Raw genomic sequence first — 72,089 nt, 5'->3', positions numbered from 1 at the left:
CTATCCTCTGCGTCCCTATCATACCATACGTGTATATCTCTTCTTGACATAAGACATTCTGCCTAATATTATGGTTGTTTGAGTATGTCTGTACTTCCCTACTCAGCTTTAGGCTCCTGAGGGAAAGCATTGGGTTTTATTCATTTTGCCCATCCTTGCAAAGGATAATGAAGTGCCTTTTACATTAGAATGTCCAGTAAATGTTGAACTTAGTTGAGCAGCCAAAAGTCAGTGAATTTGAATCTAAATGTTTATCTCTACTTGCTTAAACTAAGATGTAATGAGGTTATAAATAGCACTACAGAGCTTTGAAAGGAAGGAAAGCTTCATCTCTAAGATTCAATTTAAAAATAGAAAATAAAGTATTTATACATGAAGATAGACTGACATAAAACAGCTATGACTTCACATTTCTCAAACATAAGAACAGAGGTTCTAAAAACTGGGGAAAAAATTTAGATTATCACGTCTAGTCTTCTCAACTTACAGATGAGGGAGGTGAGTCCCATAGAGTTTAAACGATTTGCCCAAGGTCATACTACAAGTTACTATTACACTCCTGAATCTCAACATAGTGCTTTGCTCTTGACAAAATCCCATATTATATATAATTTTTAAATTTTAAAGGATTCAAATGATCTTTTATATTCAAGATTAAATGTTCTCTTTTATAGAAAGTTGTTAACTAGAAGGAAAGAAAAAAAATCAGTGGGAATGTTTTCAGTATCATTGCTAGATAATTTATCATGTTGGACACTGAACAAGATTAACTCTGAGGTCCCATAGCAGTGCAAAATGTGCTTACAGAGAGTTTTACATTTCTTATAATTCACAGCACAGATTTGTAGATTTAATCTGCCTTGCTGTCCTTTAGTGAATGTTGCCACAGGAAGCATGAGTTCAAACTCCATCTGTAGGGATTTCTCTATTAATTCTTGTCAATTAGGAAAAAAATCCTAAACCACAATAGAACCTCAATGGAGTAGGTATAAGAAAAGAAGGCGGTAGCTTATGTGGATGATTGGAAGTATATTGGGAAGATTCTTTCCCATTAAATTACCTCCCCTACTTCCCCTAATGGTACCTAGTGTGACCCAGGGCTCAGGATCTTCACAATGATTCTGTGCTTGCAAGGAACATGTTCAACTTTGAGGGCTGATCCCAAAGGCTCGGTTTCTCTGTTTGCCCTCATCTTGAGTTCTTGAGAGGGCACCAGTGGTCTCCTAGTTAGCCAGGTTCCCAAAGTCGTCCTTGACTCCATATGCTCTTTCACCCCTTATTTCCAATTAGTTATCAAAATCTGTTGATTCTACCTTCACAACATTTCTCTCTCTCTGTCTCTCTCTCTCCTCCGCTCTGTCTCTCTCTGTCTCTGTCTCTCTCTCTCTCTCTCTCTCTCTCTCTCTCTCTCACACACACACACACACACACACACACACACATGCGTGTGCGTTTTTGTTGTGCTTATTGTCTAAGGGATGGGACAGTGGGAAAGACAGCATATAAATGTGTGGAAAACAAATTATTTTATTTTTAAAATCTTTTCAGTTTCATTTAGGTCTAGTCCTTGCAATGAGACTCTTCATATATTCAGTGAATTTGTAGATACACTGAGTCCACAAGCATTAACTGAACTTGGCATTTGTATGTATGTATGTATGTATGTACATATATATATATGCATGTGTGTATATACATATATATATATATATATGTTTTCTCTGTGTATGTTAGGGAAGAGAAAGGGAGATAGGCAAATAGATAGATGATAGATAGATAGATAGATAGATAAGTAGATAGATAGGTAGCTTTCCCCTTCTTTCCTCCAACACTGACATTCTTTTGCTTCACCAAGGGTAGGGAAGCTGCGGCCTCAAGGCCACATGTGGCTCTCTATGTCCTCAAGTGTGGCCCTTTGACTGAATCCAAACTTTACAGAACAAATTCTCTTAATAAAAGGATCTGTTCTGTAAAACTTGGACTTAGTCAAAAGACTACAGCCAAGGACCTTGAAGGCCACAACAGGCCTCAAGGCCACAGGCTCCACACCCCTGGTTCAAGTCCTCATCTCCTCATTCCTAGACTATTTCAAGAGTGCTCTGCATTTTCACTCTGCCTTAATCTGTCCTGGCTCCAATCCATCCTCCACTCAGCAGTCAACCTAATTATCCTAAGCCTCAGATCTGACCATGTCTCTCCCCTCTATTCACTAAACTCCAAAGGCTAAAATCCCCTAGCTTTCAAAGCCCTTCATAACCTGGCCTCTTTCTATGGGGAGGCCTCTCTACATCCTCTATGATCTAGTGACAATGGCTTCCTTGCTGATACTCAACAAGATATTCCATCTCCAGACTGGTCACTTTCACCAGCTGTCCCCTATGCCTAGAATGTTCTCCCTAGTCATCTCTACCTCCTGTGTCCATGGTTTCCTTAAAATCCCAGTTAAAAGTTCACCTTTTCTAAGAAGTCTTTCTTGATCCTCTTTAGTGCTCATGCCTTCCCTCTATTGACTATGTCCAGTTTATCCTGTATGTATCTTGTTTGTACATAGCTGTTTAGAAGTCGTCTTCACCATTAGACTAGGAGCTCCTTGAGGGCACGGACTTTCTTTCGCCCTTTTTTGTATTTGGACTGCTTAAAGCCAATTCATTTGCATGTCAAGACATCCAGGCCTGATGTCATTGGTCTTCATGAAAGACAAACAATTGCTTTGTACAGTGGATGGTATATAGTAAGCACTTAATGAATGTTTGCTGACTACTTCCCAAATGTCTTACAGGAGCTTACTGATCATTTCAATTGTACAGGAAAAAAACCAAAACCATTCACTACCATTCATAAGATCATCCATGGTGTTAGATATGTTTAGGGAAGTAACAGTCAAAGCTCTTTGAGTATCAGTGTGAGATTCACACGCAAATGTATTTGTGGGCATATCATTATATCACTACAAATCAAGCTTGCTGTGCTGTCAAATATTTAGGGCAATTATCTCCCTTCACCTAAAACAAACCCAAGTCGTTACATTCTAGGTACATGTAGCATGAGCTAGTAAAAATTCCTTGTGGATCTAAACCTTAAAACCTCTCTATCATGGATGAATAAAAAAATCCATCTTTTAAAGCCATTTTTATTGACTGGATCATTTTCAGTTTGTAGCTCTTTGTAATTCATGAAATCCCTCCTTTAAAAGCATAGTTCTCTGGGAAAAAATGTTCTTTTTTATATATTCAGATTCTTTAAAATGACCTAGATTCCTTGAAACGTGATACAGAGCATGCTATATGGAATCCTACTTAAAATGCTTCTTGGTTATCTCTTTGAATATTTTACAGTTGATTTAATTACTGATTGTGTATCCAGAGACAGCTGAGAGGGGGAAAAAAAGCAATGCATTCCTGGAGTATGGAGAATTTTGATCCAGTATATTTTACTAATAAAGGCTTTGAAGATTTTTGATTTTTACAGTGGAGGTCTGGAATTGGGATATCATTAGAATAGGAACTTCACCACTGATGCAGAAAAGCAATGCGTTGTTTCTGTAATTTAGAGTCTTAGCTGGTTGCCCTCAGGACTAAGAAGTTACCTGGCTTGTTTATGGTAATGCAGCCATCACGTGTGAGAGGAAGGACTTGAATTCTGGTCTTTCTGACTCCAAAGGTGGTAGCTACAGGTGAGTGGTTCTGGGCCTGCCTAAGTCATGCTGTTTCACTCTACTTCCTAATCTCAGACAAACTGCCAATCATTGAAACCTTAATACTTCCCTCCATGGTCCTCCTGTGGTTATTTGGCTCTGAATTCCATTGCTGGCTTTGAAATGCTGCTTCAGGATTTAGTTCACTCCTTCTTATCTGGCTTTCTGGGTCACTTGTTTTTGTGAGATAATTCCTGCCTTTGACACTGACCTGGTTTTCTGTTTACCACCTCCCTTCTCCTCCCCCTCTAAAACCACACCTTTCTCCCTTTCCTGTATTTGGTTGGGATTGCTACTGCTCTGTGATCGGCCTCAGATTCTACTGAGGAATCATTCTTCCCCCACCCAAACCACCCCAGCCTCCATGCCTTAGGGGTCCAGAGATTCAGCAGTGCCTTTAGACACTGAAGACTTTAACTATTTATTTTAATGCTCTTCTCCCTATTTCACCATTACTTACATTTAATGGCTAGATGAAAACAAAATCATATTTTAACCTCTGCAATACCTTTTTAAACTACTGGAATAGGGTCTTTCAGTGGCCATGCAATGTTGCAATATTTTGTGTTTTCTTATTCTCCTTTGCCCAGTCAAAGGAGAAGATGGATATAGTGGTAACAAAAGGAAAAAAAGAAGAAGGAAGGTAAAGCTTTTAGGGGTAAGAGAAGAGAGAGGTAGAAAGTATGTCATGGAAGGAAAAAAAAACTAGTAATTTCTTCCCTATGAGAATGTCTCATTTATATGAGATTTGAATTGCCTGATAATTAATTAAATTGTGTGGTCTAATCATTTTTCCCTCTACCAATTCTCCCTCTTATATGAGGTAGTACTAGTCACATAGTGACATGATGAATAGCACACAGGGTTTGGAGTCAGGGAAACCTGGATTCTAATTCAACTTCTGAAACTTACTAGCTGTGAGAGTCAGAGCTTAACCAGGGCAGATCACTTAAACCAGGGCTGTCCAACCTTAGGTTATCTTAGGGCCACATTAAAATAAAATAATTATCCTAGGGCTGTACCCAGAATAAAAAATACAGTACTCTAATAGAAAGTGGGGGAACGCGGGTCATCGATATGACAGGTGAAGACACAAAACTTGAAAGGAAATACAAAACAACAAAGCGACAACACAACAGTATAAAAGTAGGTGCATACTGACTAGTCTGCATGGGTACAGACGGAACGCATCACACAGATCAATTGAAAATTCTGTGTGATATGTTCTGTCTGTAACACTGCTTAAAAACACCAAAGAAAATTAAGATCAACGAGATTATTTATTAGTGATAGAATTAAAAAGTCTAATACATATTCTCTGCAAATTGTTATTTTATTTTTTCACTCCTGAAAATTAAAACCCACAGGCAGGCCGCATAAAATCACACTGCGGGCTGCATGTGGCCAGCCCTGACTTAAACTTTATGTGGCTCAGACTTCTTACAACTTATGCATTTGTAATGTTAATGATATAGGAAGATCTTCCCCATCCATTAATAGGCCTGTGTGACCACATGTGTTCAATCATAGCTGTGATACATCCTGAGTCATATAGAGCCCATTGGGGGAGGAACTTGCCTAAGGAGGAGCTGGCTTACAGGGAGGCTTGCTTGTAGGAAGGCCTTCACACCTTTTAGTACTAAGCTAATTAGGCACTGAGTTGGGAGGGTTGGGATGCCTTTTGGTTCTGAGCCTATTAGCCAAAAGTGTATATATATTCTGAGGTGAGATTTTGCTTTGTGTGCTTGCTCTTGAGAACCTTTTTATTCTCTGGAGGGTACTCTGAGTAGCTGTCTGTTAAGAGCCCTCCCCCACTACTCAGATGTAAATGCTCCCCTATCTGATGGTGTATATAGGTGGTTGTATTACTTTGTTCAGACAATTGGAGTCCTGTCTATTGATCTCTGTGCTAATTTCTCTACTTGTATTTTCTCCATGTTCAGGGTGCTGACCATTTTCCCCTGGACTAGTGAATGATCTATATATGTTTGATTAAAGTAAGATTGTTGACCCTTTAAAGTTACCTTTCCTTTAAGAAAAGCAGGTGAAAGAACCTGTGCTAGTAGGCCATTGGGTGTGCCAGGGTGCTTGCTGTTACAGTGTTAAATCTTAAAGTGACAATCTGCCATGGAGGAGGTAGTTCTCCACACTAATAAAATCACAGATTTTTTCACACACTGCATTATCATCTTACAATTTTTCAGGTTAATTTATAGTCTAAACTTCTAGTTTCCTTGCTTGCTGTATCTCTGTACAGCCTGGAGGTCAAGTAGTGACTGGTCAAGGTAATTTCTGGGTTGTTTGGGCTTTCTTGTTGTCTCCCACCTGGACTATCTCAATAGCCTTCTGGTATGTCTCTTGGCCTCAAATGTCTGCACATCCCAAGCCATCTTCCACTTAGATGTCAAAGTGATTTTTATAACTAGGTCTGATCATATGATTCCTCTACTGAATAAACCCCATTGGATACCCATAACTTTTAAGATCAAATGTAAACCCCTCTTTTTGGCTTTTAACACCCTTCACAATCGAGCTGCTTCTTACTTTCCTGTCTTCTCACACTTTACTCCTTTCTATGAAGTCTATTTTCTGGCTTTACTTTTCTGCTTGCCATTCTTTAGATGCAAATCTCCATTTTCTGTCTTTATGCTTTTTTGCTGACTGTCTCATACACCTGGAATATATATTCTCTTTCCTAACCTTTCTCTCTTAGAATCCGTATTTTTTTTAAGTCTCAACTCAAGAGTCATGTCCTTCAGGAAGCCTTTCTTTCGCTATCTCCCCAGCTACTGGTATCTTACTCTCTCAAGCTACTTTCCATCTATTCTGTATGTGTGCTGTACATACATTATTTTATGCTTTCTTCTCCATCATAATGTAAGCTCCTTAATGCAGTAACTCACTAATAAAGAAGTTCAAATTAAAGTGACTTTGAGATTCTGCAATCCATTCATCACTTTGGCAAAATTGACAAAAAGGAAAATGACAAATGCTAGAGGGGCTGTGGGAAAAGTTACATCAATGAATTGTTGGTGGAGATGTGGTCCAGCCATTCTGGAAAGCAATTTGGAACAGTGCTTCCCAAATTACCGGACTGTGCATACCCTTTGACCTAGCAATACCACTCCTTTATAATCCAAAGAGATTAAAGAAAGAGAGAATATATAGAGAGAAATATTTATAACAGGTCTTATTTTGGTGGTAAAGAACTCAAAACTAAAGGAGTGCCCATCAATTGAAGAATGGGTGAACAAATTATGGTATATGACACTTTTGTGCTAGAAGAAATGATAGGGGGGTGGTTTAGAAGAAACTCAGGAAGATTTATAATTTATATGAATTGATAAAGTCTGAAGTAAGAGCCAGAACAATGTATAAAATAGTTATGACATTCTAAAGTCAAACAACTTTGAAAGACCCAAGGACCACCCTAATTTCTGAGAACCAGTGATGCAGTATGATTCTTTCTGTCACTTCCTGTCAGAGATGTGACGAACTCATGGTTCAGGTTAAGTCATAGTTTTGGGACATGGTCAATGCAGAATGTTTTGCTTGATTATGCATATATGTTAAAAGGCATTTGTTTTTCTTTTCAATAAGGAATACTACCTAGGGAGTAGATTTGCAATCATTAAAAATAAATTAAAAATAAAAATATCCATAAAAAGAATATAAGTTCCTCAAGGTCAAGGATTGTTTTTGCTTTTCCTTTGCATCTTCAACACTTACTGCAGTGCCTAAACATAGTAGGGGTTTACCAGGGGTGGAGAACCTATGGCCTTGAGGCCATATATGGCCTTCTAGGTCCTTGGGTGCAGCTTTTTGACTGAGTCCAAGTTTTACAAAACAAATCTTTTTTATTAAGGGGATTTGTTCTGTGAAGTTTGGATTCAGTCAAAGAGCTGCACTTGAGGACCTACAGAGCCACATGGGCCCTTGAGGCCGTAGGTTCCCCACCCTTGGCTTAATCAATACTTGTTGATAATTATCGATTTATTTATCACTGCACACAAAAATATCAAGAGTTAAATGAATGATTACAGCTAGCCTAAAAACAACGTGATATTTAACACAATCCTCCTTTTTTATCCCCTATTGCTATGCATTAAAGCACATGATGAGATCTAGGAAAATCTTCCAGCTAGGAGCATATAGGGAAGTTTGGTTAGCTGTTTACTACGTATTGGTGGTAATTTCCATTTATGTCCATTACGAATTTATGTGTTTCAGAGGCCATTTGGTATCTAGGGGTCTCTTGTTCACTTACTTTATACACAAGGCAAAATCAACTATTACTACTTGTAGGAAAGTCAATTTAATTGAAACTAATAGAATGAGTGAAGACAGTAATGTGAAACAGTTCAGCAAAGGTAGCCTAGAACCTGGTTGCGAGGGGCTTTAAAAGCCAAATGGAGGAGTTTGTAATTTATCCTAAGGGCAACAGGGAGCCAAGGGAAAGAAATCCATTTGACTTTGCCTGAGGGCATGGAGCTAGAGCTGAAATAACTGGGGTATCTGATAATTAAATATTTATCAAGCAACTACAAGTGCTTTCAGGAATACCAAGAAGTGTAAGCTACTCTCATTGCCCACTGGAAAGGAGGCAGCCACAGTGTGCTAGAAAGAACTCTGGACCCTTTAGTCAGGAGCCCTGTCCTCTAGTCTTGGTTCTGCTCCTATTTAATTATTTGACTTTATACAAGTCATTTCATTTCCCCAGGAAGTAGAGATAAATTATCTCTAATGTCTTTTCTTTTTTTCTAAGATTTTCTTTTTTCTTTTTAATTTATTTAATAAAATAAGTATTTCCATAACATAGTATAATTAAAAAAAAAGATATCCTTTCCAACCCTAAAATTCTGTTTTTCTGTTGTAGGAAAGTTATAGTCTAATTATTTCAATTCAATAAGCATTTATTAAGTACCCTCTCCATATAAGACACTATATTTACACTGGGGGATACTAAGATAAAAGTAAAGAGAGCCTTATCCCCAAAGAATTTATAATTGAATAAGAATGATGGCATATGTGCAAAAAAATAAAAACGTGCAGGGATGATACAAGATAGAATGTGCTCATGATGAAAATGCTAGGAGGAATGTGAAAAGATTCATTTTGTTTTAGCAAATCAGGGCAGATTTCAGGGAGGAGGTGGCCCCTGTGGTTGGCTTTGGAGGAAAAGTGGGATTTCAAAAGGTAGTTATAGAGACAGTGTGTGTCATGTAGGCTGGGATTTGGGGATATGAGCATACATTGAGAAGAAAAGTTAAAATAGCAATATGAGGCAGCAAATGATGAGCGCTAAAAAGATTGTATATGTAACTTTAATAGAAATTTAGAAAATGGCAAAATCAGTGTGGTAAGGAAGAGTCAAAGAAGGATCCTCAGGGGAAATGGAACATGAACCTTAAAGGGCAGTTAAGTCTTGAGTAGCAGGATAGGAGAGGAAGGAAGATGTGACATACACAAAATTGGAAAGGTGGGGATGCACCAGGGGGATACTTAAGGGAATAGACAAGTCTGGCTGGAACGGAGGATACATATTAGGGAATAGTGGGAGGAAGGTAAGAAAGTTAAGTTGGGATGAAATTATGGTGGGCCTTGAATAACTAGATATATTTTTTTTTCCCTATAGAAAATAAGAAGCCCCTGAAGTTACCTTGGGAGATGCTAGAGAGTTTGCATGCCAAAAAGAGCACGGAGACCATCCACAAAACCATAGGAGTAAAAAATTACTAGAGAATATGTGGAAAAGCAAGAGGTAATGTAAAGAAGTCACTTCATGTTTAATTTAAAATGTGTTAGGTTCTTTCTAGACCTGTTTTAAATTGCTCTGGAAAATGAGCTTTGGCCAATCCTATCTCAAAGCAGGTTCTTAATTTGAATTGGGATATAAGATATTGAATTAATGAATATATCAAAAATGAATGAAAAGCATTTATTATGTGCCAGGCACTGCGCTAAGATCCCAAGATGAAAATACAAGCATACAAGACAGTCCCTGCCCTGTTCTCCAATGAGTTTATATTCTAATAGCAGAAGATAAGTCATAAAGGAAAACTTGAAGTGGAAATTGGGGGGAAGGGTGGAGAGACTTGGAGATGAGAATGTTTAAGAAATGGTCTGTAAGTAGAATGGTGGCCTATTTCCAGGCAATATCAGGTAAATGCTCTCCCATAGGATCCCAGGGGCAAAATCTGAGTTTCAGGGGTAAGAATAGGAATATGGCCAGAGTATGAGCATCATGATTCAGAAATGGCCAGGAAGTGCCATGCTGGCTTGATTCCGGGCAAGATAAAATGTAGATCTATCAGAGCTCAGGGTCCCAGGGGCAGATCAGGAGGCTGAGTTCTGTATCTTAGCTGAAACAATCTGAGTAGAGTTGGGACAGGCTTTATCCTTGGGGAAAGTGATATAATGGAAAGCCCATAAAATTTGGAGTCAAATGACCCGGATTCAAATTTTAATTCTTTTATTTATTATCTGGATAACCTTGGACCAGCAACCTCACCCCCTCTGAATCTCATCTGTAAGGTTAAGGTTAGATAGTGGCCAAGGTCCCACCCAGCCCTAAATCATGCTCTTGTGAGAGAAAAGTAGTCAAGGCAAATCCATAAATGAACACCTAGATCCAAGCAGAAGCTGAATTCCAGGAAAACTGACTCAATCAGAGAACCAGGGAAAGACAGAGAGAATTCATAGACATGATGTCAGAGGTGAAGATTTGACTGAATCACCTTTGGCTCGGTTGCAGTATGAATTTGTACCACTTGTTCATAGTTACAACCCCTTTCCTTGCTTGCATGCCACTGTGTTTTGAGCAGCTATATTCTGAGCTGGCTCTGACAAGTCCCTTATGGGAGGCTTCTTCTGAGAGAGGCCAGGCTGCACAACTACATAGGTTAGTAAAGAAACCAATTATACACTCATGTCAAGGTACCTGATGGGAGGGAGAAGCTGGAGTGACATAGAACTTGTCACTGCCAAGTTCTTCTCCTGCCAGAAGACTCTTCTAATTGGAAAAGGGCTCACAAAGGATTCACACTGCTGATTTGCACACAGGGTATATTCATAATCTCTATTGCTACCAGACTTTGCCAAGCCATGTGAAGTAGAAAGCCAACTTTTTCCCAAAACAAAAATGCGAAGAGCAGGTATTATAGTGAAAGCTGAGTATTTCCTAATCCCTTGTATCAGTGAGAAACCTTACCTCAATGAGAAATTTCCATGCACTTTGTCTGTAATTCTATAATGAGCTTGTCACAGGCAGTATGGCAGGATGGATAGAGAGCCAGCATTGGAGTCAAGAAGGCTGGGAGTCAAAGAGATCAAAGAAAAAGAGACAGGACCTATGTACAAAAATATTTTTATAAACTCTTTTTGTTCTGTCAAAGAACTGGAAATTGAGGGAACAACTGAACAAATTGTGCTGTATAATTGATAGAATACTACTGTTCAATAAGAAATGATGAGGGGGCTAGTTTCAGAAAAAACAGGGAAGACTTATATAAACTCATGAAAAGGGAAGTGAGCAGAACCAGGAGAACATTGAACACAGTCATAGTAATTGTGAGCGTAAACAACTGTAAAAGACTTAACTATTCTGATCAAGTCAGTAATCCAAGATAATTGCAAAGGTCCTATGATGAAAAATGGTATTCACCTCCTGAGACATAACTGAGAAACTCTGAGTAGATTGAAGCATTCTTTTTTTACTTGCTTTTTTTTTTGCATCATAGCTAATATAGAAATGTGTGTTTTACGTGACTTCACATGTATAACTGATATCAGATTGCTTGCCTTCTCAATGGCTGGGAGAGGGGCAGGACAGAGAGAATTTAGAACTCCATTTTTTTTAAATGAATGTTAAAAATAAATAATTTTTTTTAAAAAACACTGGGGTTCAAGTCCCACTTCTGACATACCAGCTGTGTAACTCTGGGTAAGTCATTTAACATTTTAACCTACAAGGCAACTCGCTAAGTTTGAAAATTAATAACAGAGTAGCTGCCAATCAGCACTGGTAGAAGGAGTTCCCTCGCTGGTAGGTCTTGTCCCAAGAGTGCAGAAACCATGCCTTTGCAATAATTCATATTTTCTCTCTTCTTTTGCACATAGCAGATGCTTAATTAATGTTTTTACTTGGATTAAATGACTGAGCACTGGTTCGAGGGGAATAGAGCACCACAAAATGGTCAATTGAAGATTCACCCAGACAAAATGGTTTAGCAGGTTAAATTACTTGACAGAACTAGAGGAACATCTTAGAACTGTGCAAAAGCCCCAGACAAGGCAAAAGTATCTCACGATAAGTTTCCTATTTAAATATATAGATAGATATGTAGATTTAGGTTAAGCCATGACTAATAAGAAGCTATCAATCAACAAACATTTCTAAAGTGCTTACTGTATGATAGGTACTGTGCTAAGTGCTAGGGGTCCAACAGAAAAAGCAAAAAACACAAAAGCAGTCCCTGCCCTCAAGGACTGGGCAGGTAGGTGACACAATGGATAGAGTGGGCCTGGAGGGAGGAAGACTTATTTCTCTGAGTTCAAATATGGCCTCAGACACTTGCTAGCTGTGTCACCCTGGGCAAGTCACTTACCCTCAGTTTCCTCATCTGTAAAATGAGCTGGAAAAGTAAATGACAAACCACTCCAGTATCTTTGTCAAGAAAGCCCCAAATGGGGTCACCAAGAATCAGACACAACTGAACAACAAAACCCCCCAAGGAGCTTACAGACTAATGGGGAGACAACATATAAATGAATAGAATAAAGTTAATCTTACAGAGGAAGGCTCAAATAACAGAAGAAGGGAGCAAATGGAGGGCCTCCTGATATTGAACTGAGTCTTGAGAGAAGCCAAGGATGTCCAGAGATGGGGTGATGAGAGAGACAGAGAGATAAAGAAAGCAACAGATAATCAAAGATGGAGACAGAGAAATGGACAGAAGCAGAGAGACAAAGGCAGAAAGAGAGAGAGATAGAGAGACAGAGATAGAGAGAGACAAAGATAGATACAGACAGACAGAGACACAGAGAGACACAGAAAGTGTGAAAGAAACAAAGCATTTAAGGTTTTGGGGACAGATGGTACAATGACACATATATGTGTGCGTGTGTACACACACACACACACACACACACACACATATATATATATATACATAGAGAGAGAGAGAGAGAATGTCATGTGCAAGGAATATAACAAGTAGACCAGTATGGTTGGACCATGAAATATATGAAGGATAGAGAGTGTGAGAAGACTGGAAACATAAGAAGGAATCAATCTGGGAAAAGCTTTAAGTACCAAAAAGAAACTTTTCTGTTTTATCCTAGAGGTAATAATGTGCCGCTGTAGCTTACTGAACAAGGTGTGCTGCTGGTGGTGGTGGTGGTGGTATGACATGGTAGACATACACTTTAGGAAAATCACTTTGGCAGCAATGTGGAAGGTTGTAATGGTAATCAGGGCAGGACTTTTTTGTTTTCTCTTTTAGGATGCTATGTTAATCAAGTACCTTTGATGAGTCTTGCCTTTCAAATGTAATGGCAAGCAAAGTGGACTTTTTGATGTCTTTTGTTTCTTTGATTAAATCAAGAGTCTTTGACCTGCTTAAGAAACAAGAAAGCCTAGTTCATGTAGGTTTGGGTCTTGTGGTTGTGACACCTGAAGAAGCTTCACATGGTTTTGAGTTGCTTGGTTGTGATGCCCTTTGACCCTGAAGGAATGTATATAAACTCAGAGGTTAGCATTTTGCCTTTGGGCAACACTCATTGAAAGAGTGTTGGTGACAAGATGCTAGGTAAGCCATTGAAGCAGTCCCCACCACCCCACTTTGAAAAACTCAGGTGTTTGAGCTTCTCTGGTAACTATGTATGTTGTGAGTTTGTCAGACAGAAATCTTTCTGTTGATCTGTTTATATTGTTTCTGTTTGTAACTTCTGTTTGCATTTGCTTTGAAGTTCAGGGTGCTGGCTTTTCCCTGTGAACTAAGTGAATGGTATATGTATGTTTAATTAAAATTGTTAACCCCTTAAAGTTGTTTTCCTTAGAAAAGCAGATCAAAGCACCTGTGCTAGCAGCCCTTCTGTGTGCTGGTGTTATTGGCCTTACACAGCCACAGTAGCAGCAAGTAGCATTGTTGTTACAAAAGTGGATCAGAGTGAGAAGAGACTTGAGTTAGGGAGCTAAATTAGAAGGCTATTGTAGTAGTTCAAGCAAGAATTAATTTGGCCTCGAACCACAGTAGTAGCTCTGTGAACCACAGTAGTAGCTCTGTGAACCACAGTAGTAGCTCTGTGAGTGAAGAGAAGGGGGTGTATACAAGAGAGGTGAAGGTAGAAACAAGATTTGGCAATGCATTTGATATGTGGCATGAGTGAAAGAGAGGAGCCAAGAGATGATGCCAGGTTTGTGAATCTGAGTCACTGAAGGAAGGTGGTGCCCTTGACAATAATACACAAGTTGAGAAAATGAGAGAATTTGAGGGGAAAAATGATAGTTCTGTTTTAGACATGTTCAATTTGAGATACTTATGGGACATAACATTTGAAATGTCCACTAGGCATTTAGAGATATGAAATTGGAACTCAGAAGGGAATTAGGGCTGGATAGCTAGTTCTGAAAATCATATCAGTAGAGATGAAAATTGACCCATGGGAGGTGATGAGATCCCCAGAAGAAAGAGTGTAAAAAAAAGTATATCAGTGCTTTAAGACATGCACCTGGCTCTGCAAGCTTATATCCTTCTTGGGCAAGTTTTAAGGTAGGTAAAGTCTTTAAAGGGCTTGTAAAATCTGAAGAGAGCAGAATCAGTACTGGCTGGAGAACCACAGAAGATTTCCTAAAGGGAGTAGCATTTAAAGTCAAGCTATAAATGAGAAGGAGGCATTCCTAGGCTGGTAGTAGACATGTGCTGTAAAATATTCCAGCAAAGCCTAGCTCCCTCTAAAACCTCAAGTAGAATAAAACTGTCAAATGTGTTTGGGGAGGTGGTGGGGGGGAGGGCGTGGAAATCAAAAAGTAAAAGAAATATAAGAAAAGAATTGAAAGTAAATAATTTACATGAAAACCAACAACATGAGGTCAAAATAGCAAAGGACACCATTACCTTTAACATGATCCCTTGCCCTGCTCTGAGCCAGTGCTGATGGGAGAGGCTGGTGTAATGGCAAGCAAAATGGGACTTTTTGCTATTTTTTCCTTCAGAGTGCTTCTCAGCACTAAAGCAATCAAGTACCTTTGATTGAATCTTGCCTTTGTTTGAAACAAGAGTCTTTGATTGAATCAAGAGTCCTTTATTGGAAACAGTATTAGAAGAATGTTTGTGTGATTTGGCCAGACAGGACTCTGGATAGCCATTAAAGAGCCCCAAGCTTTGAAAACCCAGATGTTGGTGCGTCTTTCTCTGGTAACTATATATGTATTGCTATGGATAGACAGAATCCCTGTCTGCTGATTTGTGTTATTTGCTCTGTTTATATAATTTCTGCTTGTAATTTCTTTTTGTGTTTTCTCTGAAGTTCAGATGCTGACTTTTTCACCTGAACTAAGTGAATGATTATATGTATGTTTAATTAAAATGAGATTGTAAACCCCTTAAAGTTGCTTTCCTTAGAAAAGCAGATCAAAGAATCTGTGCTAGTAGCCCTCCTGTGTGCTGGTGTTATTGGCCTTATACCTCCACAGCAGCTACAAGTAACATTGTTGTTACAGCCGGTGGTCACAATCACCTGGAAGGTAAGCATCCACGAACTTGGCACTGGCCCCATCCTGGATTGTGCTCTATGGGAGCCTTGGTCACCTCTGTCAATCTCTACTCTGACATCTGTCCTCTCTGTGCCAGAGTAGAGATTGTGTATTTCAGCAGATGCGAACACTAGATCTGATGCCTACCCTGTTCTCTCCATTCCCCAATTCAGGCCTGTACTCCTGCAGAGCCCAAATGTTCTAGATCAACACCTACACCATACAGGACTGCTGAATCTGTGACTCAAGACTATCAGCAGACAAGTGAAATTGGAGACCAGCATTGTAATGGAGACAAATCCTGGATCATATATGGGGACCAGAGCACATGGAAGGAATATTCCAAGTCCTGAAAGTCACCAATACTGAGAATGCCAGTCTTATACTTTTACTGCCTAGTCAACAAGTTTTTATTAGGTGCTTCCTATGTACTAGGTACAGTCCTAAGGTGGTCTACAATATAGATAATAATAATAATAATAGCAAAACCCTTTAAATTTATTGAAAAGATCATTTGAGACAATGTATGTAAAGGGTTTTGCAAAATTTTAAATGTTAAATAAATGCTGTTCATTTCAGTCACATCAAACTCTTCGTGAAGTCTTCTTGCCAAAGATGATACTGGAATGGTCTGTCATTTCCTTCTCAAGCTCATTATACAGATGTGGAAACTGAGGCAAACAGGGTTAAGTTTCTTGAATCACACAGCTAGCTAGTATCTGGGATCTTATTTGAACTCAGGAAGATGAGTCTTCCTCACTCCAGGCACAGTGCTTTATCCACTATGGCACCTAGCTGCCCAGAATAAACACTAGTTTTCATTATTGTTGTAGTGCAAGAAAAGCATCACCTGGAGGACAATTCACATCTAGTGCTCACTAGCTGGATAATTAACACAAATGACAGGCTACGATTTTGTAGGCTTAAGAAAGTAGCAAATGAACTGACTTGGACTGCTTACACTGCAGAAAGCTATTATTACAGTGCTCCCAGTGTTACATTTGTTTTTGTTCAGTTGTTTCAGTCATGTTGGGCTCTTCAAGACCCAATGTTGGGGTGGTTTATCATTTCTTTCTCCAGCTCATTTTACAGATGAGGAAACTGTGGCAAACAAGGTTAAGGGACTTAAGAGATGAGTCTTTCTGATTCCATGCCTAACACTCTCTCTACTGTGCCACCTAGCTGTCCTGCACCACCTAGCAGTCCTAGGTGTCACATATGAGGCACAAAATGGCACATGCAAAGTATACAAAGTGTGACATGATTAGCTCTGTTTTTAAAGACTACAAACAGGCTCTGAGAAGGAAGCGATTAGTCCAAGGTGGTAGCTAGTAGAAATCTGACTGCTTCAATGATTCATTTGCTTGGCTCTAAATTGTTGAAAAGCAGATGCAAAGGAAGTACAAAGGTGTGTTTATAATTAATCACTCCTTTAGGAAGAGAGACCATCAACAGCTTGACAGAATTGAGGAAGAGGGGTGACCTTTCAGCCAGGCAATAGCTAAGTGTCATACCATTAAGAGTTATAAAGGACCTGCAAATACTTTTCTTTACATATCATTTACAAAGGCATTATTTTTTCATCCTATACTATCATTTTTGTACTAGTTAAATAAAACTTAATTAAGTAGAATGTAGGTTCTTTGATGACAGGAACAATTTTTTTTGATGTTTTTGTAGCCTTATTCCCTTCCCCCATCCACCTAGCTCAAGGATTTGCACATAGTAAGTGTTTAATAAATGCTGAGTGAATTGAATGAATTGAATATATACATTCTCGTCCCTACGATCCCAGAGCTTCTTTTGAAATTGCTAAAAGTTCATTTTTTGCATTTCCTTCCTAAGACGCAAGTTCAAGATGAGAAAATATCTCAGTATTACTAAAATATTTTTATCATATCATAATTCAATAGTTACGAATATTGGCCAGTGAAGTGTGGAATTAAATATTTTCCCCAAAATATTACTATATGAATGAGTGTTCATGTTACTCATGACACCACATTAATCTAATGGGAAGTTTATAAATTACCCTGGATACTTGTAGGCTCCACATTCAAAAATAATCTAGAATAAGTGACTTACCTTGAAATTTGCTACCTACAAAAGCTACAGTCTTGGATGACAAACATTTCTGAGTTATTGCTTAAGAAATCTATCTACACATTTTCAGATATTATTGAGCACCTACTATGTGGAGAGCTTTGTCTTGGTTCCATGACAGAGAGAAGTATAAGCAGTGCTACCCTAAATCTTACAAACTAAATGACAGAAAATTTATTACTTCCAACTTTTTCTCCTGTAGAACATCTTCTCATAACTGGAAAAGGAGAATCATAATGGATTCGTCATGCTAAAATGCACACTTTGGATATTCATAATCTCACTCCCGGCTTTTACCAAGCTTTATGGAATTGAAAAATAAGTTCTCCCCTCTACAGAGAAACAGAGAGGGGGTGAATAGTATTATAAAGAAAGAAAAATTTTATATATAATGTTGTCATCAAAAAGCCTTAATTAATCACTGACAAGGATTAAGTCTTGTTCTTTTGGTAAGCATTAACATTCAACGACTAAAACAATAATTTAATTTAAGGCAATTGACATCTTGCTTTAAACCACATGTGAGTTCATAAGATTAGGGACTGTAAGGATCATAGGGTTTAGGGCTGAAAAGAAACTCGTATTTCATCAAGTCCAACTGTTCTAATATATTAAATCTAAAACCATACTCAGAGTTTTGGGACACCATGCATGTATAGATAGATATGAAAACAAGACCAAAGGGGTAGAGTAACTAGTCTGAGGTCATGTAGGTAATATTTATATATCTGGAATTTTTAATAAAAATCTGATTTCTTTAGATTTTAATAATAATAAAGACATGAAACATTTTATTAATGTTGGCTTCACTCAAAGTAAAATGGTAGAATTTTATCAGTTTGAAAAAAAAATTGAGATGCCTGTGAACTTGGAACATATAATTTTCAAATACAACAGCAACATGATTTCCACAGTTTTTAAAGTGTGCTGGGCAATGACTATGATAATTTAATTTAAAAGAACAACAAAAAAATAAAATAATACTTTGAATTTAATAATCAAATTATATCAAATTAAATTATATCGGATGAAATAGCATCAATTAAAAAAGATAGTATATGCAACATTACTAATCTACAATCCCCTCAAATGAGTAGTATGAACATGCCCACAAACACACACACACACACACACACACACACACACACACACACACACATGCACCCCTCAGAAAAGAAGACTGGAGTAAACAAAACTAGGATCTTATGAGGTAAAGTGAATGGGAATGAATGGGCAAAGAATCCTAATGAGGACTTAAAGTAATGACTGAAAAAGTGGTGATGTTGTACGTGTTGAAATTAATTAATTTTAGTGTACGTCATTACTAAACAAGTTTAGGTGTTTTAGGAATTGACATTTAAAGTTACTTTCTAATTTTTTTAAAAAAGGCATTAAAAAAGAAATAGCATAGTAAACCAGAAAAAATAATACGTTTATGCTAATAGATTTATTATCATATTAATTTTTGATGTTAGGGTATTGACTTGCTAATGTTTTTATATATGCATGTTTTTCTTTCTTTTTCTTTCCTTCCTACAGCTAGGTGGTGGATTGGATAGTGTAGGACTTGGAGAAAGAAGACTTGAGTTCAAATTTGGCCTCAGACACTTACTAGCTATGTGACTCTGGGCAAGTCATTAACCTCTGTGTGCCTCAGTTTCCTCATCTGCAGACTACCTCCTAGAGTTGTTATAAGGCTAAAATGAGATAATATTTTAAGCACTTTGTAAACCTTAAAGCTATATAAATCCTAGCTATTATGATTGTTTTCCTTCCTTCCCTCCTGCTTTCCTTCCTTCCTTCCTTCCTTCCTTCCTTCCTTCCTTCCTTCCTTCCTTCCTTCATTCCACACACCCATCCAACAAGGGAGTTCAGCACCTACTAAGGAACTTTTCTCTATTTTTCTCTATCAATGTAGATCAGCCAACAGCTTTGCAACTTTTAGTAAGAGCATATTTTCTGGGACACTGAGATCATGACTTACCCAGGACCACATAGTCAGCATGTATCAGAAGCAGATCTCAAAACCATGTCTTCCTGGCTCCAAGGCCAGGTCTCTATCCACTACCCCATATGGCTTCTCCTTTAATTAGGTAAAAATGTAAACTTGTTTAGAGGCAGCGTGTTGTAGCACCAAGTACACGATCCAGTGAGATGAGTTCAAGCTTCCGCTCTTCAACTTTGCACTTCATCCAAGGTTATTTGAGCTCTCTGAGTTTCAGTTACCTCAACCGCAATAAGGGAATAACAATGCTTGTACTGCCTACGTAGCAAAGGAGTCATGAGGACAATCCTTTACTTAAATATGTTTGTTAGTATTGTAAGTCGGAGATGGATATTTGAAACATTTCCATGACAAGTCATAGACATTTGAAGCATAGTAACTAGGTATGAACACAAATCTGGGTTGCTATTTTCTTCACGTCCTTTTAGACTTGTGCTTTGTGTTCATGTAAAATTGAGGGGTGCATTTTTTGAATGTTAGAAATGAAATAAGTATGATACATTAAAATAAAAATGTAATGAATCACAATAACGCATGAAATACTAGCTAATAGGAAAGAGATTTTAAAAGTAGAATAAGCAAAACAAAAATAAAAATAGATTATAAAAAAGAAAATAAACAAAAAGATATGGCAGTACTGCCCTAAGTAAAAGGTCCTACTATAAATTACCTGGGGCTTTAAGCTAAATGCTAATTAAGCAGATGCTCTTATTCACAGTGTCATGGAAGAAGAAGAGGAAAAATATCATTTGCATGGCAGAAATCAAATTTAGCAAATTGCCTCCAGGCTCCCCATTGGCTAAAAATTCATAGGGCTTATTGGATAGCAAACATCTTCCTGCTAGGCTTTCTAATCCCTGTAGAATATTAGGTCCTAGGGACTACAATGCAAGCTAACAAAGAAGCTTCATTTGATTGGAAATGTTCAGAAATTCCATCCCCCACCAGCAATATATTAAGAGATTCTGCTTCCAATTCAACTCAGGTCCTAATTTTCAGCATTATTTGCAATTAATAGAAAAACACAAAAAGAAGAATTTTTTAAAAAATAAAATCTTTTTAAAGAATATCAACTAGAGCCCTAACTAAAATGCATTAATGAAATGCTAAGAATAAATTAATGAGATGCTAAGAATACATAATTCAGAACTTCCATATATAACCAGGTAGTGACTGACTATATAGCTTATACTATTCTTATATTACTCTTGAAAATGAATTTATCAACATTAATGATATCTTACATCTATGTCAAACAATTTCTCCACCAGTCCCCCAACTTTACAGAAAATGGCACCTACCCACAGCTGCTCCCATCCAACCTTCCTTTCAATCGAAATGATTCATTAGTTTTCTCATCAAGAAAAGGGTTATTACTTCTGCTTGAGTCACTAACACTTCCTCTCAAAGAAGATTCTCTGAAGCTTAGCTATTATGAGTTACTCTGAATGCACACCCCTTCCAAAAGCACTGTCTAGGTAGGAATGCATAAGCTCATATGTCTAAAGCTGGAAGGGACTTTGGAATCTATCTAGTCCAATTCCCTCATTTTATGGATGAGGAAACTATTCTAGAGAAGGAAAATGTCTTGTCCAAGGTCAAACGTATTTATAGTAGAAGATGGGATTAGAAACCCTCTTCTGTTTGAAAAGCAGAACTTTATGTGCTAATCTTTAGTTCTTTGATATTTCACTTTTTCCACATTTTTCAAAGATTGTCAATAGTAGCTTGGAATGCAAATCTATAAGGGATTTTAGTTCCCTGGGAAAGTAGTTTATTCAAGACCTATCAACTTAAATTCATTGAGAGTGTCTAGACTTTCTCTTATCATCCCCATACTTATATTGTGTTTCAATTTCTCATTAACATTTTTGTCTTATCTTACCCAGGCTGAAGATTATTCTCCATGTTCAAGAAAATAAAAAGGAAATAGCTATTGAATAGTTATGCCTTCTTTTCATTATCAGTTTGATAAATTATGGTTATAGTACCATGTACAGTATACCGAGGAAGTGCGCTGATTTCTTCTTTGACTTACTTCTTACACCTGGCATAGTTTTATAAAAAACAAAAAACAAAACAGATCTTGTTGTTCTACTTTGCATTTATGGCAAACCTAAGCTTCTTCTGAGATGCTTCTCTTTGCAACTTGCAAGATACTTCCATTACAATACCATTTCTCTTTCTACTGATAAGCACACACATAAATTTATTTTTTTTAATTCTTTTTTTTTTGGAGGGGGAAGGCAGGGCAATTGGGGTTAAGTGACTTGCCCAAGGTCACACAGCTAGTAGGGTGTCAAGTGTCTGAGACCTGATTTGAACTCAGGCCCTCCTGACTCCAGGGCCGGTGCTCTACTCAGTGCACCACCTAGCTGCCCTTCACCCACATAATTTTCACTATTCTTCTCATCTTCAGTTCTTTGATTTCAAAAGAGTTATATACATATATATATATAATATATACCTATGTAAATATATGTGCATATATACAAATATAATTAATATGATTTCTAAAAAATATTATGTTGGTAAGCAAAGTAGGCTCCTTAGCACTTAGTTCAACAAGTGCCCTTGAATAGTTTGGCTTTTGTTCCCTTTGAGGGATTCATTGAGCCTTATTAGGTGCTAAGCCCCAGGTCCAAACCCCTATTAGGTGTAAAACCTTAGTGGGTGTGGATTGGCAACTAAAGTGGGACCCAAGGTGGAGCTAACTCCAGGGAGGGCCTAGTTTACATGTCTGGGAGAGCAGAGGCTCTTAGACCACGTGGGTTTAAGTCCACCTCTTTGTGACAATTCTAGGTCACATGGGTGAGTTGCATGTGTGACTCACCCCTGATGCTGAAAAAGATATAAAAACCAGGGGTTGGCAGTCTGTTCTTTGGAACTCCTCCTTACAGCAGTGGTGGCGCGTGACTCTGGGCCAGCCCTTGTTCTGAGCTCCCAGGCTAAACCTAGATGTTGGTAGCTATGAATTGTATTGGGTCTGTCTGTTGATATTTGTAATTTGTTTGTATTTTATTCTGAAGTTCAGGGTGCTGGCTTTTTCCCCTGAACTAAGTGAATGCTGTCTGTATGCTGGATTAAAGTAAACTTGCCAACCCCTTCACCTTGCTTTCCTTAGTTAAGCAGATCAAAAGAACCTGTGCTGTTGGCAGCTTTCCAGGTGCTGGCTGTGGGTGGATCTTACACCCCCACAGAAGCTAGCAGGATTGTGGAAACAAATATTAAACAGGTATATGTGGATAGATTAGATAGATAGATAGACAGACAGACACAACATATAATGGTATTCCACCACCCCTTTTATCTTATCTGTATCTTTTAAACAATGTATCCTATTGCCATATTGCAATCTTGAATCAAACTCAGTGACTATTAGGTCACATTTATCTGTTTTAAAATCTGTAGTTTCTCCTGTTTATTATCTCACTTTTATAACATTTGTTCACTTTCTGCAACTTTTCCTAAACTACTTTGGTATTTCTCTTGCCTTCTTCACTGCATACATTTCATTAAAGCATCTGCGTATCTATTATATTCACACAGTATCCATGAATCTGAGACAATGAATGTCCCACTTCATGGGTATTTGTCTCCTGTCAATTACTAGACATTCTCTCTGTGTCATACCTGCCAAGATTTATGATATTGGACTTAGTATTTGTATGTGAAAAATCTTCTACTTTCCGTATCATTGTCACTCTCTTCATCATATCTTCAGATTACCAGACAAATATGTTTTTACAATCCTCATATCATGGCTTTCCACCTCTGGCCAAGAGCTCTTCACACTTGCTTCTAAAGTTTTGGTAAAGAAATCTCATTATCTAACAAACCTGAATAGTGATGACAATGATGATGATGCCATCTCATCCTGAATTATAGAAGCATAATTTTGTGATCATAGGAGACTCTAAGAAATGTAATTCTGACTACAAGCAAAACTAATTCCAATAGTGACTAATAGAAAGGTCTTATTGTATCCTATATTGGTGGGGCCACATCAAGAAGTTTAGGTCAAATTCTACACACAGTTAAAGAGATTCTTTTATAAATTAAAGAATGTCTAAATGAGTGCACTGGATGGCAAGCGACCTAAAAATTATGCCATGTGAGAAAAAATTATAGGAACAGAGAGTAATCTCCACAGAGGAGAGAAGGACGTGTTCACTGTCTTAAATATTCAAAGATTATGTTATGTATTTATGCATATATGTAAAAGGAAGTATTCTGTGCATTTCAAGAATGCCTGAATAGATCAAATAAAAAAATGTTAAGGAAGCAGATTTTTATTTGCAGCTTCAGGTAAAGCTATTAGATATGTAGAAGAATAGCACTATGCAATGAAAGGAACACTGGATTTGAGCCATTCAAATCCTGCCTCTGGCTCTAATTACTTGTGGGACTTTGGGCAAATCACTTAACTGCCCTGGGCCTCAATTTCCCCACCTGTAAAATAAAGATGTTAGACCCAACAATGCTCTCTGCAGTTTCTTTCAGCCCTAAGTCTATGACCCAATGAGCTTAGGTCCAAAAGGAAAATGAGCTGTCTTGCAAAGTCATGATCACTATGGCTCTGCAAATGTTCAAAGCAAAGGCTGCTCCTATCTGGCAGGCGACTTGGTGGTAGAGTAGGTGCCAGGCTGGACCTGGAGTTGAGAAGAACTGAGCAAGATTCGTGCTTCAGACACTTACAAGCTATGCAAACCTAGACAATGATTTAATCTCTCACCCTCAGTTTCCTCGTCTATAAAAATAGAAATAGTAAGACCTGCTTTATAGTGTTGTAATGAGAATAAAATGAGATTTATATATATATAGATAGATAGATATGTATATCTATATATTGCTTGAAAATCTTTTTTCACATCTCTTTTATAATTTAATATTTTTAGTTTTCAACATTGATTTCCACAAGATTTTGAGTTGCAAATTTTCTCCCCATTTCTACCCTCCCCCCACCCCAAGATAGCATATATTCTAATTGTCCCATTCCCCAGTCTGCCCTCCCTTCTATCATCCTCCCTTTCTTATCCTCTTCCCCTCTACTTTCTGCATTGGTGGTTAAGATGGGCTTTTAACACTTATTCAATCAAGTGCCCTTGAAGAGTTTGGCCTTTGTTTCCTTGATTAAATTAGGAGTCCTTGATGACCTCCTTGCCTCAGGGGAAAGCCTAGTTTGCATGGGTTTGAGTGACATGTTTGTGACATCAGAGGCTTTTAGACCACATGGGTTTAAGTCATATTTTTGTGACAGTTTTAGGTTACATGAGTGAGTCACATGTGTTACTCACCTTTGACCCTCAACAACATATATAAACCCAGAGGTTGGCGTTCTCCCTTGGGGCTCTCACTCTTGGAAGTGTGTTGATGTGGAGACTGGGCAGCTGTAGTTAAGAGCCCTCCAGCTTGTAAACTTGGATGTTGGCACTTTGTTAAACCCAGGTAACTATGCATTGAGATTTGAATCAGACAAGGTCTGTTGATGTTTGTGATTTGTTTGTATTTGCTTTGAAGTTCTGGGTTCTGGCTTTTTCCCCTGAACTAAGTGAATGATATTTGTATGTTGGATTGAAATAAGATTGTTAACCTCTTCACGTAGCTTTCCTTAGTAAAGCACGTCAAAAGAACCTGTGCTGGCAGCGTTCTTGTTGTTTGGCTTGTGTTGGTCTTTGACCCCCACAGCAGCTGCTAGCCGAATTGTTGCAACACTTTCTTGTGGGGTAATTGAGTGTGTGTATGTTACTCCCTCTTTAAGCTGAATCTGATGAGAGCAAAATTCACACATTCCCTTTCACCTGCCCTCTTCCCTTCCAATAGAGCTGCTTTTTCTTGACACTTTTATGTGAGATATTTACCCCATTCTATCTCTCTCTTTCTCCTTCTCTCAATATATTCCTCTCTCACCCCTTAATTTTATTTTTTTTTAGATATCATCCCTTCAGATTCAACTTACCCTGTGCCCTCTGTCTATACATATGTATATCCCCTTCAACTACCCTAATACTGAGAAAGGTTTCGTGAGTTACAAATATCATCTTTCCATGAAGGAATGTAAACAAAATAGTTGAACTTTAGTAAGTCCCTCATGATTTCTCTTTCTTGTTTACCTTTCCATGCTTCTCTTGATTCTTGTATTTGAAAGTCAAATTTTCTATTCAGCTCTGGTCTTTTCATCAAGAAATCTTGAAAGTTCTCTATTTTATTGAAAATTCATATTTTGCCCTGGAGTATTATATTCAGTTTTGCTGGGTCACTGATTCTCCATTTTATTCCTAGCTCCATTGACGTCCGGAATATCATATTCCAAACCCTTGGATCCCTTAATGTAGAAGCTGCTAGATCTTATGTGTTATCCTGATTGTGTTTCCACAATACTCAAATTGTTTCTTTCTGGTTGCTTGCAATGTTTTCTCCTTGACCTGGGAACTCTGGAATTTGGCTATAATATTCCTAGGAGTTTTCTTTTTGGGATCTTTTTCAAGAGGCAATCGGTAGATTCTTTCAATTTCTATTTAGCCTCTGGCTATAGAATATCAGAGCAGTTTTCCTCTAGAAAGATGATGCCTATGCTCTTTTTTTGATCATGGCTTTCAGGTAGTCCAGTAATTTATAAATTATCTCTCCTGGATCTATTTTCCAGGTCAGTGGTTTTTTCAATGAGATATTTCACATTGTCTTCCATTTTTTCATTCCGTTGTTTCTGTTTTATAATTTTTTGATTTCTTATAAACTCACTAGCTTCCACTTGCTCCATTCTAAATTTTAAGGTAGTATTCTTTTCAGTGGTCTTTTGGACCTCCTTTTCCATTTGGCTAATTCTGCTTTTTAAGGCATTCTTCTCCTCATTGGCTTTTTGGAGTTCTTTTGACATTTGGGTTAGTCTATTCTTTAAGGTGTTATTTTCTTCATTCTTTTTTGGGGTCTCCTTTAGCAAGTCATTGACTTGTTTTTCATGGTTTTCTTGCATCCCTCTCATTTCTCTTCCCAATTTTTCCTCTACTTCTCTTACTTGCTTTTCCAAATGCCTTTTGAGCTCTTCCATGGCCTCAGACCAGTTCATGTTTTTCTTGGAGGCTTTTGTTGTAGGCTCTTTGACTTTGTTGACTTCTTCTGGCTATATGTTTTGATCTTCTTTGTCACCAAAAAAAGATTCTATACTCTAAGTCCTTTTATGCTGCTTGCTGCTCATGTTTCCAGCCAACTACTTGACCCTTGCACTTTTGGTCAGGTTATGACTGCCTTCAGAGTGGAGAATGCATTGTCCCAAGCTTCAGAGGCCTTGCACTGTTGTTTTCAGAGCTACTTCTAACCCACCACAAGCTCTGCCACACCGTTGCTCCTCCTTCCCCAAGAACCACCAACCAGGACCACAACCCAGATCCAAGCAGGGCAAACCAAGACCAGCAAAGTCCCTGCACACCCACTCTGTTCTGCCACTTGATTCCTCCCACTGGGTGGGCCAGGGACTCTGGAAGCAGCCACAGCTGGAGCTATGGAAGCAGCCACCAGACCTTCCAGCTGCTGCTGCAGCACCACCTCCACCACCCCCAGATAGCCCACTTCTCCCTCAGATCCAGCAGTTTTCCCACTGACCTGCTCCATGATCTTTGGCATTTGTGGGTTGAAAAGTCTGGTAAGTGCTACAGCTCAGTGATTCCTGGCACTAAGGCCTGCTCACCCAATCTCCTCCACCCTAGTCTGTCCTGGCTGGGTCCATGCTGGGCTGTGCTGCACTCCCAGCACAGTGCAATAGACCCTTCCCAGTGACCAAACAGGCCATCCTGGGCTAGAGACCTGCTTCCCTCTGCTATTTCATGGGTTCTATAGCTCCAGAATTTGTTCAGAGCCATTTTTTACAGGTATTTGGAGGGAATTGGGGGAGAGCTCAGCTGAGTCCTTGTTTTCCAGCAGACATCTTGGCTCCACCCCTCCTTGCTTCACAAATCTTAAAATACTTTATAAATGCTAATTATTGTTTTGCTGCTGCTGCTGTTATTTGGTAGAAGAATAAATGCCCTTTATCTCTAAAATTATATGAATCATTGGATTTTAGATCTAGAGTTGAAATGGATCTTAGGGCTTCTCTAGTCTAACCTTTTCATTTTTCAGATGAGGGAGGAAGCCAAAGTCTATAAAAGAAAAGTGACTTGTCAGAGATGAATAAGTAGCAGCAACATTATCTGTTCATCATCTTCATCTATATTTTCTTTCATTGTGTTATACTGAGTTTTGCTAGTAATGTCCTTGATGGTCCAATAGAGACTGAGTGATAGAGAGAAAGACAGAATAACAGAGTCAGAGAGAGAGACAGAGACAGAGACAGAGAAACAGACAGACAAAAAGAGACACAGAGAGATTTTTATTCAAATGTCAAAGATAATAATTCTCTTGGCATGTCCTATGATTTTGATTCCCTTTCTCAGACTGTTACATCATCCATAGATGAGGGATATGATACATGCACAGATTGCCTCACAGTGCTGATGCAAGAAAAGCATTTTATAAGCTTTAAAGTGACAAACAAATTAGTAATAGTAGTAATAGTCTGTAGTAGTGATTAGAGAATATTGATTTTATGATATTCCCTTCCTAAATTTTAAAATACACTGCTTGTATTATTTTTTAATCAGAGTGATTTCAAAAGAAATTTGATACCTTTGGGTGAGATTTTGCAATACCCCTTGAGATAATTAAAGGCAGTTGGAGTTATAGAAAAATCAGGCAAATGAGAAGCCATTATTCTCCTGTGTGCAAGATAATGCTCTACATATATTTATTAATTTCAACACATACTTATCAACAAAATTTTCCATTTTGGCTCCCAGATCTGCTTTTGCCCACAAAGAACTATTAATCTTTCTAAAAACAGATAAATAGCTAAATAAATAAACAAATAAATGAATGAACAAATTAATAAATAGAAAGATCAATCGATAAATCTAAACATATATAAAAATCCTGTCAACAAAAAAAGGAGCAGTGGTCAAGTAAGGAAAGGCATTACTTTTAGCACCTGAAATTTGGATATTTAGCACCTGAAAATGAAGCCTTACCATTTTCTGCTTATTAATGTTATTTCTTTTTATCTTTATCTCAGAAAGCTTATGTAGCCAAGGAAGAAGAAATGAAAATGAAACTTAGAATAATATTACTTTCCCATGTACATAATATAATACCTGTTGTATGAGTTATTCAAAACATGTACATAACCTCCAATTAATCTTTACTGTATTCCTTGGAGGGAAGGAGGGAAGAAGTAATGGCGGGAGGGAGATACTGCCCACTTTCCAGGTGGAATCTTCATCTACTGCAAGAAGTGAAAAGGAGGGAAAGTTGGTACGTTGAGTTGGTAATTCATCTTGGCTGATTATTTTCTGATTAAAATTAGTAAATCTTACAAGAAATTTTTACTGAGATCCACATTTTCTACATTGTTGATCTATATTAAGTAAATGAACTAGGCAATTATATGCTTTCCTTGATTTTGTGACAGAGATGGTGATATCGCCTAAGTGTTACATATTGGCGTTTTGATGGAACAAAACTTCTCTGGAAACTTTGCCTGAGGTATTATTGAGGATGGATCAAAATACTTCACAACTTGCCACAAAAACTCTCTGGGCTTAAATCTCTGGCTTCCCTCTCTTTACTTTATATTTCAATACAAACATACACCCCTCAGCCCTGACCCTCATTCACTCCCAATATGCTACTACTTTTACTTTTTACATGTTTTTTGTGCTTGAGTATCAGAAATTTTTAGAAAGTTTAATATATAAATGGGCAAAAAATCCTAAATCTCTTTCCCCCACTGCCCCAAGAAAACCAATCAACTAGTTCAAAAGTTTGGATTGCTAAATGGAAAGTTATACAAGTTCCCAAGGAGGTCCCAGGCCTACAATTTCAAGATTAAAGGCAAATTTCCACATGTGGAATAGATGCTGCTAAAGTAAGCTTAAGAGGAAGACTACAAGCAATTCAGTACAAATATAAAGCTTAAGCCACAAATATCTCACTGATTGAAAGTGTTTTTTTTTCTGGAGTTTTCTGTAAAATGCTTCAATTTTGCATTGTCTGGTTAGACTTAGAGTTTTTTTTTCTATAAAATAAAACTAATTAGATTCTCTCTATCTCTGTCTCTCAGCTTTGTTTTCAATTCAAAACATATCTAATTTTAAACATATAGAGAAAGAACAACCTGCTGCTATCCAGATAATCTAGGCTCTATTCAGCTCTTACTAAGTCATGTGATCTTTTATAAACCTAACTTCTCTGAAATCAAGTTTCCTTATTAATAAATTGTTGTAAAAACATCTTCCCTACATTCCTGGCATAGGTATTGTGAGAATTGACTGATACGGTATATTTGAAACCATTTTCAAAACTGTGAAGAACCAGAAAATATACATCATATTTGTTAGACTTAAAATAAATTAATCTCTGTTATTTCTTCTTATGTGTACACTATATTTATGTATTTTTTTTTCAAAACAGTCCTAGAAGGTGGAGTGGTTTTTAGAGATTAAAAATGTTCTCTTCAGGCAGCTGAGTGAGACAGTGGATAGATCACTGGATGTGGAATCAGGGAGACCTTAGTTCAAATTCTGTTTCATATATGTACTTACTAGCTGTGTAACCATGAGGAAATCATGCAAATTCTCCCAGCCTCAGTTTCCTTATCTGTGAAATGGAGATAATAATAATGCCTGCCTCACAGGACTGATGGAAGAACCAAATAACATAATAAGTATAAACTTTATATCTCCCATGTGACAAGTAGTTCTCTTTTGCCACTGGTCTTCCTATGAGGTGATGAGAAGATGGCTAGTATTCTTTTCCTCCATGTTGATTGGCAGCTCCCATTTGGCACAGAGATAGTAAAAGCGAGGAACAATATATCTATCACAATGTTACTGATCCTGAAGATGTCTGAAACAGACTGCAAACAGTACCCAGGATAACTTAAAAAACAGAATTTCAAAGAAATGAACGGTTTCAGTATGTTTAGTTCCCCATGACTGGTCTCCGTGTGAGCAGACAAGAGAATGAACACAATACAATATTGTTCAGAACTTGATTGTTGATTCATGTGTTCAGCAGGGCTGATCTTAAGACAAGACACAAATATTTTCAAAAGACTTGGGATTCATAGCACAGAACATTCTTGGGATCCGAGTGGAGACAGGAGAAAACAGAAACAGCTATGATCAGTGCTTGCCTCAGTCATGTTTTCCCTGTCCCTGGGCTGCAGGTATCTCATTGCTTATAGAGCAAGATCAGCATACCCAGTGGGCAGCCTCTATCGGTAAGGCAAGATTCATGACGTTGAGGATGACCATGAGCATGCCTGAATGGTGTGGAATCATGAAGTATAAGACATTCTCTAGATAGAAGGCAAAGGAAGTATAACATTTATTTAGACCCCAGAGAATCTAATCCCAGGACCAGAATTCCAATTCCATATAGTAGCAATAATATTCCAAAGTCAGTAAGCCCACCTCAATGTAGCAACAAGGAAATTAGAATACAATATTATAGCAAGGAGCCAAGTCATCCTGTAACCTTCCCCCCTGCTAAGGCCTCCCTGTAACAATCACTCACGAATCCTAACTCTCAGCTCAGCACTCTCTTATGCAGCTCTGTGGACTCTGAGTTCCTGCTCCTTCTCTGTGGGCTGAATTCTGATTCCTGTAGCTCTCTGTAGATTCTGCTCTTTGATCTCCACAACTCTCTTGTTCTGCACTCTCTGCTTGGAAGTCTCTCCCAAATCTGGCTCTCCCTCAGTGTCTGCTGCCTCAATGTCTGCTTGATGCCTGCTCCTGAATTCTGCCCCTCTCAGTTCTGCTGCTCTGCTGTTCTCAGTTCTGCTGCTCTCAGTTCTGGGCTTTCTTTTTATATAGTCCTAGCCAGCATCTGATTGACTAGAACTCAGTGCATATACCATTGGCTCTGGTCTTAGCAACTCTCCTTAGGGCCCTGCAGGCCTCACATCCACATTTGCTTAACTAGCAAAAGGGTGTGGGCCTGGGGGCTCACACCCAGTTAGTGAAAGAGTGTGGGCCTGCCTCTAATCAGGCCTCCCTTTGTTTTCCCCACCTGAGGCCTATTCAATGAGATCTTTCACTTACAGATTGAACTTATATCAAGGAACAGCCTACTGCTGCCATGACGATCTAGCACCCCTCTTGTCTTGACCCTCATTGTAGCACCCCTTTGTTGTATCTCTTTATTTTCTGTTGTTGCTGCCTCTTTCACTCCCACACCAGACCAGAAAGGTGGTGAGGAAGGCAAGGCATGTATACACACATGTTATATTCTACATTAAAATGAATTTTAGTCCAAAGATTATTAAAATTACATGGGAATAATATTCTACAGTAAATTAAATAATAAAGTATTCATGATTGTTTTCTTTTTTTTTCCTGGCTTTAGTTTATATATGGATTCAGTCTGAATATGTGATAGCATTAGCAAACAGAGTTCCTAGAGAAGACCTATTTTTCCCAAGGCAGTTTGTCAACCTCATAACCCTAGTGTTTCCTAGAACACTGAGAAGTTAAGTGATTTGACCAGGATCACACAGCCAGTACCTTTCAGAGGCAGGATTTGAACTTAGTTCTTCCTAGTTCTGAGACAATTTCTATATCTACCATACAATTCACCTCTACCTCTTAGTTCATACAAGTGTCTGAAAAGTCTTAGTACAGTTCTAAGTGTTACTAGTTTAAAACTGCACTGAGTTTTGAGACACTTGGTACAGAGAAGTGATTTCAGGGTTAAAAAGCATTTTGAATATAATAGAACAACTTACTTTGTTTCTGTGTAGATACTTAAGCTTCATGCTAAAATACTGATATACTTAATGTTGCTATATAGCTTGTTTTAATCCTGTACAGCAATGTTTTTAACTGCTAATGGTTTTCAGAAAACATTTCTACTAGGCAATATTCTTGTTTCTTTTTTTCATTCAAGTCCTAAGAAAGAAAAAGTGTTATGTTTAAAATCTGAATTAAGCTATTTAGTTGCTCTTGAATTACTAGATTTAAATGTGTATGTAAGAATGTATACATGTACGAATGCATGAATGCATATGAACTTATTTATAAATATGCCCATTTTCAGGGCATTGAAGGACTAGAGAAGGCATGCATAGTAAAAAAAATGGCCCTCTAATTATTGAAAAAGGGGGATTGAGAGCATAGCAATCATTTCTAACCCATATGCCTATTTTATGAGCTATACAAATGTTTATGACAATAGTATAAATATGCATTGAATTCATCCTCCATGAAGGTATTCGAAAGTAGTAGGAACGTTTTCACATGTGGTGTTACTCAGTAAATCTCACCATTCCATAATTGTCAGATGAAAAATATAGAGAAGACAGGATTCCAATGTACTGCTTATAGGATATTAAAAAAAAACACATTTGATTGAATACAGCAAAATGCCCTCCTTAAAGGTTCTCCTCCAACAAAACATCTCACGTATACATTAAAATCACACAACATTTTGTATATAACTATCAATAACATTATGATTATTAATGTCAAGCCAGGCATAAAACAGGGAGATGTATGCTCTCCAAAAGCTTTGCCCACTGTCTTGCAAGAGGTTCTGCATACTATTCAAGTTAACAAGGATTCACTTCCCATACTTCTCTTGGAAGATAACATGGTGCTGATTATATCAACTCCTGGGATATTATACAGCCTCCTAAATTAGAACAATAACTCAAAAGAATTTGTTCTAACTATCCACACTGGGAAAACTATGTGGATGAAGAATGACTACTGTTATTTAGTTGGATAAAGATGATTATGACATTTAGTTGGATAAATAACATTAAGTTAGATAAATAAGTAGAATTCATTAGGTAATGCAGGTGTCTTGAGCTGACACTGTATACGCATAATTAATTATCAGTCAGAGGAAAGTAATCTTGGTTGTTTTAGGGAATTGTGAGATTCCTTCAATAACCCCATGTTTCTCTCTGAAACAAAGGTCCATCCATATCATCAATATTCTTCTATTGAATCACGGAATACTACAGTCTCCAAGGAATTGAATTTTACTATCACTAAATGGAAAAGTTCACCATGCTTGAGTATTTTGCAATACATTACAAACAAGAAATTAAAGAGACAACAAAAGACAAAGGATATCATCAGGAAAATATAGGACTGGAAAAGAAGATGGACCAGTCACAGGGAGAAAATAAGGATTAATTGATCTGATTTGAATACCTGATACCTGAATAGGTATCAACAAAATGTAAAAATGTCTCCATATCACTGGATAGATACTCTATCATATGAGATATTATGAACAAGACATATTGGATGGATAGGCATGAATGTTTTACCCCATTCACCCCTGAATACTCATCTTTGAGAGACCAATGTAGAGCTACTGGTCTATTGAAGTGTTTGGGTGGTTTTTTTTTTTTGGTTAGGCATCATCATTATTTAAAAACAGTTGAGTTTTCAGAAGTTCAAACTTAATATGGCTAGAACTAAAGAACGTATATACGCAAACATACATACAAATTTTGTTTAATCAGAATTTTTGATGTGTAGGCAGAAAAACTTGTAAAGGTTTGGGTGTTAACACTAATTTTAGTTCCATGAAATTACAATTCTTTTGTTGGGTTAATCTTTTTGTGAAACAAAAAGAACAATATAATGTATATAAAATTGAAGGATGAAATTTAATGGTTTACAACTGTAAATTTTATGAATTTTGAAATCCTAAAATTAAAAATCTCCCAACCACAACATTAAATTATGTCACACAGGCATTATTTCTTATTATTAATTACTTGCATACTTTGATGAATCTGTATTTTCCTTACTGTAGGTACTTGCCTCCCTCAATACAGACCTCAAGTCCTTTACACTTTTTCAACATGTTAAATAATTGTCCAGGCTGTCCCTTAAATCCTCTATAGAATTCTTCCTTGATGTACTAGAAGCATACATTCTTTTATTCTCTCATTCACACTAAGGTAGCATTTGAGCTATATTGGATGTCCCAAAAGTCTCAGTGTAGTTTTAAGTTTAAAGATGTAGAGAATCCAAGAGTTCAATGTAGTGTTTGCTTATTGAGTGCAAAAATGAAAAGCACTTGATTCAATAGAATAGATTCTAGATAATTAATAAAATGGATTCAATAGAAGTCAGTGTAGTTTTAAGCTTAAAAATGCAGATACTACATGATTCCAATGTACTAAATTTACTTATTGTATATAAAAATAAGACTTTATTTTTAGCTTAAAACTGCACTAAGACTTTTGGGACAATGTATATAATCAATTTTCTTTCATTCCTGTTACATAACTGGCCCAATTTCTTTTCTTTTATTCTTCTTCGTACCAAAATTTTCTGTTACTTGTGATGTACATAATTCTCCTTATGTCAACCACTTGTCTTTTCATTGTTTTTTATATTGTTGTAATTTTAACTCTTTTGAGATGATGTTCTGTGATTTGTAACTACATAACGTTATGTGTTAACATATGTGTAATACATGTAAATACATTTATTTGTATGTATATAACGTAACATTATGTGTGTGACATATGTGGCGTACATATAACGTGACATTATGTGTGTAACATGTAGATACGTAACATTACTGGAAAAATAAAGTTAAAGATTTCATCTTTGGTGACAGTGAACAATTTGGGATAATGGAATGCACTGCATCGTTTTTCAGATATGATTCTGCTTAACCTCTGATTCCATTCTGGGCTCAGTTCGTTATCCAACTAGTATAGCAATTATTTGATGTGCCCATATTTCTGGACTAAGTTGGTGAGCTGCTCACCCATCTACACAACATAATTTGGTCATAGTGCATTTTCTATACCTGGATTTTGTTGCATTACTGTGGATTTCACTGAGGGGGCTTTGTAGCATTAAGAGACTTAATGCAATTACTACAATGTCACCAGTGAATGCAAGAAATCAGGTAACTTTGACATCATTAAAGTATTCTTTTATTTTGGTTTCATACAGAGAAGCTTCCATGATGTTGGCATACAGCTTGGATAAACACACACCCAAGTTATGAATATTAGTCATGGAAGATATTGTCTTGTCAGCCTGTGGAGGTCTTCAAATAGAGGCTCGATGACCTCTTATTGAGTATGGCATAGAGGGGATTGTTTTATGTAATGGAGAGGGCAGGAGGGGTATTGAGACCACTTTCAACTCTAAATCCTGCTTCTGTGACCTGGGTTGTTTTTTTCTTACATTTGGAAAATAGAACTTTCTGGTAATCTCAATCTCAAGCAACAAAATAGGCATGGATTTCAGGCAGAGACAAGCCAAAGTATTTAATAAAGGGTAGTAACCACATATGCAACATTTTGACTCAAGTATGGACAACAATCTATATGGTGGGAGTTGAAGGACAAGGGAATCCCTGCCTATGCTCAAGGAAGTTGGGCCTAGGTCATGAGAGCTAATGTAAATTGAATAAAGCCAGATTGGTTTAGTGCCAGCATTTTTGCAGAGCACAGAGAATTCAAGGGTCTGAGTCCAGTCCATGCCTGGAAAATCTGTATGAGATTCCATTGTAAAAATTCAGGAATTTCAGGAATTGATAGTTTATCTGACTCAACCTTATTCCCCAAAACATGTCTTTTTATTACAGTTGCATGCATCCCTTTCTCTTTTCAGTTCCATGTTCCGTCATGGTCACAGAAATGGCCTACTAAATCTGCTTCTAATTCGGAACATGTACTCAGTGAAAGTTCTAGCATGTAAATGCAAAATACAAAGCAGGTAAATTAATTTTTAAAATAACATATAAAATAAGAATGTAAATCTTAATATTCCTAGGATGGCTAAGGTAGCACCGTGGATAGAGCAGTAGAGTGGAGTCAGGAAGACCTGACTATATAGCCATTTACTGGCTATATGAACCTACGCAAATCACTTAACCTTTATCTGCCCCAGTTTCCTTATCTGTAAAATGGGGTTAAATTGGAATCTAGCTCACAGGGTTATTGTGAGGACCAAATGAGGCTATATTTGTAAAGCATTTTGCAAACATTAAAGTACTATAAATGCTAATAAACAAGATAAAGAAACATTCCTGTAAAGAGGATGGAATTAGTTTTCCATTAATATCTCCCATTGGGCCTTTTTGGATTTACTTGACATGAAATTACATGGCCTAGTAGCTCCAAAACTCAAGAAACAAACATACATTTTTGGACATGCCACTGCAGAAATTTCTTTTGCTTGATTATACATATTGTTACAGGGGCCTTACAAGGTTACGATGTGGGGTTAGGTCAGCGAAGAGAAAATAAATGCTTGTTAATTGAAATTATTATTTTTTTTTAAGATTACGGCTCTATCTGGGTCAGGCTGGAAATTCAATGGCTACTCAAAAGCCCAAGCCTATAATTGTCTCAGGAGCTTTGATATGTTCTTTTTCCAACCTGAGCTGGTTCTCCCTTCTTAGGCAGCCTGGTGTTCCCCTTTCTACCAGGGACTCATTATGTTGATGTCAGCCTTAGTGCAATGATCCGATGATCTGTCTACTGTAGTTCAGAATTATTGAGTTCAAGAGAACCACCAGCCTCAGATTCTGCAGGAACTGGGTTTATAGGCATGGTCCACTATGATCAGTGGGAAAAACACACACACAAACACACATATGTATGTATGAATTTGTATATGTAAGTATTTTCAAGGTCAGAAAAATAAAGGGAGAATGAGATCTCTTGTAAGTTGATGGGAAAGAGAAAACAAAATAGCAACATGTTTGGAAGCCTGACAGACAGCCAGATCTAGAAAGAAAGGAAAAAAAAACAGTGAGGGACTCTCTCTTATGTGTATCTCCCCTATGTATCTTTCCCTAATGCCAATCAAGCCAAATTAAGAGAGCTCAGCAAAAATGATCATCCATCTTTCTAGCATTTCCTGCTTACTCAGCAATCTAAGAAAGTTAGAGCAAAATATTTCACTTTCTGCCTTTCAAATACAATATAAGTTAAGAAGGTCATTTTGAGATTGTATCCCTCTCATAAGAGGGGATCACATAAGATCATGAGAAGATCCTGTGGTGTGATCAGGAGGTTAAGTGCTCAATCCAGTGACATGGAACATTGTTACCTCACTTTCCAAGACCTCTTGTTTAGGGTGGGCAACTAGATCCACTTTCAAATATCCAGATGATAATTAGGATTCGATAGCTAATTATGGTTCACTTTAATACAATCTGAACATTTATTAAGTATTGACTATGTGCAAGAAACTGTGCTTTACCCTGAGGACACAAAGACAGGAGCTTACATTCTACTAGGGGGATAAAACCAAGAAAACAAGTACATGAATGCAAATTAAATATAAGGCAAGTATCAAAGAATATAACAGCACCTTTAAGAGAGAGTGAGAGAGAGGTGGAAGGAGGGAGAAAGAGAGACAGAGACAGAAATGGAGACAGACAGAGCAACAGAGAGTACTAATAATTAGGAGATTAGGAAAGACCTCCAAAAAGAGGCACCATCTGATATTGGCTTTGATGCAAACTAGCGATTCTATGAGGCCAAGGTGAGGAGAATGTTCATTCCAGATATGGGAGAACTCTTTCTAAAAAAATCATTTTATTTTTAATTTATAGACTAAAACAAACATTTCCATAACATAGTATAATAATAAAAAAGGTTGCACATCAAAGTACAAATCTACTATGTACAGCTTGCTATTCCTTTTAAATAAACAATAAAGTTATCATGTAAATTTCTTTTTTTCCCTTTTTTTCTTCTATCCCTCCTCCCTGTCTTACCTTTACACAAATAGGTAAATATATGTAAAATTATTGTACACATACTTCTATTTATCAGTTCTTTCTCTGGATGCAGATAGCAGCTTTCCTCATATGTCCTTTGGAGTTAATTTGGGTATTTATAAGACCTCTTGTGTGAAGGAAAATAGGTAAGAGATGAATTGTCATATATGGGAACTAGCTATCTGGAGAACTTGACTGACAGTAGGATGTGTTATTGGGATCCTCACTCTCTGAATCAATTGCTAGTTATAAAGTTAAATATTCATTCTTGGTAGAAGAGATATACTAAGTTAGAAATTCTAATGTCATGTTCTGCATTTCTAGGAAATACTTTCATGTCACAATAACTTCATAGCTAAGTATTGTACTGGTTGTCCTAATTCTGTAGCAAAGTGAAACCATTATGTAAAACTATCTATAATAGCTTATAGGTGGCATTAGCTATTCCTCTTTGAATAAAAATAATATTATTTTTCTTACTTTCTTCCCAGAACTCAAAGAGTACTTCTGGCAGAGTAAAAAAAAATTTCTGCCCCATGTCCTACGTCGTATAGAAACAGCACTATCCAATCACTAACTTCCTGTCCTCCCAGTAAAAAAGATTGCCTTTGCTATCCATTAAAGTTGAAAAATGGTCTCAGATTCCTGGAATTGAGTAGTGAAACACTGATGAGAAATCTGGGTACCTTTTCCTTAAGAGGAGTTCTTTATCTAATAAGCTTCAGTCTAGCATCACCAAATGCTTGCTTGGTTATCTTGATTATCTAAATCTTAGGCATCTCAAACTCAATACTTTCCAAAATAGAACTCATTATCTGCTCAATCTCCCTCTACTCTAATTTCCCTATTTCTGTCTAGGGTACCCCCATTTCTTCAGTCACCTAACGTTCACAATCTAGGAGTCATTCTCACCTTTTCAATGTCACTCACCCCCACCTCATCACCAATTCATTGCTAGATAGTAGTAAAATTATTTCCAAGCACAACTCTGACCATGTCACTTCTCTGCTCAGGAAATGCAAGTGACTGGCTATTACCTGTGGTTTAAATAGAAACTCTTCTGTTTGCCATTTAAACCCCTTCATAATTTGTTTCCAACCAACTTTTCCGTATTTTGCATATTACTCCCCTTTGCATACTCTACAGAGCAGCCAAACTAGTCTTTTTGCTCTTCCTTACATACAATCTTTTGTTATTTGCCACTCTTGAGACAGAAATAGCCCTACCCCTGCCTAGAAAGCACTTTCTCCTCAGTTCCACTTCTTAGAATCCCTATTTTTTCAAAGCATTGCTCAAATCTTTGTATTTTGTATATATAATTTGTATTTTGTGTGTGTGTATCAGACACTGAGGTTCTTACTCAAACTAAACTACCAAGCATTCAGACTCTACTTCAGAGAGTGCAGTTCTGATGGGCTGGCCACATTGTTCAAATACAAAATTTGCACTTGCCAAAAAGACTATTTTATGGAGAAGTCACACAGGGCAAGTGTTCACATGGTGGTCAGAAGAAGCGATACGAGGACACTTTCAAGGTCTCAAGAACTTTGGAATTAATTGTGTGACATGGGAGACACTGGCACAGGACCAGGTAGCATGGTGTGTCCACATCAGAGGAGGCGTTGTGCTCTATGAGCAAAGCAGAATTGAAACAGCTGGAAGGAAACACAGGATGCGCAAGTTTGGAGTATCCACCCCAAATGTTCACACGGACTATTTGTGCCTGACCTGTGGTAGAGCATTTGGAGCTCGCATTGGCCTGAACAGCCACAGGCGGACACCATTAAATCTTGACTGAAGCATAGTGGTGTCATTTTGGTCTTCTTTGAGAATGAAGGACAACAACCAACAACCAGCCAACCAATTTGTCTTTTACATATACTTTGAATATATTTATTTTGCATTGGGTACATGTTGCTCCCCTTACAGAATACATGCTCTCCGAGGGCAAGATCTTTTTCATTTTTGTCTTTGTATTCCAAATTCCTAGCACAGTGCTTAAAACATGGTATATTCTTAATAAATGCTTGTTAGTTCATTGATCTCTTGCATCTGTTCCTTTCCATTTGCTCACACCATGGTCATCTTAGTTCAGGCCTTTATCACCTCTTGCCTGGAATATTGCAATAGCTTCCTAATTTCTCTCCCTTTATCTTGTATCTCCCTTCTGCTATCCATAATCCAAAGTGGTAAGAAATTAATATTCCAAAAGCACAGATTTGACCACATCAGTCCCCTGCTCAAGGAACCCCAGCAGCTCCCTTCTGATTCTATTGTAGGACAAAAGAGAAATTTCTCCGTTTAGTATTTAAATTTTTACATATTCCAGTTCCATCCTGTCTTTTCAAACTAATTGCACATTACTACCTCTCATGTACTTTGCATTCCAAACAAATGCTCTTTCTTACTATTCTGCATATACAGAATTCCATTTCATCTCTGTGTCTTTACAAGTTATCTTTTGTGTCGGAAAAAGTTCCCTTCCTCATTCTTACATCTTAGAACCCTGCTTCTCTTCAAGGCTCAACTCTAATGTCCCCAACCCAAGAAAGACTTTTCCCAGAATCTAAATATATCAAAATATTTATAACAAAAAATTGGAAAGAAAATAGATATATATATTGGAGAATTGCTCACCAGTTGTGATACATGAATGCAATATAATATTCCTGACATAGTGACAATTATCATGAATACAAAGAAATATGGAAAGATTTACATGAACAGGTGCAAAGTGAAGTAAGAATGGCTTGAAAAACAATATATATAGTGACAATAACAATGTTAATGGAAATAGAAATCACAAAGCAATTATAAAAAGTGACTATTAGAAAATTATAAAGAATATGCTTGGGCCCAAGGAAGTAGCACCATCTGCCAATCCAGTGAAGAGATTGTGGTCCATAAGTTTGTCATTGCTATTCAGTCGTTTTTCAGTCCTGTATTACTCTTTCTGCCTCTATTTGGGGTTTTCTTGGCAAAAATACTGGAGTGGTTTGCCATTTCTTTCTTCAGCTCATTTTACCTATGAAGAACTAAGGCAAACAAAGTTAAGTGACTTGCCCAGAGTCACATACCCAGTAAGTGTCTGAGGTCAGATTTGAACCCAGGAAGATGGGTTTTTCCGACTCTAGGCCCAGTTCTCTATCCACTGAACCACCTTGGTGTCCTAGTCTACAAATTTAGAACATTGCATATAATGGCAGATTATTTTTATGCATTGATTGGTTCTGCTGATTTTTCTCTCAGTCTCTATTTCTTTTATTTATTTATTTGTTTATTCACTCATTTATTTTTTGTTATATATTTATTTTGTCATAAGATGGCTCTCAGGGCAGCTAGGTGGCACACTGAGTAGAGCACCTGGCCCTGGAGTCAGGAGGACCTGAGTTCAAATCCAACCTCAGACACTTGACACACTTACTAGCTGTGTGACCTCAGGCAAGTCACTTAACCCCAATTGCCTTGCGTTCCCCCTTCAAAATAAAATTAAAACATTAAAAAAAATAAGATGGCTCTCTGGGAAGAGGAAAAAGTGAGGTACATAAAGAAATCTGAGTATTATAAAAACAAAAATATTTTTTAAAGAGAAGTCTTTCATGATTGCCCCAGTTTTACTACTCCCTTTTAGAAGTAACTTCTGTATTTTGCATAGATTTTGCATTAATTTTTCTGTGTACATATGGCGTCCCCACACCCTGCCACTTCTGATAGATTGTAAATTACTTGAGGGCAGTAACTTTTTAGGAAAAAAAATCTTTATACCTTCTAATCCAAAGCACAGTCCCTGGTAGATAATGGAGAAATAACAAATGCTTATTGAATTGAAGTGAAGTTGAGGTGTTTAAGATGACAACATAGGGCCTTAGGGAAGATATTTTTAAACATTTAAAAGGCAACTTAAAATGTACAGTAGATGAGTATAAGGAAGAGCCTAAGCAAATATTGCATTAGCTTTTACAAAAATTATTTAATTTTTAATTTATGAAATAAAACAAATATTTCCATAAGATAGTATAATCAAAAAGATGATTGCACATGGAACTACAAATCTATTATTATAACTTGATATTCCTTTTAAATACATAATAAAACTATCAGGTAAATTTCTTTCTTATTCTCTTTTTTTTTTCTTCCCTCCCCCATCTCCCTCCTAGAGAAGGCTACCATTAGATGCAAATATGTATACATATGCAAAATCATTTTATACCTACCTCTATTTATTAGTTCTTTCTCTGGATACATATAGCATCTTCCTTCATATGTCCCTTGTAGTTAATTTTGGGTATTTATAATATTCAAAATTACTTATTTACTCAATAATGAAAGTCACACATAATTCAGGAAATAAATTCATTTCTTCAAATTAGAGTTGAATCATGTGGCAAAAGGTGTAAAAAATTTCTTTCTCAATACTATCAATATCCCAAAGAGAAGCTTTTATTCTGTGATTGTACCTCAAGGAAGCAAAGATTATCAAGGCCAGAATTCCAGTCACCATTTCGTATTGTTCAATCCCCTGTAAAGGAAATGAAAAGGGGCAAAGGAAAATTCCTAAAGAGGAAAATTTTGCTGTTAATAAAGGTAAAAACATGCCTCAACTTAGTCCTTTTAGAGGATATACTCGATATTAAGGAGCCAGATAGCATACGATGGTGGTATTGTTGCTGTTAGAATCTGATGGACTTGACTTTAGAGTCAAACAAAGGAATATAATAGACACATTTCCAAAATATTACCTTAAATTACTTGCATTTAAGTGTGGCTAAGGTACTTTCAATGTAAGAGACATAGCAATTGTGAGAGGCAGCCTGGTGTAGAAAGTCTGTTTTGTAGTCAGGAAGGCCTGAATATAAGTCCTACCAATAACACATGTGCTGTATGACTGTAGACAAGTCACTTAACCCTTCAGTGGCCAGGACAAAACTCTCAGAGTAGAAATTTCAAAGGACTTTTTGATCTTTTTTGGTGGAGTGAGTTTTCATAATCTTATTCCCTATGATGATGAGTGTGTGTGCGTGTATGTGTGTGTGTGTGTGTGTGTGCGCGCGCGCGCGTGTGTGTGTGTGGGGGAGCTCTCTCTTCTGGACAAGATTTTTTTGAATAACATGTACTAGTATATGTAATATTGGAACTTTTAGCCACCAAATTATGGAGATTATCATACATAGGAAAATACTCAAAAATACAAAAGGATGGTTGAGGAAGAAAAAGGAGATAACAAATAAATAGGTAAGAACCAAGTTAGAATCAGTTCTATATTTTTTGTCAACTTTTTTTCTCTCTTTATTTCATCATTCTTTTGTCTACCTCTTAACAACCATCTCCCCAAAGGGAAATATGATTGACTGAGGCTTTTACCTAGGTATTGATCTGATTAAAGTAGATGACCAGTATATGTGAATGCCCAACATGGGGCTTATTAACCCAAATGAAACTGAAATTATTTGAATGTGTAGTGGACATATTTTTGAGCTGCAAGCCTAAATAGAATCAAGATTTAAGGTGACCTCTATAGCCTGGAATTACTAAGCTAAAATTAACCAGATAAAATCTGACTAGAATAAATATAAGGTTCACATTTGGGTTTCAAAGAATCAGTTGTTCTAGTAAAGGGGAAGATTTGGCTTGACGTAGCCCATGTGAAAAAGTACTGGTGATATTTCTCAGTCACATGCTAATTGGAGCCAACTGTGCAATCTGGCTTCTAAAACCGAAGTAATCTTGGGCTATATTATTGGAAATAGAGTGTCTAAATTGTTGGAAGTAATAGTCTCATTGTAAACAATGTTGGCCATAACACATCTGGAGCACCATGCTCAATTCTGGCGGCTACATTTCAAAAGGACTTTTGACAAATGATATTATGTCCAGAGGAGTTCAGCCAGGATACTGTGGAGGACAGGAAATCATAACATATGAGAAATGATTGAAGAAAGTAATGTTATTTAATTTGAATAAGAAAATACTAAGAGAGGGGAAGTTAGGCGGTGCAGTGAGTAGAGCACCAGCCCTGGAGTCAGGAAGACCTGAGTTCAAATCTGGTTTAAGACACTTGACACACTTACTAGCTGTATGACCTTGAACAAGTCACTTAACCCCAATTGCTCTGCCTTCCCCCCTCCAAAAAAAAAGGAAGAAAGAAAATGCTAAGAGAGATATGCTAGCTGTTTTCAAAAATGTGAGGGGATATCCTATACAACGGGGAATACACATCCTATTTTGCTCCAAAGAACAGAACTTGGATCAGTCAGTTGAAGTCACAGACAACAAGATTTTGGACTGATATGAGAAATAACTTTTAAACTGGAGTGTGTGAACACTGCCTCATAAATCAGTTTGCTCAACATTCAAGTAGGGACTAAATGGCTGTCTGTGTAAGTGCCTATTCTAGCTCCAGGCAGTTGTCTGCTGGTCTATCTCACAGATTTAAGACACCCAAATATACGAAGTCTTGAACAAAAGTGAGTTAATGTTAACTTGTTCAGTGTACATGTTGGGCTTTTGAGGCTAGAAACTGACTTGATTCATTCCATAGACTTTGCCTCTTCCTTGCCACATGCCTTTACATCCTGAATTCTAATAGCTATCACTCATGCTTTAAGGTTTACAGAGCTTATTACAAATATTGTTTCCTTCTATCCTAATAAAAACCCTGGGAAGAACGGTGCCATTGTTTTCCCCATTTTAAAAATGAGAAAACACACAGTTAAGTAAGTCTCTGATGTCAGATTTGATCTTAGGTCCTCCTGACTGCAGGCCTGCTACTCAATACACTCCACCATCTTGCTGCCTAGCAGCTTCTGCTCTGAGGCCTCTGTCTCCTGGCTGGTTACTCCCTTGCTGGGACCACAACTTCAAGAAGGGTCCAAGCCATGGGACCCATCTCATTTCACCGTTTGATTCATTCCTCCTCCCTATCAGACTCCTTGCCCCATGGGGTACCCTTTTCTCCACTTTCCAGCTCCCCTTTCTATATTGGTCTTCTGCAATTAAAATGTAATCTTTTTGAAGGGAGAGATTACCTTGCTTCCTTGCATTTATATCCCCAGCTTTTAGGACAATATCTGACATATAGCAAGCACTTAATAACTACATGTCTACCATATATCTGAGATATTTTTTTTCCTGTTGAAAAGCTAGGAAGCCTCCTTAGGAGGTTCTGCTGAATGACCCCAAGATCTGCAAAGACATGAAGGACCACCTGTTTACTTTTCCTGTATCCAGCCCTCTAATATCCTCACTTGGTTCTACAGAAGATCCTTTAATAAATCTCATGTGGACATAAAAGTCTTTCTTGTGGGTTTTCTTCTTTTTCTGCTTCCTAGTATAGATTACTATATAATCAATCACTTGGAGATGCCTTTATCACTAGATAAAAACTAAAATGAGCAGAGAAACTCATCAAATCTCCCCGTTTTTTAATTCATGGAATTCACAAAAATTGTGCTTATTTGAATTGCAATGTAAATTAAGTGCAGGAATGGGGTTAATTTACTATCTGATTGGGATGCTGTAGAAAAGAGTGTTCCACTGAATGAAAGGTTAGAACAGATGACCTTATGATACCCTTCGATGATAAGCTGTTTTCATCAACAAGTGTATATTAAGCATTTACTGGTAACATAATATGCCTTATCCATTCATTGACCTCTTACTATTGGGATATAGGTCTACAACTGTAAGCTGCTGAGGCAGCTAGGTGGCACAGTGGAGAGAGTGCCAGCCCCTAGAGTCAGGAAGACTTCAGTTCAAATTTGACTTTAGAGAATTCCTACCTCTGTGACTTTGTATAGGTCACTTAACCTCTTTCTGCTTCAATTTCTTCAATTGCCAAATAGTCATAATAATGGTACCCACTTCCCAGGATTGTTGTGAGGATAAAATGAGATCACATTTATAAAATACATAGCACAATATAAATCCTATCTATTGTTAATAGGGTTTAGCCCCTGATCTAGGCATGGGGTAAAGCCATTGGTTTTAATGTCCAAATATGAGAATCTTTACTTAGAACTCCTACAGACTTTCTGTTCTGTATTTGTCCCTGTTGTCTGCCCTCTTCTCTTGAATGGCTTTTCCAGTTTGGGTTTTTGAACAACTAATCCCTCCTTGTTCTCCTACCTCTCTGACCTCTTTTCACTCTCTTTTACTGTTTTATCATTTATATTAAGTCCCCTAGCTGTCAATGTTTCCAAAAGCTGTGACTTTGGCCCTTTTTACTTCTCTCTCTGTGGTCTCTCTCTTGGTAACTTCATCAGCTCACATGGGTTTAATTATCACTACTATGCACACAACTACAATATTCAGTCTTTTAATGAACATTTCAGCCTTAATGGCTGAGAGACATCTTAAACTCAAAATTTCTAAAACAAACCTCATTTTCCTTTCCCCCAAAACATTTACTCCTCTTCCAATCTTGCCTATTTCTGTCAAAGGCAGTATCAGTGATAATAATGGGACCAAGCTTGGACATACATGTAGAGAAGCACAACTTCAAATGGGGTTAAGACAAAGGTGTAAGCAGGCTTTTTAGGAACAGATGCTGCAGGAGATGCAGTTGGGAGAATACACATTTTCTATTTGCTCAAACAAATGCAGTAAAGCCTACCTGTTCTCCAAACTCCAAAGTCCAAACATGGAAACAGCCAGAACTAAGAAGTGTCTATCTTCTCAGGATCTATCAAATCACCAGGAATCTATTTGCAGTCCTGGCATGGGCTGAGAAGACCTCCATGTATGGGGAAATTCTGTCTCCTAATTACCCCCCATGCATATCTCAATAATGCACAGAAGACCTGGAATATCACTGGTCCTGTTGGTGAATTGTGGTGGGAATGTCTTTACTGCTCTGGGTGGGTAGATTACATAACCAGCTCCAACTACCCAAGTTTAAAACCAGATAATTCCTAGTGCAACTACCAGGTCTTGTTGGAAAAGGTTTTCCAAGTGATGGTGATGAGGAGGAGAGAAGATCTTGATGTAGATGCCGGTAAGTCAAAAGGAGAGTTCCCTGACAGGCTGATTACTGACCATATGGGGCAAAAAAACTGAAAATTTTGTTGCCATGGAAATGCAATGTCATATCCTAAAGATTTCATAGCCATCTCTGTTCAGGATCTTGTAAAGGCCAAATATGTATGTAAGGATACTGTAAAGATAACTTGTCTGGAACAGCTTGAACTCATGGAGGGAAGAGTCAGTTCAGCATCCTTCTATTCTGCTTGTCAAAGTAATGGGCATTGGAGTAATTCCAACCTAAAATTCCATCCAGTCAACTGTGGCTCCCCTGAATGTATGAAAAATGCAAATGCAGAAATGCCAGAAAATATCCTTTTGTAGCTGTGATTTAATATGTCTGCAACAAGCCATATTATTACATGAAGAATCAAGGAATTAGGGAATATGATTTTGCTACTGATGTGACCTGGGTGAACAAGGTGCTGGGCATGATGCTGTGAGAGTGTTCAGCAGTCTGCAGGAGTTCCCAGTGAAAACCAGAGGATTTGGGGTGGGAAGGTCTCAAAGGTCAATATTGGCAATTTCATTTGGGAAGTATTTTTTCAGAGCCCAAGAGCTAGTGGAGCCTTCACTGATGAACATTGGGTGTTAACTGCTGCCCATGAGGTAGGTGGGAATGCCAAGCCATGTATATGGGAACCATTTTGGTTCATCATTCAAATCAAGAAAGCCCAGATGCTCTTTGCTGATGATGTCTTCATCCATCTGGAATAAATGCCTGTCAGTAAGCTAGAGTTATAGAAGAATTTTGACAAGGATATTACATTGGTTTTGTCTAAAAGATCCAGTGAAATTGGGCCTAATGTCTCTCCCATATGCCACCAGGCAGTTCCCCAGAGTATAACCCCTCCCCCCTCCAGTTTGGGATCCTGGGAATGATATCAGGCCGGGACCTTCAAAGGAGACATTTTATGTTGGCTGAGAGATTCAAATGTTAATCAACTCAGAGGGACAAAGTTACCCATGGCTCCCCTGGAAAATTGCCAATCAGTACAGAGAAAGGACTCCAGAATAGATACCAGCACCTTCAATTTCTTTTCGTCCCCACTTCATAGTATTTTATTTTTTCCAAATACATGTAAAGATAATTTTCAACATTCACTCTTATGAGATTTTGAATTCTAAATTTTTTTCTCCCTTCTTCTTCTCTCCCCTCTCCAAGGCAACATGCAATCTGATATAGATTATACATGTACAATAATATCAGATTTCCACATTAGTCACGTTGTGAAGGAAGAATCAGAATGAAAGGGGGGAAACCACGAGAAAAATAGAAAATAACATACTTCAATCTGCATTCAGACTCCGCAGGTCTTTTTCTGCATGTGAAAAGCATTTTCCATCAGGAGTCTTTTGGAATTGTCTTAGATCATTGTATTTCTGAGAAGAGCTAAGTCTATAAAAGTTGGTCATCACATGGTATTGTTACTGTGGACAGTGTTAGCATTCTCTTGGTTCTAGCACCTTCAATTTCATTAACATAATTTGCGCTGGAAGAAAGAAGGGGAGTAATAGCTGTGAAGGTGATGATGGTGGAGACTTTGTTATACAGGATCCTAACGTAAAGAACCCCAAATTCCATGTGGCTGGCCTGGTGTCCAGAGGACCCAAATGTGGTACTTAGGAGATCTACACTAGAGTGAAGAATAATATTTCCTGGATTGAGAAGACTATGCAAGAAAATGGAGTCCCTGATCAGGATTAATCCATTCTTAGATCACCCTCCTGTCTTACGATTGACACGATGAGGCTGCCGTCTTACATCCCTCCCAACATACTCAACATTTCATTGTGACTGTGGGGAGTGGAGGTGGGAGAGGTTGAAATGCTTGTGGTAAGGGCGGAGAATGATATTGTCTGTGATAGTGATAGTGACAGTGGCAGATGAAGATGCTCTGTACACTATTCTTTCTTCCCTCCCCTCATTCAGTGTTATATTTACTGAATCATTCTTTTTTTCCACAAAAACATAATGATTTTATATGAACCCAACTACACTGAAATACATTAAGTATCAATTCACAAAAGTGTAAATTATCTCAGTGTCTCTCTGTAAATGTTTCAAATGCTCTAAATGCACACCACACCAGCATTTCCTGTAGATCTCTCTTTTCCAAGGTGTGGTCTGTGGGCGGTACAAGCAAGAAGTCTGACTTACAACCCAGTCATTTCTTTGTCTTCTTAAAATCCAATATTCAGCCACAATAAATAGTGATTAGCCCCCTCCCTGCAAAACCATCATTATCCTTCCAGTTCCCCAGCTTCGCAACCTGGGTGTCATCTTCATTTCCTTGTTCTCCTTCACTCTACATATCCAATTAATTTTCAAATTTTACCATTTCTACCTCCTAAACATCTCTCTTAATCATCCCTTTTTTCTATGCACATTTACCACTTTATTACCTTTCACCAGGTTTTGTGTAATAGTCTCCCAATTGGTCTCCCTTCCTGCCTCTTCCTCCTCCACATCTCCATATCTTCCATATACCTGCCAAAGTGGTTTTCTTTAAGCCCAGATTTCACAATATCGTTCCTCCAGTGTCTCACTACTGCCTCTATGATAAAATATAAGCTTCTCTGCTTAATCTTTAAAGCCATTCACAACCTGGCATCAAGCTAGCTTTCCATCTTCATTATGCAGGCATATCTCAGAGATATTGTGGATTCTGGTTCAGACCATCACAATAAAATGAATTTTGCAATAAAGCTAGTTACACAATTTTTTTGTTTTTTCAGCGTACATAAAATTTCTTTTTACACTATACTGTAGTCTATTAAGTGTGCAACAGTATTGTGTCCAAAAACAATGTACATACTTTAATTTAACATACTTAATTACTAAAAAACGCTAATCATCATCTGAGCCTTCAGCAAGTCGTGCTCTTTTTGCTTGTGGAGGGTCTTGCCTCATTGTCGAAGGCTGCTGACTGATCAAGGTGGTGATTACTGAAGATTGGAATGGCTGTGTCAATTTCTTAAAATAAGACAACAAAGTTTGCCACGTCAATTGATTCTTCCTTTCACAAGAGCATTTAGAGACCATTTTAGGGCCATTAATTGGCCTGATTTCAATATTATTGTTTCTCAGGGAATAGGGAGGCCTGAGGAGAGGAAGAAAGATGGAGAGTGGTCAGAACACACACAAAATGCATCAAGTTTACTATGTCATCTGGGCACAGTCCATAGCACCCAAACAATTATAAGAGTAACGTCAAAAATCACTCATCACAGATGATAACAGATATAATAATAATGGAAACATTTGAAATAATGTGAGAATTACCAACATATAACAGAGACGTGATGTGAGCACATGCTGTTGGAAAAATGGTACTGAGAGACTTGCTCGATGCAGGGTTGCCACACACTTTCAGTTTATTAAAAAACACACAATATCTGCAAAGTGCAATAAAATGAGATATGCCTGTATATCATTCCACTTCCCATACTCTGTAATCCAGCTAAACTGGCCTTCCCTCAGCTCCTTACACATAGCATTCCATCCTCCATTTCCATTCCAGGCACGAACTCCCTCTTCACCTTCGCTTCACAGAATCCACGTCTTCTTTCAAGATGCATCTCAAGCACCACATTCTGATTAACCCTTTAGTGATTCCCACCTCAAACTTCTAGTACCCTTACTCCCTTGCTTACCTTGCTTTTACTTGTATTCATTCTTTTAAAATGCAAGTGCCTTAGGAGAATAGATTTTTTTTCATTCTCTATATTGGTATACCAAGCACCTGGCACAGTGCCTGGCACACAGTAAGTGCCTAATAAATGATTGTTGATTCACTGATTGATTAAGGAAAAAGCAGTGGCTCAGAAAAGGGATGTAGCTGGAGGCACAGATTCAGCAATGCCTTTTCCTTTAGGGTATTCTCGGAATCACATATTTAGAGCTGGACAAGAGCATAGAGGTGTTATAGAACCTCGTTTTATTCATAAGGATATGGGGGTTCAACTGATTTCAGTGACTTACCCAAGGAGGGAGAACACAGATTTAAAACCAGGTGCTCTGACTCCGTATCTAGCATTCTGTCCTCTGTGCCCAGCTCTCCTTGACAAAAACTTCAAGTCACCTGACTTTAGGAGTACGTAAGTTCAAGATATCAATGGGGGGGGGGGGGAGGGACGGACCACAAATACACAAACATACACATAAATGAAAAACATTTGGGGATTTTATGGACCACGAAGTGACCACCATACCTTAACTTCAGAATGTCGTAGAGCCTCATCTCTTTCCTAGAGCAATAGTCTAACCAAAACCAGGTCAGGGCCCCATGGAGGCTATGCACAATCCCAGAGAGTTTATGATGGAATGTACTTCCTTCTTACCTCCACCCCACATAGACTCTCTCTCCCTTTAAGTGACAGTTCAGGCACCATCTCCTCTGTGAAGCCTCTCTGTTGCTCCAACTGTTAGTACCCTCCCAGCCGAGGCAACTTTTATTAAAAAAAAAGGTTGGAATTCAAGCTCAAGATGACAGCGAGCCTATTCCTTCACAGAATAACTTCATAGCAAACTTTGGTAATAAGTATTAAATAATTCTTTGGTGACTCTTAGATTTCCAGTTTCTATGTGGCACAGAGCAGGTGCTTGATAAAACACTTGTTGATTTAACTTGTTATGCTGTCTTATTTCTTTGTGATTCTGGGAAGTTTTAACTGGATATATGCAACTATCGAATTTGTCTGATCATGTGCAATGCCAGTGTTGAGGTCAATCTATGTCATATTTTTATACAAAACTAGAATTCTAGAGATCAGTTTTATGTAATATATAAGGGGGGGGTGTTCCAAAACTTAACTTAAAAATTCATTAAGACTTTTGGATCACCTCTGTTTGTGTATGTACAGTGACACACACATACACACATATATACACATACACATACACACACACATATGTATATTGTCAGTTCTTGGTTAGCATAAGTGGACCCTTAGGCAGACTTTCCCCTCCCCTTGCAGGGTTTTGCCTCCTCCATAGCTCTGCAGGGCTACTGGAGCGATCTAGACTGGAGGATCCCTGGTGTGGGGCTGCTCTGGCACTGCTGCCATCCCTGCTGGGAGCCAGAGCCAGAGCTCTGGCCGTGTGGGGTCCTGCCCAACCCCTCACTGGGGAGTTCTGTAAAATGAGCAGTGTCTATATATACAAATTCACCTCCCAATGGGCAGGGATATATGTGTGTGTGCATGTGTGTGTGCGCGCGTGCACATGTGTAGATATATATGTGTAAATATGTGTGTCCATATACATGGACACATATACACTCACATATGTGTGTGGTATACATGTGTGCTGTATATATGTATATACACATATACATACACTCACATAATGTATATGTGGAAATATACATATACACGTGCGTTGCCTTTGTGTGCACATGTGCTTCTGTGTATATGTGTAAATGTGTCACATAGACACATGCATGTACTGTATACATGTATACAATATATACATATACACATACTCACATGCATGCATATGCATATACGTATATATGAACATGTTCACATGCATGCATGTTCATGTGTATATTTACATGTGCGTCTGTGTGTGCATACATATATGTATGTACTGTATACATGTGCATACTATATACACATACTCGCATGCATGTGCATATATGTATATATGAACATGTTTACACGCATGCATGTTTGTGTGTAAATTTACATGTGCATCTGTGTGCGTATATATGCACACATACATATATGTGCATTATACACATGTGTATTTGTGTATGTGTGCATGCATGCATGTGCCTGCAGACATGTGTGTGCATATACAAACATACATGTGTATGGATATGTATGGATGTCTGTGTATGTGTATATGGGGGGGCGGTTCTTACTTTATGTGAGTGGATCTTTCTCCAGACCTCTACTTACAGCAATTTTTATGTAATGGCAGTTTGCCCAGGGACTTGGTGAAAGGAGGAGAGGCAGGAAGGGGACCATATGCACGAAAGAATTGCCCAGCACACAGTGCAGCAACAGATGGGGGCCAGGGACAGAGAAGGTAGAGCAGAAGGAGGAACATGGGGAGGGGGCAGACATGTTGAGGTTGGACACGAACTGCCTACATGAGGGGCAGAGACAGACATATGGTATCCAGTAGAAGGGCAGAAGACAGACATATGGGAGCCAGACACAGGGGCTAGTAGGCAGAGTGGGGTAAAGTTTTCCTTTCTTGGAGGTCTCAAACTGAGTCCTAGATAGCAATGGTGGTCTTTCCCTGCATGCATTATTCTGTTTTCACTTGGAGGGGTTTTCTTTAAGTTTTTTTTTTGGTGGTAGGGTGGGAGGCTATAGAATGCCACAGAGTGCAAGCAGAGAGAGAGGGAGAGAGAGAGAAAGAGAAGCAGAGAGAGAGACAGAGAAAGAGAGAGAGAGCACAGTACTACACAGTAAAATTAACAGGTTTTTTTTTAATGCAAAGATGAATTTGCATAATGTGAATTAACATAAAGTGAGAACTATCTATAAATATAAATTTATATTATGTATATGTATTTATATTATATATTTATTTTTATTATTGATGTATTTATATTATGTATGTATATAACATATACAAATATATCATATTACTTTAGTATGTTACACAGAGCTTGGCACATAGTAAGTGATATATATGTATGTATATATATATTCCAGATATACTTATATTCCAAATATATTTATATTCTGAATATAAATATATAGCTACTGCTATAACTACTACAGTATTATGTATTTATTAACTTTTTATTTATTTTATATGTGTTATTATATTTATTTGTTGTTTTCCCCTTTAGAATACAAGGCCAGTGCAAATAAGCATTGTGTCATCCTTTATAATTGTATTCCCAGAGAAAAGCACAGTGCCTGGCACAGAATAGGTCCTTAATAAAGACTTGTTGATTGATTGGCTGAATCAGAGGATACAAAGATGGGTCACATCCTACCCTCTTGGTGATAGCCGGTCCTTAGCTACCTCCAACAGAACTATATCTCCCCTCTTTCCTATTATAGTTCAATACTCCCCACTCCATCCCACCATTACAACCACTGATGGCTTGTGGATGCAATTTAACCCAAGCATCGACCCACTCATATTCCAAATTTATCTGTTTCTACCAAGGGCATCACAGTCCCTCCAGTTCCCCAGGGTCTCAACCCCCTCATTTGCATTTGATTTCAACTGAAAGTGCTCTCATAAATGTACTAAGAATGTCTTCATCCATCTTGAGCCCTTTGCAGCATTTGGTATTACTATTGACCCCCTTCTTCTCATAAATACTAGCTTTCTTTTCTCTGGGTGGTTGAAAATGATGTAAGAATGCCATCTACAAAAGTTCTCATATATGCATGATTAACGAACTTGGAAATAATCTTTCTAATTTGTTTGTAAATCTTTTTTTCCAAATGAAGAGTTTTGAAAATATTTGTAAAAACTTAAAAATGTAATTCTTTTCAGTTAGCTTGCAAGAATAACTGATTGACATCAGGCAAGATGTAAATTTACTTGCTGCATTTCAACAAAAACCTTTGCATAATTGGTAAGGGGAATTTTAAAATGAGTATAATGTTTTTGCTAGCTCAGACAATGCTGCACTTCTTCCATTTGTATCTATATATCTTTATGAGATATCATTTTTAGCTATAACAGCAATTACAACCAAGTCTGAAAATAAACTGAATTTAGAACTAGACTTCTAAATTGCTGCATCACAAAGTATTCAACTGAGGCTTTCTTTTGATTTTTTTTTAAATTCTTAATTAAAACACAGAAGAAAATGGGTATTTCCATATCTGCCACAAAATGAAAAAAGTCATTTACATATGAAACCATTAATCTCCTTATCATACCACTTCTTTTTAAATATATATATTAAATTCCTCATATTACTTTCAAAATTCTCTTACTTGCCTTTATTTCCTCCTTTTTGTTTACTTTTATACATTTTAAAATCTTTTTAGTACCCCTCTTTTGTTAGCATCCCTTTTGCTCTCACCCTCAGCAAAAGGGAGAAAAAAAAGGAAATTCCTTATAGCAGATATATGCCAATAAAGCGAGTCCACACAGTAGTCATGTCCTACCTATATATGTATGCATGTATTGTGTGTATATATGTATGTGTGTATATATACATGCATGCACGTGTATATACACATACATATATACATATACACATGTATATACATACACGCATAGATGTATATATGTGTGTGTATAAATATATGTGTGTGTGTGTGTGTGTGTGTGTGTGTGTGTGTGTATAAATTTCCTTCTACACCTTGAGTCCATCACCTTTCTGTCAGGAATTGGGTTGCATGATGCAGCACATCCTTTGGAGACATGTTTGGCCAGTGGTTTGATCAGAGATCTTATATTTTTCAGAACTGTATTTCTTTCCAAATGCAGTTGTCTTTGAATAAATCATTCTCCTGGTTCTGATTACTTCACTATGCATCATTTAATACTTCTCAGTATTTTCTGAAATAATCTTTCATAATTTTAAAGCACAATGATATTTTATAACTTCATAGACTTCCATTGTTTAGCCACCAGAATTCCTACTGGCACTTGATTATAATTCTTTAATTTTCTTTCCATGTGTTTCCCATTTAAGATCAATAATTTTGTTTTGCTTGCAATTATTTTTTACCTAGTACTATTATCACTTTCAACCCTCCTCCCCATAGCCACTTATTTTCTTGTTGAGTTTGATGTATTTCCACACCAGACTCTATGTGTATGTCCAATTCTTCTTTGTCCAATTCACATAAGAATAAGTTTCATCTAATTCCCACTTCCTCCGTTGATTTCTCCAAGTTTGTATATTTTCATTTATCCCAGTTATAAATATCGAGTTGTACCCCACATCAAATTCCACCCCCTCTTTCATTTCTAGATTAGTATATTCCTGATCCTTTTACCCTCCTTTCTCTTTCCCCTCTTAAAACCAGCAGAATTTTACTAAGTGATTCCAAAGTCCTCTGTTTTTCTTATTTAGCTCCTTTAAAACCCTTTGGAGACACTGAGGTCTGAAGAGACAGACACTTGTTTCTTCTATTACATTTATACAGGCCCATCCCATTGCTTGAATAAATTTCCCTTTCTAGGTTTTTCTTGACTCATAGTTTACATTTCAATGATCCTACTTAGCTCTGGCCTTTTCATCAGATATGCCTGACTATCCTCTATTCCTTTATAAACCCATTTTTTCCCTCTATTGAATTGTGTTCAGTTTTGCAAGGTAAGTTATTGGTTACAAGCCCATATCTTTTGACTATTATAATATCACATTTCAAGATCTCCTCTTTTTATACCAGATGCTTCCAGGCCTTATGTGATCCTGATAGTTATTCTTTGGTACTTGAACTCCTTGCTTCTGGATGCTTGCAGCATCTTTCCTTTGATTGGGAAGCTCTGGATTTTGGCTCTGACATTTCTTGGACTTTTCTTTTTGGGATTTCTTTCAGGAGATACTCTGTGAATTCTTTCTACCTCTCTATCTTTCTATCTATCACTTCCCCTCTGTTTCTAATATATTGTTCATTTACTGTTTCTTGAATTATTGTATCTAGTTTTTTTTTTTCCTTTAAATCATGGTTTTTGAGGAGTCCAGGAATTCTTAAACTATATCTCCCTTGATATTTTCTAAGTCAGATGTTTTGGACATCAACTATCTTACTTTTTTCCTTCTTTTTGTCTTTTGATTTTGTTTGGCTTGATGTCCATGAAATCACTGATTTTTATTTCATATATTCTAATATTCAAGAAATCCATTATTTGGGCAAAATTTCTCACTTTTTCTAATTCTGATTTGTTCTAATTTACTACCTTGTTAATTTGTTCTTCTTCCAATTCTTTCCTCTAAAGGTTTGATTTTTTTAATCTCTTGCTTCCTTTCTTCTAGGTATTCTTCTAGTCCTTTATATTTTCTTTGAGTCTCTGCTTGCTTCTAAGTTGGAACTGCAGACATCTATGGATTTATAAAATTATTTATAATGGTTTTTGTCTTCTTTGTTTTACTCATCTCTCCTGCATTAGTTCTAGCATTGAGGTTTTGTGCCACGGCCAGGCTCTATTTCCTATTATACTTCAAGGTAGGTTGGTAAACACTGTTTGGTCTATACCAGGGTGGGGAACCTGTGGCCTCGAGACCACATGTGGCCCTCTAGGTTCTCAAGTGCAGCCCTTTGACTGAATCCAAACTTCACAGAACTCAGTCAAAGGACTGCACTTGAGGACCTAGAGGGCCACATATGGCTTTGAGGCCACAGGTTCCCAGCCCCTGGTCTACACCTTCTTCACCTGAGCTCCTGAATTGACTTTCACTTCCCAGGGTTAGGTCCTACCCCAGATATTTAAGGTTCAGAGCACTGGATCTACAGGACCCTCCATGGAATAGCAAGGCAAAATGCAAGGGACCTCAGAGGCCTGTGGCATCCAAGTTTGAACATGACTATGCCTGTACCATTTGAAACCACTCCTGGTGGCTTCCATGATCCCTAAGTTGGATTTCCAACCACCCTGGACTTTCTTGTAGGTATCCTCTGCCTTTGCCACCTCTAGATACAGAACCAGTTTCTGTAGGCTGCCAGCTTATTTATCTACAGTGACCCTGTCTTTGCTCATAGTCCCCTTTGTTATTACCAATGGGCTTCTAGCAGAGTTTTTATGCAGTTCTGGTGTGGAAGAAGTTACTTACTATGGTTTCACCTTGCCTTTCTTCATTACTACATAACCTGGTGTGATTTTTAGTATTTTTCTGGAATAGATTTGTGTGTAGAAAGGATATGTGTATGCTGCTCTGCCTCTGGCTAGAAGCCTCTAAACTAAAATTTTAAAAAATAATGTCTATCCCACTGCTTTCACTAAAATTATAATTAGTAATAATAGTTAAGAGCACAAACAAGTTTTATACATGAATAAATAAAACAATTTCACACAGTGATTTCATCTATATCACATTCATTTTAAATGTCTATTTTGTAAGGTTTTTTCAATTTTGATAATTGCTGCTATAGCAATATACATTTGCTACAATACAGCAATAATATACAAAAAAGTAAATATACACATTTGTGGGTGCATGCTCAGAGATATTTACTGATGAGATCAGTCAAAAAAGACAATGCTAAACAATAGAATAAAAATTACTGAACTAGCCTGAAGATCAAAGATTTTGATACCAGTACTATGAATTGTAGATTGTAGCTGAACTACACAGGCTGATGACAGCCTTTGCCAAAGCCCAAGGTAAATCCCCTCTGATTTATCCAACCTCAAATTCCCACTTCTCTACTTTTCTCTTGTACTTATGTTACCCACTCTAGGTTGCTGTCTTACTCTACTTCTACCCTATCTAATGCACTATGGAATAGAATACACCCATTGCTTAATAATATGCAGCTACATGACTTTCAAGAACCCTTACTCACCTTTCCAAGTATCTTAGGTTCAGTAAAGACTGGGTTTAGTTTAAACAAATAGTCTTTCATGTAAGAGAATACAGATTCAGAATCATGGACAGAACTTGAACCAATTGGGTATAGAGGAATGACATAATGACTCTTTCCTTCATGTTGCACTCCAGTCCTTGTCCAAATTCTAACTTGACCCATGAAGGCTGTGGTTACGAGGTAAAAGTCATATAGACCTTGGAAAGTGGTAAAGATAGATGAAAAATGGCAGATGATGGAAAGAACAAATTCAAAACCTATCCCCAGGATTTCCTCCCTGCCCCCACATATACAAATAAACCTCCTTATTTTGGGTTAGGAGGAACATGTTGATGGCAGAAAGAGGATATACAACACTTATCTCCATTCTTACCCCCTTCCCCCACCCCCACCCCAATACTCTCACACGATAAACTTTTCATTATTATTTTAAGGGAAATTCTCAAAGATGATGACAAAATGGTTCTATGTATATTTTGTGATAAATATTCATCTTTCCTGCCAAAGTTTCACTTCTGCCCTTCAACTTAAACATTCGTCTTGATTCCTCTCTCTCTCTTATTGTGGATATCCCCACCAAACAGACTGAATGCCTTTCTGTCTTCTACTCATTATACTTCTCCAGTCTCTCCTCTACAGTATAGTATTGAATTTCTTTGCTTTCTGATTAATTCAAAAGATTGTCTATTAGTGCTTTCTCAACACTTTCATTTTCCGTCCTAAGAAATACACATATTAGTCCATGTCTTGGGGGAAGGGAATGGGGAGGGAAGGGTGGTAGTGGTGATGGTGTTAGTGGTGGTTATTTCCCTTCTGTACACAATATCTTGTCAAATAAACACATTATATATGTATATACACATATACATATAGATATATAATTAAATGAAGTTTTATTTTTCACATGGACCAAAGTATATACACCTACTTGTATTTATTAGAAATTAAGATGCAACAAACGTTAAGTTCCATCTTGAGAATATTTAATAATTTTAAAATTCATATTTCCAAGATGTCTTCAATCTATATTGAAGGATGACTCTTTTCAAGTTAAGTAATAAATGGGAAAAAATCTAGAATTATTTAGATCAATAAATGAAAATATTGACAATCTTTCCTTCATGCTATCATGATGTAGGAAATTTAAGTATGCTTATATATTTTCACTTCTTAATAGATGCCCATATTAACTTAAATAATGCTTTCAGGTTTGCAAAATCTTATCATAACCACTTTGTTATGTAGATACTGAAAATATTATTATGTTTTTTTTTCACAAATGAGGTACTAACACCTAGAGAGGTTAAATGGATTGCCTACAGTCACACATCTGCAAAGTACAAGAAGCAGGACTTGAACCCACATCTTCCAACTCCAATTCCAGTGTTCATTCTCATATAACTCTTGGGTTTCTCAATGACTTGACTGTAGGCAGAAGTGTTTGGAAACCATAATCATAAAACATTAGCATGAGAAATGACCTTGGAAGCCATTTAATCCAATTCCCTATATGAAGCACGAATGTGGTTCTACATCATTCCAAGCAGTTAATCATCTTACTTCTGCTTAGTTTAGTTTTTAGATGATTAAGATGACAACAGAATAACTATGGTAACAAAGTTAATGAATTTCTTAAGTAGTCTTCCCTGATGCCTAACACAATAGTTCTTTAGCTATTTTATACACACGCAAACAAATACAAAAACAAAACATACATGTTTCTGTTATTAAATTAAACACACAAAACTAAAAGAGGAATTGAAAAAGGAAAAGTAATAATTAATTCTTAATAATAAATATAATAATAAAATAAGGAAATGATGACAAGGAAGAACATTAAAAAGAAACGAAAAGAATGAAGAAAGAGTAGGAAGAATAAGAGCAAAAGTGAAGACTAAAAGACTTAAATTGCATGAATCAGTTCCTAGAAAATAATATACAACACAAGATGTGTCTAGCTGTAGCCCATGTAAGTTCTGAGTATCTATATTCCAATTCTCACTCTTCCTGATGTTGAGTCTCCAAAGCTAAGCTGGTTATGTCTTCTTCCTCAAGGTTCTAGGGATACCCCAGAGGCGAAAAGGAATGGCTTTCTCAAATGCTACCAACTCAAGCCTCCGCTGCATGTTTCCCTCACCCCCAAGATTATTAGTTGACAAACAATTTTAGAAGGGGTTATTTACTAAAATTGTACAATATGAAGAGCTAGTACAAAACATTCCTCCAAAAATCTATGACTTGCTTTCTCTCAAGCATACGTGGCATGCAGGAAGAAAGTGGGCTCATGCTTAAAGTGCCCACATAGCAAAGGAGTAACTCCCAACTCTTGATTGCCAGAAGTCCTTTTTTAAAATTAGTGGGATCCTAAGACGTCCTCCTCAAGCATGGTAAATCTGTGTCCAGTTTGTCTTGAACTCCTGACGCAGACTCTGTGGCTAGCCACTGCTGGGGAATTAGATGGATTCCCGTTAATTCCCAGAAGACTGATGGTGAGTACAAAACCATAGAGACTCTTCAAAGCTCCCAAGGACTTGATCTGGCCAAAGGAGGGGATAAAGTGAGAGGACACTTGGCCAAAGCTGAAGGTCAGACCTAGCCTCTCTTCTCCCCTGCCCTAAGCTGTTGTTCCTCCTCAAAGGTGTCCAGTTCTATCTAGTTTGATAATTTATAGATGGCCCTTGAGGCATGGGCAAGTTTCTTTGATCTATCCAAACGTGAATCTTGTCTAATATTACCCCAGTTCAAAGGAGTTTTTGAACTTAGTCTCAGGCATCAGTGAGATTGATTGGGTATCTTATCATTTACTTTAAGTAGGATGGGGCTGAAGAAATCAATTAACCTCACCATTATATCAGCACAAAGAGTTAGCTCTAGCAGTCTGCTTTCTGGATTTCATATAATGCCTATTATAGTGATGTTATGTCAAAGATCTGAAGAAGGCATCTTCTTATGAATAAGAAAAATTTCCCAAAGCATCTTCGGTTGGCTTTCTTCTGTTAAAGGAAAAAAACCTAATATTCTTCTAGAAAGCCAATTCCTCCCACTATAAAAGTCAAATGACCTATAGCCAACCTAACCTACTTACTATTTAATGTACACACCATTCAGACTTCTTCTCCATCAACCAATCAATCAAATAATAAACATTTATTAAGTGTCCACTATGCCAAGCAGTATGTGAAGCACTGAGGATACTAAAAGAGGCAAATGACAGTCCCTGCCCTCAAAATGCTTATAATCTATTAGAGGAGACAAGATACATACAAATACATACAAAGTAAGCTATATACAGGGTAAATAGGAAATAACAGAGAGAAGAGACTATAATTAAGAGGGGTTGGAGAAGGCTTCTAGTAAAAGATGGGATTTTTGTTGGGACTTAAAGGAAGCCAGGGAGTTTTCCATGGCTTTGTACAGGCTATCCCTTATTCCCTGCATCCCCTTCTTCCTCACTTCTGTCTTTTAAAGTACCTACCTTCCTTCAAGGTTCAGGGCATGTGCCACCTCTTACATGTAGCTTTCTCTGATCCCCCAACTGCTAATCCCCACCAAATTACTTTGTACTTATTTTATCTATTTTTGTATTTATAGATATGCTGTCTCTCTCTCTATAAAATTTAAGCTGTATAAGGACAGGAACCATTTATTTCTGACTTTGTACCTACAGCACCTGGCACAGTGCCTGGGACATAATAGTCACTTAATAAATTATTATTTAATAGTTGATTGCAAATTTATTTTTGCAGTTTCCTGAAAAGGTGTGTTTCTATACAACTTCAAGGATATCAGTTTATGTCTCCTCATATAAAATCTAATGCTGATAGAATACCTTGGAAAAGTGACCTTTTATTATAGTATTGATATGTCTATACGTCACATTGAAACAGCAAGTTAAGTTCTTGTATGAGTTACATATATTCTTAGTTCCTTAGTAGGAATGGAGGCAGCCAATTTATAGAAAAGGATAGGGTGACAGGATAGCCCAGGATCAGGTGTGTGTGTGAAGTACTAAGAGCTTCTAGAATGAGAACCTACCTTAATTTGAGACAAAGAAGGGGATTTCTTATTTGATGTATAATTACAGGGGCATCACTAAAATATTAATAATAACTCATATTTATGTTGCACCTTAAGTTTTACTAGCCTGCCATAATGTCTAAAATTCCCATTAAAAAGTCATTCCTTTGGGTTAGGACATTATTATCTTCAGGAATCATTTTGTAAAATGTAGATATCTTACTTCTTAGAGAGATGAAAAACAGCTAGACTTTACATAGTATTTTTAGGTTTGCAAACATTATCCTGACAGCAACGCTAAGAGGTGGTAACCAATACTGTCATTTCTATTTCAAAGATGAGGAAACTGAGGCTGAGAGTTAAAGTGACTTCTTCAGAGTCACACAGCTAGTAGTGACTGAGGTGGGATTCAAACTCAGGTCTTCAATCCAAGACCAATGCTGTAAACATGGTACCATATAGCTGCCTTTAAAATACTTAGCAATCAACACCTCTAAGTAAATTAGCTCCTCTCAGTAAATTAGTTCATCAAGTGACTTTTGTGTGGAAAGAAGAGATGACATAAGTCTAAAATATGGGATGCTTCTGAGTAGGCCCAACCCAGTTAGGGCCCCATAGTTGTAGGTAACCAAGACTGGAAAAAAACAAGAACACCTATCAAATCCATGATTCAGAGATGTGTGACTCTCTCTTGAAGGATATTCTAGTACCTAAATGGGTCCATCATCTCATGGATTTAGGTGCTACTTCCAATGATATAGACTGAAAGTCACCCATGCCTTCCCATTCCGTTAAAATCCTGTCCATGTCCTTGCATAAGTTTATCAAAGGAGTTTTACTTAACCTGCTGAAAATCTTGCAGCACTTACTTTTTCAAATGGTAAGTACCAGGGGCATAGACAGATTGTCTGGTGGTTGTCTTTGATTTTCCTCATAACTAGACTATCTTTTTTCCCCTCATGAATTTCTTTGATGGCATCCTTTACTCCAGTTCTTATTCATATTATAGTTCCTTACTTCTTATGTGATGCCACCTTCTCACACTCACATTCTGCCACTTTATTGCCCTGGGTGATATTCATTTTCAGTTCTTTGAGGACTGTGGCATTCCATGACTAATGATCATACAACAAAACCAGTAGACATGTTTTTTAACCATACTCATGATTTCATCAATATAGGAAGATTCTGGTGTGAAGCTTTCTCTACCAATACAGATTGACACTTTGGTTAACTTACAGAGTTGTCTGGGGTAATGAGTGACTTGCCCAAAGTCACATGCCCAATATGTGTCAGAGGGTAGATCTGAACCAAGGTCTTCCTGACTCTTAGCCCAGCTCTCTCTCTACTATACCATGCTGTCTCTCTCTGGTCAAGCATTTAATAAACACTAATTAAGTGCCTACTATATTCCAGTTACTGTGCTAAATGGGGATACAGAGAAAGGCCAAAAAAATCCCTATTCTTAAAGAACTCATGGCCTAATGTGGGGGGGTGGGGTGGAGAAAGAACATGTAAACAAACATGTATAAACAAGATATATGCATGATAAATTTGAAATAATTAAAGAAGGAAGATACTAGAATTAAGGGGGTTCAGGAGAGGCTTTCTGAAGGAGATAGGATTTAAATGAAACTTGAAGGAAGCCAGGGAAGCCTGGAGGCAAAGACACGAAGGGAGGGCATTCCAAGTGTTGGGCACAGCCAGTGAATGTGACTGGAGTCAGGAGATGGAGTGTCTTGTTCAAGGAACAATAAGGAGGCCAATGCCACTAGATCACAGAGTAAGTGGTGAGGTATTAAGCTACAATAAGACTAGAAAGGTGGGGAAGAGCAGGTTAGGAATAGAATAATGGCATTAAAATATGGGTCTATGTTTCAGAGAGAAATATGGGGTCACTAAAGATACTTCATAATGTCCTAACTGTAATCAATATTGTTGGCCTCCTCCTGTTCGATTCTGGTCTGAAGTATTTGTCCCTTTGTATCAAATGCTGCTACCTTCTCTTCTTCTAGGAACGTCGCTCATTTCTCTCATCTCTGGCCTGTGTCCATAAAGGGAAACAAAATATCAGAAGGAATTCTGGGGCAAGAAACTCTGTTCTCAGATCACCCAGGCAGCTTGCAATGCAATTTAGTTCTGCTTGAAGAAGAAGAAGAAGAAGAAGAAGAAGAAGAAGAAGAAGAAGAGAGAAAGAAAGAAAGAAAGAGAGAGAGAGAGAAAGGAAGGAAGGAAGGAAGAAAGGAAGGAAGGAAGGAAGGGAGAGAAGGAAGGAGGGAGGGAAGGAAGGAAGGAAAGATAGAAAGAGAAAGAAAGAAAAAAAGAAAGAAAGGAAGGAAAGAAGGAAAGAAAGAAAGAAAGAAAGAAAGAAAGAAAGAAAGAAAGAAAAAAAGAAAGATTCTCTTTTCCCTTCTTAACTTTAGAAGTAAGGTTTAAAGGCAAAAAAGGCAAAAAAAAAATGCCAAGCCAGTACATATGGATGGCTTCTCTTATAAGAGTATTAGCTCAGGAGTCCTAGACAACCAAATAATCTTGGATGCCTCCTTGGGTCATTGAAACCCACACCATTAGGTAGATCCAGGAAGTAGCTAGCTCTAAGTCAGCAAAATAAATAAATCTGGTGCAGGCCCTAGACTTTAAAACTAATTGAGATTTAAAAAGTTGTCTTATGTCCTCTTAACAAGGTGCTAAAATGAGCATGAACAGACATTTTATGGGTATAGTTAAGTACTGATTAAAACTTCCAAAAGTTCACTACTCTGCAAGCTCAATAAGTTGATTGACCTTGAACCATTTGATGACACCAATTCCCCAATCTCTTACGAAAAAATTTTGCTCTATCAGGGCAGTGAGTACTTGTTGAAGAAGAGGTGAAGAGGGGTGTTTTATATGAAAAAAAGGAATGTGGACTTATAGTTGAGAGGATTTTGAAAACTTGTAGAGGAGCTCAGTTCTCCCATATATTCTCTAAAAATGATGGGGGGGGGGCAGAGCCAAGATGGTGGCTGGAAAGCAGAGACCTGCCTAAAGCTCTCCCCCAGAACCCTACAAACAATGATAAAAAATGGGTCCGAAGAAATTCTAGAACTGCAGAACCATGAAATAGCAGAGGGAAGCAAGGCTTCAGCCCAGGACAGCCTGGATGGTCACTGGGTAAGGTCTATCACGTGGAGCGGGGAGCAGAGTGGAGCAGAGCCCAGTATGAGCTGCGCCTAGACCAACAGACTGGGAGCTGGGTGGAACAGGCCCTAGTGCCCTGAAATCAGTGAGCTGTGGCAGTTACCACACTTCTCAAACCACAAACACCAAAGACAACAGAGAAGGTTAGTGGGAAAAGCTGCAGGGGGCAGAGTGAAAGGAGTTCGCAGTTTGGCCACTGCCCCCAGGGGCAGTGGTGGTGCAGCTACAAAACTACAGCTGCAGATGCTTCTGGCCCCAGGCCCACCTGGTGGGAGGAATTAAGTGGTGGATCTGAGCAGGCACACAGAGCCTGCTCAGATCTGAGTCTGGTTCCGGTTGGCGGTTCTTGGGGGAAGAGGAGCACGGGTGTGGCAGAGTTTGCTGTGTAGAAAAAGCTCTGAAAACAACAGCACAGTCCCTCAAGCTTGGGACAAAGTACTCTATGCTCTACAAGCAGTCATAACCTGACAAAAAAACTCAAATAGTTGGTTGGGAACATGGCCAGGCAGCAAAAATGGACTCATATTCAGACTCAGACTTTGGAATCTTTCTCTGCTGACAAAGAAGACCAAAACATACAGCCAGAAGAAGTCAACAAAGTCAAAGAGCCTACATTAAAAGCCTCCAAGAAAAATATGAACTGGTCTCAGGGCATGGAAGAGCTCATAAACGATTTGAAAAAGCAAGTTAGAGAAGTAGAGGAAAAATTGGGAAGAAAAATGAGTGATGCTGGAAAACCATGAAAAACAACTCAATAACTTGCTAAAGGAGACCCAAAAGAATACTGAAGAAAATAACACCTCAAAAAATAGACTAACTCAAATGGCAAAAGAGCTCCAAAAAGTCAATGAGGAGAAGAATGCCTTGAAAGGCAGAATTACCCAAATGGAAAAGGAGGTCCAAAAGACCACTGAAGAAAATACTACCTGAAAAATTAGATTGGAGCAAGTAGAAGCTAGTGACTTTATGAGACACCAAGATATTGTAAAACAGTACCAAAAGAATGAAAAAAATGGAAGACAATGTGAAATATCTCACTGGAAAAAACACTGCCCTGGAAAATAGGTCCAGGAGACATAATTTAAAAATTATTGGACTACCTGAAAGCCATGACCAAAAAAAGAGCCTAGATATCATCTTGCAAGAAGTAATCAAGGAGAACTGCCCTGATATTCTAGAGCCAGAGGGTAAAATAGAAATTGAAAGAATCCACTGATCACCTCCTGAAGAAGATCCCAAAAAGAAAACTCCTAGGAATATTGTGGCCAAATTCCAGAGCTCCCGGATCAAGGAGAAAATACTGCAAGCAGCCAGAAAGAAACAATTTGAGCATTGTGGAAACACAATCAGGATAACACGAGATCTAGCAGGTTCTACATTAATGGATCAAAGGGCTTGGCATATGATATTCTGGAAGTCAATAGAACTAGGATTAAAACCAAGAATCACCTACTGAGCAAAACTGAGTATCATGCTCCAAGGCAAAATATGGACGTTCAATAAAATAGAGGACTTTCAAGCATTTCAGTGAAAAGACCAGAGCTGAATAGAAAATGTGACTTTCAAACACAAGAATCAAAGGAAGCATGAAAAGTTAAACAAGAAAGAGAAATCATAAGGAACTTACTAAAGTTGAACTGTTTTGTTTACATTCCTACATGAAAAGATGATGTCTATGGTTCATGAGACCTCAGTAATACGGTAGCTGAAGGGAATATACACAGATAGAGAGAGAGATAGATAGAGAGATAGATAGATAGACAGAGGGCACAGGGTCAGTTGAAGATGAAGGGATGATATCTAAAAAAATCAAATTAAGGGATGAGAGAGGAATATATTAAGAGAGGAAGAAAGGGAGAGATAGAATAGGGTAAATTATCTTGCATAAAAGTGGCAAGAAAAAGCAGTTTTGTAGGAAGGGAAGAGGGGGCAGGTCAGGGAGAATGAGTGAATCTTGTTCTCATCAGGTTTGACCTGAGGAGGGAATAACATACACACTCAATTGGGTATCTTACCCCACAGGAAAGGAGGAAGGAGATACAAAAGGGCGGATGATAGAAGGGAGGGCAGACAGGAGGAGGAGACAATCAAAAGCAAACACTTTTCAAAAGGGACAGGGTCAAGGGAGAAAATTGAACAAAGGGGGATAGGATAGGAAGAAGCAAAATATAGTTAGTCTTTCACAACATGAGTATTGTGGAAGGGTTTCACATAATGATACACCTGTGGCCTATGTTGAATTGCTTGCCTTCTTAGGGAGGATGGGTGGGGAGGGAAGAGGCGAGAGAATTTGGAACTCAAAGTTTTAAAAGCAGATGTTCAAAAAAAGAAAAGTTTTTCATGCAACTAGGAAATAAGATATACAGGCAATGGGACATAGAAATCTATCTTGCTGTACAAGAAAGTAAGGGTAAAGGGGATGGGGGACAGTGGGGTGACAGAAGGGAGGGCTGACTGGGGTACGGGGCAATCAGAATATACGCCATCTTGGAGTGGGAAGAGGGTAGAAATGGGGAGAAAATTTGTAGTTCAAACTCTTGTGAAAGTCAATGCTGAAAACTAAAATATTAAATAAATAAAGAAATGCTAAAAAAAAATGATAGATCCCTTTTATATTCTAACAAGGACAACAGATTGAATAATGACCAAAGAATCCAAAGAGAAGTGTCAGCAAACTCCTCCATTCACCCCAGGATTACACAAAAAAAGCAGTCAGAAGATGTCTATGCCAGAAGAGGTGTCCCTCCAAGGAAACTGAAGTGAACAGATCAGAATCCCACAGCACTGTCCTATCTAGAGGCCCAATGAAAGTCAAAAGACTGTAGAACTCTAACAAGGGAAACTGAAATCTGACAGTACAATGAGCAGAGAAACACCAGGGAAGGCAGAAGCCAGCAGTAGGAGGCCAGGAAATTAAGGTCTGGACGATATAGAATCCACCAACTCATTCAAGAGTCCAGGAGAGTGTGGAAGCTGAATCTGACACAAAGTCCCACAACAAGAAACAAAGGCAGAGATACGAATGAACAGAAGACAATAAATACTCTGAAGAAAGTTTTATTGGTAAAGAGATGACCAAGAAGCAAACTTAGGAGAAGAAAATAACTGCAAAAGAGCTATTAGAGTCTCAGAGGATAAAAGAAATATTGTGACCAGAAAAATTACAAGAGAAATTGGAAGAAATGGAGCAAGAGCTTTTAAAAAAATTAATAAAATTATAAATGAAATAAGAACTCAAGGAAAGAATTGAAATTAAAACGAATAACAGAAGGTGTAAAATTTTATCCAATTATTATCTGAAATTAGAATGAGCTATACAAAATTCAAGGACTCCATAAGAGAAAAAGAAATATTAGAAAAATAAAAAGATTTTTAAAATGAAAAAATATATAAAATTTTTAAAAACTGGCTTGGAAATTAGGTCAAAGAGAGATTACTTATGAATCACTGGATTTACTAAAAACCAGGCCCATAAAAACAAAAAGACTGGTGACCATATTCCGAGAAATTATAAATAAAACTCCCTATATTTATTAGAACCATAGGGCAAGCTATAAATAGAAAGGACTGACCATCCACATTTGAAAAAGTCCTCAAATAAAAACTCCTTGGAATATCAGAGGCAAAATCTAGAGCTTCTACGTAAAAGAAAAAGATATTCTAAGCAGCCAGAAAGAAAGAGTTCAAGGTGCCAAGCAATCAGTCAGCATTACACTTATGGGGAAGGAGGAACTAAAACAGAGAAAAACTCTTGGAACATGATATCCCAAAAGAGAAAATATAAAAGCTTGAAATTAAGAATAACCTTTCAAGACTGAAGATAATTCTACTGAGGAAATAATAGATCTTAAAAAGAAGAGAAGACTTTCAAGCATTCCTAATGAAAAGACTACAGCTGAGTAGAGAGTTTGAAATACAAATATAAGAGTCAAACATTATCTTGAAAGTCAAATATGTGTGAGTATTTAAAAGGAGGTAAATGATGAAAAAGTAATTATATTCTAACAAGGGGTTGGGGAAAGGGAGTGGGGATGGAGAGAAGTAATATGTATTCCTTCCAAATCCTGTCTTCAAGGGTATCATACTGAATTAAACATAACAGAAGGTCTGGAAATGGTTTTATTTTGTTTTGATCATCTTAAAAGAGGGTAGAAAGGGAGGAAGAATGGGAAGGACACAATAGGGAAGAAGAAAGGAAAGAGGGAACTTTTTCTCATGATTGGGTGAGTGAGAAGAGCATGCAAACATGGAAGGAGTGAGGGGGAGCACTTCTCACACGAACCTCACTCTTATCTGAATCAGCAAATGGAGGATTGGACACATACTAATATGTAGAGACAGTGTTTGGTATAATAATGCATTATATTCACTAGAGAAATAGTCAGGGACAGACAAAGGAGAGAGGGGCCTAAATGAGGGAGAATAGAGTAAGGGAGGAAATAGGTCCAAGTAAAAGAAACTTTAGCTTCGGAGGGTGTGTCACTAAGGGGAATTTAAAAAGAAAGAAGGAAAGTATAAGAAGCAAGGATTTAGGAATGGGTGAGGGAAAAAGGTGAGGTACAGTAGAATAAGAACAGATGATTTCAATTACAAATCACTAGTATTGATTCTTTCTCTTTTACCTCCTCCTTTCTCTTGAGAAGTAGGGTGAAGGAAAGGAAAGGGGCAGAGAGAGGGAAAAGTATGAGAAGATAGGATGGAGTGAATTACATAACCATGAATTCAAATAGGATAAACTCATCCTCTCGAGAGGATAATAGAAAATTTGGAATGCAGAATACTACCATATGCTGCTTATAAGCGAACCGCCTGAAACAAAGTTTCACACAGAGTTAAAATAAAAGGTTCTTACAAAATCTATTCTACTTCTGGCAAATAAACAAACAAATGAAAACCACCATGGTTTGGAAATGGCAAGAAAGCAACATAGAGGTTTGATTCCAGGCACAAAAGCCACCCATCAGAGATCAGAATCCCAGGATCCATTTGGAGGAAGATGATGATGATAATCCCAGTGCAGCCAACATATTTTTTAAAAATAGCTAGGAAAGAAGTATCTACAGACTTGAACAGAGCTTTAGAAAAGTAAGGTATGAAAGCTCTTTGACAATTACTTCACAAGAATAGAAAGGAGTACAATTGCTTCTCAAAATCAAATGCAGAATAACAAACATATCAAGCCCATCATTTGTTGATCAGACTACAGTAATGCTGATCAATAAAGATCTTTGAAGAAAAGATTCAAACAAGAATGGAGACAAAATAATTTAATCATAAAGATTAGTAGGTCAAATAACAAATCTAAGAAATGATATATAATTTGATTTTAGAAAATATACCAAAACTTCTGGGATATAGCCAAAGCAGTCCTTGGAATTAATTCATACCAATAAAGGTAACAAATTTTAAAAGATCTAAATACCAAAATATTAATTCTGGAAATTGAAGAGATTAACAAAATTGAAAGGAAAAAAAGCATATTGAATAAATAAATCTAGGAGCCATTTCTTTTGAAAAATCTAATACAATAAATAAATTGCTAGACATGTTGATTTTTTTTAAAGAGAAAGGAAAATCAAATGATTAATATCAGAAAGAAAAAGGAGAATTTACAATAAATGAGGAAGAAATGAAGGAGATTAGAAACTATTTTTGCCAAAATAAACACCAACAAAACTAATAACAAATTAAATGGAAAAACATTTGGAAAACGATAAGAATCCCAGGTGAATGAAATAAGCAGCAGAGAATTTAACTCAATTTAAAAGAAGAAATTGAACTATCCATAAAGTCATTTCAAAAGGGTGGGAAATCAAACAAGACTAGATGAATTTAGCAGTTAATTCTGTCAAATACTTAAAGAACATTTAATTATTATACTACATATACTATTTACAAAAATAGGAAAAGTAGCGGCCTTACCAAACTCCACGACACAAATATGAGCCTATTATCTAAACCAGGGAGAGACAAAGATGATTATGTACGAATATCCCTGATGAATACCAATGCAAAATTATTGAATGAAATAT

At 37.5% G+C, this 72,089-nt stretch overlaps 1 pseudogene; it reads left to right on the top strand.

Annotated features, from left to right (window-relative positions):
- The first annotated feature begins 47,109 nt into the window (after positions 1-47,109).
- On the top strand, positions 47,110-49,096 carry LOC118837264 (annotated as a pseudogene).
- Positions 49,097-72,089: the final 22,993 nt, after the last annotated feature.

This window comes from Trichosurus vulpecula, chromosome 2, assembly GCF_011100635.1.
Source record: "Trichosurus vulpecula isolate mTriVul1 chromosome 2, mTriVul1.pri, whole genome shotgun sequence".
Taxonomy (NCBI): Eukaryota; Metazoa; Chordata; class Mammalia; order Diprotodontia; family Phalangeridae; genus Trichosurus; species Trichosurus vulpecula.
This window is presented reverse-complemented; position numbering and strand designations above follow the sequence as displayed.